We start from the raw sequence: 62,525 nt of genomic DNA, 5'->3' as shown, positions 1-62,525 counted from the left end.
TATATGATAGAATAAGTACAACGAAAAGAATAGCTGATGAAAAACCAGAATCATCAAGCTCATCAAAAAGAACAAATTATGAAACAAATTCAACAAATAATTTAAACCAATATTACATAATAGGAAAGGTAAATAAAAAAGAATATTTAATACTCTTAAATACAGGACAAAAAGAAAATTATATAGCAAAATATCTAGTAAAAAATGAAGAAATAAAAACTGATAATGATATATGCCCAGATCTACCAAGAAATTTAATAAATATTAAAAATATAGCAGAAAAAAAAATAATAATAGGAATTAGAAATAAATAAAGAGAATACGTCCAAATATATAGGTGCATAAAATTGAACGTTATGATGAAGAAATCAAACAGTCTACCAGCTAAGAACATGGTGACTGAATAATTTTCATTAATATCATAAGTTACAACTTAAAATTATGCATAATCAATTGCAGAGGATGAGTGCAGTAAATCTTTTACTTTGCATTCTCACATGCACAATCAATTCCAGAGAAATAAAGGGTAAATTTTGCTTTGCATTCTCATTCATTAATTAATTAAAAAAAAAACATACAACCCTGACCCTGAAGTCAATTGTTGACAGAAAAGGGTTAAAATATCATCAACTTATTAGAGATGACTCGAAAATGCGTTCCTTCCATTTATTCGATTAAAATGTTCTTAACCTACTAAATAGTTTTAAAATGTCATTCTTCCACTATTTAGAGCCGTCAATATGGATCAGGTCCGTTGGACCAGCCCAGCCCAGCCTATAATTTAATAGAGACGAGCTGTGATTTTTATAACTCGTTTAAGAACAAGGCTTTTTAGCCCAGCCCGTATAAGTTCATGAGGCTTGAGCAGTATGAGTTGGGCTGCTCCGTGGGCCAAATAAAAAATGATTAGAAAATATAATAGAGTACTAAAAATTAAAAAAGGGGAAAGGATATAAATGACTTGTCGGTCCATACATTTTTTCATTCAAATAGCCTAAGAATTGAAATTTCATATTTTAACTACATGACTAATGTCAACCGCTGACACGTGCTAATGCATGTCCTTTTTTTTGCATTGTTACCTTTTAATTGGTCAATGCTAATTTTTTCTTTTTGTCTTTTTTTTAATTGGCCAATGTTTCTTTTGTCTTTTTGTCTTTTTTTTTTGTCATTGATTTGCCTTTTTCGTTTAATTTCAAATAACAATTGATCTATTTTTTTGTAAAATTCTATCAAAACAAAAAACAATTAATAATTATAAAAATTGAATTATTATTGTATAAAAGACTCTTTTTTTTCGAATGAATATTTGATATCAAATATATAAATAAATATTTTATACAAATAATGGTAGAACTTGTATACACATTATAACGATAATTGTATAATTTTTATACACATCCTATACAATATTTAGCTACAATAATTATTTAGATACAAATTTTATACAATATTTATGCAGTTTATATACATCCTATACATATACATACTCTATACAACAATGATACAAATTCTATACAGATCATATATAAAAAAAATATATTATATACAAAAATACTTATATGACTTTTTTATGATTTTTTTACACATTATATACAACAATTATATAGTTGTTATACACATTCTATACGATCTTTGGCTACACTTATTATTCGGATACGTATTTTATACAAGAACTACATAATTTCTATACACATTCTATACATACATGCAACTATTAAGTTTCTATGCACATTCTATATATTTTTTATCTATATTTTTTACATATACATATTTTATATAACTATACAATTTTTATACATATATCATATATAGGTACATTTTGATATAACAATTATATCATTTTTATATAATTATATTTAATTGTTATTTTTTATCAGATTTTGTATATTTTCCATAAATATATCTTATATTGATACATATTCTATTTAATAATTATACATTTTTTATATAATTATATTTAATTATTAGTTCTTAAATAACAACACAAACTTTTATTAGTTAAAATTTAATACAATTTTTATACACATTCTATACAACCTTTAGCTGCAATTATTATTCGAATATGTATTTTATACATCAACTATAAATTTCTATACACATTTTATACAATTTTTTAAATATATATTTTGTACGTATATATATTTTATAGAACTATACAATTTCTATACATATATCTTAAATAGATACACATTATATATAATAATTTTATAATTTTTATACAATTATATTTAATTATTATTTTTTAACAACAAAAAAAATAGAATATTTTTTCAGTTACAAATTTTGTAGCAAAAAAACTGAGTAAAGGGCCGAATGGCCCAAAGGAAGGGCCGAAAATGGCCAAATGGCCCAAGGAATGGTTGAAAATGGCCCAATGACCATAAAGTGGCATTTTTTTCCTGACAGGTCACATATATCCATATGCTTAAACTTGGGCTATTTTTTAAAAAAAAAAATGCTACATAATGTCTTTTTTCCTTAAAAAAAAAAGAGTCCAAACTCAACGTCTATTTGGACCATTATAGATATTTGAATATTAAATATATTTATAAAATATATAATAATTAAAATGCTAATTTTTGTAAGGAGTCAAATATGTTTGTTGAAGAGAATGTGGCGATGTTGAACACGCTATAAACTCATAAGTGTCATGAGAATATTTTTGTTTTGAGTAACTTACATAAATCCCCGATAGTTTCAGCAATATTATAGAAAATCTCATTTATTTTGCTAATTACATGTTATCTTGGAATTTTAAATAGGTGATACATATGGTAAGCAGCGATACATATGTATTAGTGATACATATGTAACTAATCAGGTAGTTATTTTTGGAAGGAATCGATTTTTCTGAATCTAGTAACGTAAATTTTGCCTAAACATTAAAAACGTTATTCTGTTTGTGTAGAGTTCAACATTGAACAAACCATATTAGCAGGTCAAAGTTTTACACTTTTTAAAACAAACAAATTGATATTCAATTTTTTTTTCTGAATTACTTCAATGGATGTCGTCACTATGTTGTTGCGTCATTCTGGGAAATGGGTTTCTGAAATAAGGTACGATAATTATCGGGTAGAAGGTATTTTAATTCATGAAAAAATATCGTACCGCGATTTAATGGACTCCATATCAACTCAATTGAAAACTGACTTATCTAAGAAAAAAGTTCATGTCAAATACGTTATTCAAGGCAATTCATCAGCATTGGAGATTCATAATGAAATGGCTAGAAAACTTTTTATTGAGATTTTGAAAGTTGAATCTATATTTGGAAAGTATCCACTGTGTATTACAATGAGTGATTTTGTAATTGACAGTGATGTTGTTGACACGAATGATTTGATGATTGAGTGATATAATTTTGTTGAGCCGTCTGCACTTGCAGTTGCTGAAGTTGATAGCGTTGAATCATTGAAAATTAGTAATGTGGGTGGTGTAGAACTGATAAGTGATTGCTATAATAGTGTTGTAAAGGTGAACCAAAAGTATACAAACAAAGCTACACTTGTCTCGGTAATGCGTAACTATGCAATCAAGCACATGTCAATTTTAGAGCTGAGAGATCTGACAAGCAGAGGTTTGTTTTTGAGTTTTAAGAACAATAATTGATTTATTTCGCAATTTTATATATCTGGAAGATGAAGTTATACATTTGTAAGTTATTCTATGTCACTGGTGTTGCAAATAACAGGTGATTCATATTTGTATTTATCATCAATAAGTTTATATATATGGTGATTCATACTAGTGATAACTGTAACTGATTATTAATCATGTAAATGGATATTCATATAAATGGAGATTCATATTGATGATTCATATAAAACAATTGGAAATGCAGGTTATTCATTTGACTGGTGATTCATATACCTGTTGATCATATAACTAATTTGTATTATTGTTGATTACTGTAATGGGTGATTTGTATATCTAGTTTACAAATAAGAAGTGATTCGTATAGTTGCTGATTCATGTAAGTCTTGAGACATAAAATAAGTGATACATATGATTGGTGATTCATATAAGTGTTGATACATATATAGGGTGTTTCATATAGTTGTTGATTTATGTAAGTCTTGAGACATAAAATAAGTGATAAATATGACTGGTGATTCATATAAGTTTGGAACATATATAGGGTGTTTCATATAGTTGTTGATTCATATAAGTCTTGATACATAAATTAAGTGATACATATGTCTGGTGATTCATATAAGTGTAGATACATATGTATAGTGATTCATATAGTTGCTGATTCATATAAGTGTTGAGCCATATAATAAGCGATACATATGACTGTTGATTCATATAAGTGTTGATTCATAAAGATGGTGATTCATATATTTACTGATTCATATAAGTGTTGTCATATAATAATTGATATATATGACTGGTGATTCATAAAATATAAGTGTTGATTCATAAAGATGATGATTCATATATTTACTGATTCATATAATTGTTGAGTCCTATAATAAGTGATACATATGACTGCTGATTCATAAAAGTGTTGATTGGCTTATTTGTTTTTTGAAGTATTGTTTCATATGTTATATGGTGATTCATAGTAGCGATATATTTTTTTTGGACGTGTCTTTCAGTTATGTATTGTTGTGTAAATCACCGGAATGTAATTAGGTATTCAAGGTGTCCTGTAAGCATGGTACAGATATATTTATTATACGTACCTTCAACGATGAAAACACTTGCTCAATAATGGACAGAGTGTTTGAGCAGCAGCATGCAACCATTGTCTTTGTAGCTGGATTAACAGCTCCAAAGTTGGTGAACTACAAAAGAATAATCACCCCAAGCGACATAATTGAAGACATAAAAAGGGAGCTTGGTTTGGACATAGATTACATGAAGGCATGGAGGGCTAAAGAACATGCTTTAAAGATATTGAGAGGGCGACCAGCTGACGGATATAAGAAATTGCATGCCTACATATACATGTTGAATTTGATTTATCCCAATTCATATATAAGGATGCATAAGTCTCCAGATAATCAGTTCATGTATCTATTTGTAGCACTACAACCTTTTATTAGAGGATTTGGTTATTGTAGGCCTTTTGTGGTAGTACAGTAGTCACATGAGAAGACCATATCAGGGAACATTCATTTCAGCTAGCACACTTGATGAAGCAGGTATTGCATGTACTGATTTATTTTTTCTTACAAATGATGGTAATTGTTATACAACTTAGACATAATCATTCTTTGATATTATGTATCAGGACATATATTGCCACTCGCGTATGGGGTTGTAGATTCTAAGAATGATTCATCCTGGACTTGGTTTTTCCAGCAATTCAAGTGTGCTTTTGGTGAGAGGGATAATATGTGTGTTTGTCTCTGATAGACATGAAAGCATAATCAAGGAGGTTAGTGTGGTCTATCCATGTATACCACATTTTACTTGCATTTGGCATCTTTGGAATAATGTCTGCACAAACTATAGAAAGAGTAAGGACAAGCTGACAGGAGAGTTTTTTGCCATGGCTAAAGCGTACGAGTTGAATGATTTTGATGAACTTATGTGTAAAGTGGGAAAGATTGACAATAGAGTTAAGGTATATTTGGAAAATATTGGATTTGAAAAGTGGTCACGAGTTTATGCTCCAATAAATAGGGGGAGGATGATGACTTCCAACATTGCAGAATGTATCAACTCTCGTCTTGTTGAGGCTCGTGAACTGCCAATTTTAGAATTTCTTGAACAGGTCAGAATCTTATTTGGTGTGTAGAATCAAAAAAATATAGATCGATTTAGCTTTCTTTCTAAAAAATTATTGGGAGGTCGGTTTCAACAAATTCTTCAATTGAATGAGTCAAAGTCATCACGTATGACGGTACGTTAAAACAATAATCAGTATACTTTAACTAAGTTATATTGCAGGTTTTTTTTTTACATTATGATAACAGATGTATCAAAGTGATACATCTGGGAGTCATATGTATCATTTTGATACATATGTTGAAATATGCTGCCACTTGAAAGTTTGTTCTTTATATTCGATTAATCTGGGTCTTTTATGGTTTATATATTAATTAACTTACATAAAAATTTATGGAATAATATTTTCAGATTAGGGAATCAAGTAACTACATATACGGTGTGTATGAAGAAGGAAGAAATTACATTGTCCGGTTGGACAATAGAACTTGCAACTGTGGTAGATTTCAACTTGATGAGATACCATACGCGCACGCCATTGCTGTTTTGAAAAGCAAACATATAAAGGAAATGAATCCATACTTCTCAGATTACTACAAGAAGGAGGCATTGATGAAGACTTATGAAATGACGCTTTGTCCAATGCCCGATAAACAAGACTGGAAAGTAACACCGGAGGTGTTAGAAGATGTGGTTTTGCCTCCAAAATATAAACACCCACCAGGAAGACCCAAGAAAGGTAGAAAAAAGAAAAGTAGTGAAAATTTTTCATCAACATCAAATCATTGGGGCAAGTGTGGGTACGAAGGACACAATAGACGTACTTGCAACTACCTTCCAAAAGAGATGTGACATTTTTATCTTTAAGTTTAATCAGACATGTTTACTTAGTTCAAAGATTTGGATTCATTTATTTAAGTTAATTACTCAAAAAATCATAGCTTTATATTTTCTGTTAACAATTGGTAAAGATATGTGTTTTTAAGATTATCGTTTATGATTCATTAGTACTACTATCTTATGCAGATATATTAGTGTTAATGAGGAATGCTAGAGATACATTTCCTAAATGAAGTTATAAAGTGATATATACTACTATGTAATTGCAACAGGTTAATTGTTGTCACATTTTAATCTTATTGTTTTCAATTGATAAATATTAAAAACTTAATAGTGGTAGGTGACACAAATCTCATATTTAAGATCCCTTAATGTTTTGAAAAGTTACATAAAATCCTCTTTTTCATCCTAACTAGTGATACATATGTATATGTATCACTAGTATATTCATATGTATATACTAGTGATACATATGCATATGTATCACTTATTAGATGGCTCAACAATTATATGAATCATTAACTATATGAATCACTATACTATGTATCTACACTTTTATGATTCACGAGTCATTATAAAGTACTAATATCATATCCGATTCTAAGATAAAATGTCATGACATTTTATACAAAAAAACACGGTGTCTAATTACACTTATATGAACCACCAGTCATATATATCAATTATTATATGACTCAACACTTATATGAATCAGTAAATATATGAATCACCATCTTTATGAATCAACACTTATATGAATCACCAGTCATATGTATCACTTATTATATAGCTCAACAATTATATGAATCAACAACTATATGAATCACTATAGATATGTATGTACACTTATATGAATCACAAGTCATTAAGTACTAATATCATATCCGATTCTAAGATAAAATATCATCACATTTTATACAAAAACAAATGGTGTCTAATATATCCAGAAATTCTCAAACATAAAAAATATCAAAAAATCAGAATTCCACAAACATAAGAAACCACTATCCTTTTTTCACACAATAAATGCTAGAGAACTACAGTTCAACATCAATCATCTCAGTATCCTCAGATGGAATGAAGGTGCGTTTAGGCCTAGGCGGATCTTGGTTGTCATTAACATATTCAGTGCATGCTTTGTTCATACCATAGTCCCATAAGAAGGATGCGTATCTTGTATGATACTTTTTTGGATCAAACTTTGAAGATGGTATTTGATGTCGGGAACTTAAAAATTCTGTATACGCTGCAACAAACAAGCCACAATCCCTGAAAAAATAGAAAAGTAGGTATTTTATGTGTTGGCGTGAGCTCTTAGTTAAAATAATATATTCAAAAGACTTGATGATACTTACGAGCCACTTAATTGTTGCACAATTCCATCAACAATGTGAACAGTGAATGTATGTTGGTCCGTCTTTTCCTTGTATGCGTCTAGAAGCGACCAGTCTGTGCGATCTTTTTTCTCAAAAAAATAGATATTATCAAATAAGTTGACAACATTTCATCAAGCTCATTTATCTCCTCCGCGTGACCTCTATGACTCATCGAGTCGTAAACACGAATGCATCTTTCCTTGAGTACTACGACTGCTAACACCCAGTGAAACGACCCTTTACAATTTATTGGCATATACACCTCGTCAATGAAATGCCATAGAATAGCAGCTGGAATGCATAGTCCTTGAATAATCTCACAAATTGATCTCTCCACCGAAGCCACTTTCATTGAGCGAACGTATTCGTCATGTAAGCTAAGATCAATCTCAGAATGACTTCGGTGATAGTGAGTGTATGTATGATGAATGTAGTTCATGAACACACAATTAAAAGTGGTATATCTATATGCACTAGTTGTATGCAGTTTTGCTTTCTTTCTAAGATAATAGAATACCACATCGATATGCTGTAATAAAAAACAACGTGTAAGAACAGGTGATTCATATAAGGCGTGCACAAGACTTGGAATATTAATTACTATAAAGAAAGATATAGTAATTAAATCTTGGTCATAATAAACTGCAGCAGAATGTACTTCAAAATGTTTTAAGCATTGGAAATAAAGATCAAATCTTGCGCAAGAATAACCAAAACAATCGTCACACCTAAAAGGAATAAAGAATGACAATGTTAATTGATGAAATCTATACTTAAACCGGACTAGTCGGGGTTCTATAGTACAAATCATCAACATTCACATACTTGAATCATCAGCAAATAACTCAATAATCAATTCTTCAAATGATCACACTAACCTATGCTTCCTTATTAAATTTTTAAATTAAATTAAATGTAGACATCATATGTATCACATTGATACATATGAAAATCATATGTATCACTTTGATAGATCTACTACCAGAAAACCCTGTATTCTTTCTGTAAACATTAAATTTTTTGGGTCATATTGTAAAATCAGTTTGAGCTTTATTGATAAAAATTAATAAAAAATTTGATTGCTATATATATTTCTTTGAGACATACATCATAATTCCAATAATTACTTGAGTGCGCCATGTAATAAAACCAACTTTTTTTCACCGGCTGTGCTACTACAAAATCTAGACTTGGTTTCAGATCAGCGAATTTGGCAGTGTAGTACTCATCCTTTCCTTTCCTGAAATCAAATTTAAATTCCTATAAGTATTCAAAGCAGCACATATATATGGTATTGTGAAAGGTAATTCATCAAACTTACTTAGTAGCATGTGGATTTTATAGTCCAGATGACATGCAAACAATGAATTTAGAGAAGAGATCTTTAGTATATGGTCCATTAATGTTGTGACCTTCAAACGGATATTTTCAATTTTTTATTCGACTGGATGACTTCTTTTTCTTTTGACCCAGAATCAAACACGCTGACAAATGGTGACTGACATACTTTTGAAGGATGTCTATTTCTCCTGGAAGGATTCTTCCTGACATATGTCAGATTAGTCTTGCAGACAGGGACCTGAGAAATAGCTGCAATATCGTTGTCGCTAATATAACATTGATTATCAATGTTGCCCTGCCGATCGAATGGGTCAATATTTGCAGCAGCAGTGATTCCTGTTGGATAGGCAGCACGCGATGGTGGTATGTACAAAATAATAACTTTAGACAAATCTTCATATGTATTATGAAGGGTTTCTTCAGATTTCTGTGTGACGTATGTAAAAAGAGAGCTTAGTGTTATAATAAAATTTAGAATTGAAGTTCCTAAATTATGTGTATATATCATAATGATAAATATGGATCATTATGTATCACTTTGATTCATGTGAAAAAGTTATATAACAGATAACCAACTTTAGGTAATTGAAACACTAATCATCTATAAAAAAGGTTGTGCCACAGGAAATCTTAAAATAAGATTGTGACCATTATAATGAACTACTTCAAATTTCAAAATAAAAGTCGTTATACGTAAATCGATATTACGGTTACACGTTCTTTATTTATAGCTTCATCTACTTCAACATCTGTAGTATGCCTGCCATCTTCTTTCAGCTTGTTGTGTACAAACTCTCAGCTTCCTATTTGATTTAGTTCAAATTTAATTTTGTATTGTGATACAAAATCTGATATGAATTTAATTAAATAATTATGTTTATGAAAAATGTATCAAAGTGATACATTTTGAAAAATTCAGAAAAAAATATTCAAAAAAATAATAGTGATATGATTCATATTAACCGTTGGAGAAAATGATTTAATTCATATTAGTAATTACACTAAACATGTTGATATGAATAAACTGAACACATATGTTGAATCAATTATTGGAAGTTTCTTTAAATTGTTTATACGTATCAAACTAATACATATGATGCCTGATGTATCAAAGTGATACATATGATGCTAGATGTATCGAAGTGATACATATGATGCCAGATGTATCATAGTGATACATATGATGTCAGATGTATCATAGTGATACACATAAATAACTTAATAAATACATACATACCATTATATTAATAGTTACATCAATTCGGAAAAATAACATCTAAACTATTAGAGGGTAATATTTTGAGCAAGTTGACCAAACGATAATATAATTAAGTCAAGCTAATTACCTTCAGGGATTCCTTTGATGCTCCTTTATTGCCACCTAATCTCGATGATTGACCAACAGCATTTACAATATTATAACTTTTAGCATCCGTGGTGTGCTCATTAACATATTGAGGAAGATCCTCTTCTATATCCGGGTAGCCTTTTTCACTTTCATGCACTGGATATTGAGCAACCTGCAAGATAAGAAATTAGACTAATACAATAACATAGAGATATTAATTATAAACTATGATTACCTTGCCAAATGAAGCAAAACCTTCTTTCACAACTCCCAAAAGTCCTGCATACTGGTTGGCCATCAAATTTTGAAGATCATTGAATTTCATGTCAATCTACGTTGTGCATAACATTTTGGAGTTCAGGAAAACCTATAATATGTTTTAACATTAACAGAAGCAAAACAACAAAATTTTATACTTACATAAGTACTAAAATAAGACTTGATCTCGTCCAAATCAGACTTGGATAGTGATATCTTTTCCTCTGAAGCAGCAGATGCTTTATTGGCATCCCTCATCTTAACATTAGGAACATCTTTGTTTTTATCCAAAGAAACTCGATCAATTGAAGGACCTGCCAAATTTTTATCTTTGGACAACTTGTCTGACTGTTTTTTGGACTTTGCTACTCGTGAGCTAACCTTTTCTGACTCCTCAACTGTTTTTTGTTTCTTCGCAGAAGGATGTGAAGATTGACCAGCATCAAGCCTCATCTTTTTGAGAAGGTCTGCACTAGGAGGTGTACTAAAATCATCAAATTCATCTACTGCCTGTGCTATATTTGCATCATCATCTGTTGAACCAAACATCAACGGATTGGGCAAATCAAGATGGTTCAATTCCTATGGTGACGGGGTTATATTTCTGTATACAAGCTGTAAAAAAAAAGTAACACAAAAGACCAAAAATTAAAAGTATCTTAAAAATTAAAAATAGACATATAAAAGTATCGCGGTGAAATAAACACCACCTTACTAAACATATCATCCATAGGATCCTCATATCTAGGCTTGGGTTTTATCACTTTCCCGTTGACCATCCTTGGAATTAAATTATCAACACGAACAACAAGTGATTAATCAACTTTGGCACAACATTCATACCACCAAATCTAGAACGCGTATGGCAGGCCACTCAGACTGTAAAACTTTTGGACATCATTCATCGACCGGCTAATAGATGCCATCAATTTCTCAAAAGCTACTTTTCCCCATGGAAAATGACTATAACTACCATCATCCACCATGTGAAAATCTCGGGCAGGGATATTAGTTTTATCTAATTGGGAGAACACAAATGTATGTATAAAGTACAATATCTCAATTTTTACCGCATCTTTCATATTTTTTCCCTAGTTTTTAGTCAAAAAAAGATCGACCAAGTCACCCTTTTTCACATATGATGACGAATTTGGGAAATATTTTTTCTGTAGTCGACATGGTGGAAGGTCTGAATAATCAAAATCATCAACGCTGCCTACACATTTCAAGCCGATAACGATAGCAAACTCATACAGTAAAAACCAAAGAATTGTATTGTTGACCAACACCCTTAGTTGATCTTGACATGAATGTTGGACTTCTAAGGTCATCAAGCACCTTGCTACCGAACCTTGAAAGTTACAATTAGGCAGGTCTAGAAATGACCCAAAATAAGTGCTTCTGAACATTCTAATTCCTTCATCATCCAAAACTTCATTAAGCTTATCTACTACATTGATATTATGTGCACTACCAATCCGTACATTGTGGGAAGGTCGTTTTTTCACAAGCAAACTAACATTCGGTCAACAACATAAATCACTAGATGATTCATAAGTCAAATGAATCAGGTATTTATAAATTACAACAATAAAAAAATGAGTACATAAAGTGCTATCACATATGTATAAACAAAAAAAGTTATCCACAAAGAATAGAAATAACAAGCATATGAATCACTAAGTAACCATTCAATATGTTAATCTGCAATTAAATGAATCACCCATATGAATCACCTGTTAAAAGAACTATTTATATGAATCACCACTTATGAATCACCACCTATGTATCACCAAGTAAAATATCATTTTAGTGTGTCACACATATGAATCACCCGTATGAATCACCTAAAGAAATATGAATCATAAAATAACCAGTTACTCAGTTAGTATGCAGTTATATGAATCACCCATAGAATCGTCACTTAAAAGATTCAACAAAATATGTATGACCAATTTAAATATGATTTTATTATTTCACAGATATGAATCAGCCATATAGATCACCAAAAAAAAAATATGAATCGCCATGTAAAAGAACCAGTAATATGAATCACCATTTATGAATTAGTTACGAAAATAAAACCTGCTCTGATGGAAATTTGCGGATTTGTTCAATTTCATCCAGATCTTCCATTTGCATGTGGGGAACTTTATTTTTTTCCAGCAAAAGCTTCTCTTAAATTCTTCAATTTTTCAGGATCGTTACGCTGTTTTGATCGATTCTCACTAAAACCTAATTTGGTGTAATCAAACTTGCCGGAGTAAAACCCACTATCTGATTACCATCATGAACAACTTTTTGTGTTTCAATTTGTGAAATCCCCAAGCTGAATGAGGGTGAATCTTCATTAGCCATTGAAGATAAACAAATTTGTACAAACGATTTTTAAAGCATAAATCAAAAGCTAAACTCTTTGAAAAAGTTGTCAATTTTTGAAATTAAATTGAGAGTATTGAAGTTAAAGTGTGATTTAAAAGCATAAACCAACAACTAACCTTTTTGAACGGTTGAAATCAGTTGAGGTATTGAAGAATTAAGTTGACTCAAAATCTACCAGAGTGGGAGAAATTTAAGGGGAGTAATTTGTGGTAAAAAAAATATAAGCATTAAAAGAAAGAGAGAGATGGAGTGAAAAGAGGAGCTAAAATAGGATGTGCAGATTATAGCATATGTATCATGAGTAAATATGAAAATAGGAATTTTATGTAATTTTTAAAATATTAAGGGATATTATGTAATTTTGTTGTCTTAAAGATGGAATTTATGTAATTTTTCTTTTTTTTTTTAGGAGTTCATTTTCACTTTTAATGGACTAAATAGTCATTTCTTGGTGTTTTATTGTGATCAATTAAAACAAAAAATAGGTTAATATTATTATTAGCTAGTTATATTATTACTTATTTCGTTTGTTTTTCAATATCTCTATTTGATTTAAATTTTTTGTCAAAAGTTATTTAACTTCACAAATTATTAGAATTTTTTTTGTAAATTTGAAACTTGATTAACAAGTAGTAACTTCATTTAATATTATATTGTACATATTTATGTAATTAACAATTTAAAATTTAAATTAAAATTATAAAAATAATATATTTTGAAAAGTGGGCTGACTCGTGGGGGTCCGCAGTCCACAATGTAATGAGTTGAGCTTGCTATTTCTGCCCTGTCATATTGATGGACCAGCCCGGCCTGATCTGTCAAACTCCAAAGTCCGAATTCCGTATTGACAGCTCTACATCTATTAAATCAAATTTATCCCAACGTTATTTTTGAATTCAAAATTACCCCAAGTAACGAAATAATTATATGAGATTTAATAAAATACGTAACTTTTATTTATTGGCTAATTGCACTTATCAAATAACTTTCGATAGGTGTGATTTTTTGGGGATGTGATAGCAAAAATATATTTTAAAAAATATTTATTTATAGGGGACCAGGATTCGAGTTTTACATACTAGCCACTGCCAATCCCTCAGTCCTCACGAGGGACCATTTGAAAATCAATGCCATTTTTTGGAGACAAGGAGGGGTCGGTGGTTCGATGCATTTATATGTTAGGATTACTAAATTCCTCAGTTGAAATCTTAATTTCTTCATCGGGAGGTCTCATATTTAATTTTTAATAAAAATAAAATATTAAATAATTTTTTTTATTTGTTTTAGTCTTAATGGCGGAACTATCTGATTCCTGATGAAAATGACATTTATTTGTGAAATTAATTAAGTTGTGTGAGTTAGACACTATAATTAACATAAAAAAGAAAAATCTTGAGTTTTTCATCACAGCACCAAAGTCAATTCCATTGTTGAATTAATTATCCTTCGATTTTCAATAAATGCTGCACCTCTGCAGCAGTACAGTTGTAGTATGCCCGCAAGCCTGACTGAAAGTTTGTCTCTGTATGTACACAAAAGTGCAATACAGATATGCACTATGCATAAGTGGCAGAGTTAGCTTGTGGACTAGTAATAAAATTCCAAAGTTTTTTTTTTTTTAACAAAAAGATCACGTGAAAAAAAAGATAAAAAAAATCGGAAAGTATTAATCTATCTACAAATGGAGTAATTTTATTTGTGAAGAAATCTCGATTGACTCATTGAACAAGAATAGCTTTGCGCTTGCTAAGTACTCTCCACAATCCACACTATACTATATCTGGGCGGATTTAGCGTGGGGTTTGATTTAATCGAATTTAATATTTTTAATCAATATCTTATATTTATCTTTAAAATTTATTATATTAAAATCAATAATTTAAAACAGCTAAAATCTTAATACATAAACGTCGAATCTGAATCTTACTTTGTCGCTGACTATACACCACTTACTATCGTCACTATCAGCATTCAGCAAAGTGGCTCATGGTTTACACTCTATCTGTCTATTCCAGCTTCTTCCACTTGGCCCTTTCCACCAAAAGCTGTTAATAACATATACTGCAAGTCCTTTGTTTTGTTTCACAAACACATTCCACATACCTTATAAGTTTATATTGGATATTACATTTGCTACCTGTTACCTTACACCACCTGATTTACTCTGCAACCAAAGCTTTGGACAAATTGCAAAGAATTACCTAATGTGTTCATCTTTATTGGATTTTTAACTCTGATCTTCAAATTTACTCACTTCATTGATCATAGGCAACAACAACAAATAACAATATATTTAGTATATCCACAAGTAGGATCTAAACAGACTTTACCTCTATGTATATCCATAAGTAGGATCTAAACAGACTTCACCTCTGTCTTGGAAGGTAAAGACATTCCAAAAAGACCTCAGCTAAAAAAAAATAAAAATCAACAAGAGTGACGAAGTACTATCAAAATATTATAGAGATTATGTCAAAGCATACTGGAAAAAGAAACGCAACTACCACAATATTACATGACAATTGAAGAGCAAGAAACAAAATGTAACTACTACAATATTACATTATAATCGAAGTGCAAGAAACAACACGTTATAAAAGACGCCAAAGGACATGACTCCATTGAAACATCCTCATTTTCGTAACTTTCATCTTCTAAAGATGAGATTTCTTGACACCACCCCATAGAACTTGTTTTTTAAGCTTTGAGTTCATAAGCCAACCTTGAGTTTTATTTTAGTACTACTACTAGTTAAACAAAGACAAAAGCCGACTTGGCCCCTTTCCATTATATTATAAACTTCTAAGTATTTGCTGATATTTTATTGTTATTAGTGCTTTGCATCTATGTTAGCAATGTTTGGGCTCCATCTTGTGGGGTTCATGAAAAAGCCAGATTAACTGCATAATCATCAAAGAGCAATATAGACCGCTGAATCTCCAGCTGTCTAAATTAAAACAACTCGCCAATCTTGATCAACGAAAAAGGTTTGGAAGAATTCTATTCCTTTGCCTTTACCCATAAGAATGTTAGGTGTCTGAATAATTCAACATGTTGTAGTACTTTTTAACAATATATCTAGTGTAATTTCACAAGTAGGATTTGGAGAGAGTTGGAGAGTACCTTCGGAGGTAGAGAGACGATTTTCAATACACCCAAGGCTCAAGAAAAAGCAAGTCAAAGCAAATACTAAAGAAAGCAAAGCATGACAAAGAAAAAAACTACAATAAAATAGTGCAATAATCGACGTACAAGAGATAATAGAAAGAAAGTAAACATTGTACTTCATAGCCTGAAGGAAAAAAAGAAGACAGTTTAATGGACAGCTTGAAGCCAACAAAAAGCAAATGCCATTTACTGAATCACTACCATCTTGTTTCAGATGCTATAGATGCGTCTTTGGTGTCTGAAAGAATTCATAATAAGCAAAGAAAAATACCAACAAAATATTTTATTTCTTGTCAATGAATCTTACAAACTTTCATCACAATGAACTCCACCATATGCTAAAAGAATAAATGCACACCATAACTGATTATTATCACAAATATGAATTGCTAATGTGAAAGCTAAGAGATTATTATTTACACAATAACCATGTTACTATTCACACAGCTATCATAAGCCTACTAAAGAATTGAAAAAGCAACACCAAGAAAAGAGGGGTGTGGTTGGAAAAATATGTCACTGCAACAAAACAAACATGAATTATGGCCTGTACTCAGTTTCTAGTGTAGGTTGTGTTCGTGTTACAGCGGCAGCTGGTGCTTTTGTGCTCCCAACTTTAGTCATTTGTAATGTCTCTCCAACCTCTGCAGCCCTCTCCATTTGTTGCATTTTCTTCTTGCGTTTGTACTTGCTTGCACACACTATCAGAAGACCAAAAAGAAAAATCAAAACTAGTCCTCCTGCTACTGAACCAACAATGATCCACACTTTCGACTTGTTCTTCTTTCCCTTAAGATGAACTGCTTCTGGCGGAGGGGTAGCCATAGTTTGTGGTGGAGACACTGGAGCAGGAGAAGGAGCAATTGACTCAATAACAATAGAGAAATGCCCTTGTTGAAATGTTGTGCATTTGTTATCTGATAAAACATTGCTGAAATTCAGAACGCCTTGTAAATCAATTGAAATACACTTTGCAGATGATCCAACAGGCAATGGCTTGACATCTGAAAAACTTATCGAGATGGGCTGACCTGAAGCTTTGATATCCAACTCAGGCAAGCTAGTTGCAGACAGGTTTGATGCATCATAAGCAAGAAGACCCAATACAGGAGCCAAGTACATATAGCCAGGCAAGTTGTAATATCTCGCAGAAAAATTGCCCAAATTTTGGTAGATCAAAACAAGCCTCTCAACATAAGGCTGCTCAACGACACCAATGGGTATCTGGAACTCTTTATACATTTTAAATCCTCGATTCCTTAAGCTACCACTCCTAAGCCTCAATCCAGACACCTTAATCCCTGTCAAATTCAATGGAACTTTTGCATCATAGACAACACCTGTTCTGATCCTCGGGCGATCAAATGCAAGATAAGCATAATCCTGGAGCAATGCATCTAGCGCCCGTGCAGCCCCCATTGAAAAATCAGCTAACTGTGAGCTGCCTGGCCGTGGCAACCAAAACAGCCACATTAGAATGTGAAGCATCGAGAGACTTCCAAGAAGCCCCATCATGCTTCACAATTTCCTTAGCTCACAGTACAGATCCACAAGTCACAACAATGAAAACCCCCAAATACACCTTTTTCCTCGATAACACTGTTGTCTGTGTCAGGTATCAAGTAAAACTGTCCACTAAGGTTGGGGAAAATGTGAATGTTAGTACTTATCAAGTGATGAGTGCTCAGATCCAAACTGAACCATTTAAGGAAACTGTCACAACAAGACAACACTAGTACTTTAGTAGCATCTCAAACAGACTTCAGGTTCACACTTTCAAGTACCTTTCATAGATTTCGTTGGAGAATCTGATACTGCAAAAACAAATGTAACGGTAACAGTACAAAAGTATGCTAAAGCTAGAAGAGTTAGATACTTTCACCCGTTGAAAAGTAGATAGTTCCAAACACTTTTTAGGTAATTCTAGCTCAAAAGGATACTGAAGTAAAATCTTGATTCCCCTAAAACGCAGATTCATTCATCAATTTGCTAACTAGTTCCTAAAACCCCAAAAGAAAAATTTGCAATTTTGAATAATTTTACATGTAGATTATCTGTTATGTGGACACAAGAAAAGGGGGAAATGCAAATATTTTATTTTGTTTGAATTGAAGAAAAAAAGTTACCAGAATTGAGTTAGACACCAAGAAGCCAGCAAAAGAATAGATATAGCCTGTGAGCAAGTGCAGCAAAATGGGCCAAAAAATTCGTAGATATTACTTCAAACCCAAGTGGGCATTGTCCCAAAAATGGGAATAAATAATGTATGAATTTTGTGAAAGAAAAACAAGAAAAGGGGAAGAACAAGAGAAGAGGATATTATATGTACAGAGTGTAACAACATTGTAGAGAGAAGTAAAAAAGTGGACAAAAAGGAGATGAAGCAGTGGGCCGTGGGCCGTGGGCCGTGGGCCGTGGGCCGTGTAGAGTAATAGCTAAATTCCCTTTGTAACAAAATACTAGAAGTGCAAGGCCGTGTCAGCACGGGCCCAACAGTAGAACATGTGGATTGCAATTTTTAAATTTTAGGATTTATCTTGTCGTAGAAAACTTAAGCAGTAAAATATTTTTATTAGTATGATTGAGTTGAGGGAATCACAATTGAAACCTTTTTTAAATCTTCTTGTTGAATTTTGCGATCAGAAATATAAAGAAAGAATAGGCGTAAATCTGATGAAATAGTATAAATCAAGTATCCAGCAGATTATTGATTTTCAATATCGCAAAGATTAAGAATCATGTAAACTTACCCGATAAAGAGAATACACAACTTAGATTCGCTATTGTTTTGTTTAATTATTATTTTTAACACATGAAAAGAGTGTTGTTTTTTAATAGAGAAGGAAGAGTTGAGATTTTCTTTTCTTTATTTTATTTTAAAAACAGAGAAATGTTAATTAATATTAAGGAGTTGTAAAAAATTGAAAAAGATGGCTACACATATTTGATAGAAAATTTGCTAATGTTAAGAAAGTGCGAAGTGTTTGGTAGCAAATTTGTGATAGATACACGTTTTCTGTACCTAAATTTACTTTATTAATAGTTAAATTAGTTTGTAAAAATCTTTTGCAAATAATCTTTATACTTTTTTTCTTTAATTTCTTTAAAATATAGTAATAAAATTTACTATGTTTTATTCTTCTCACACTTTAGTACATACATTTTATCCTCTTTAAATCTCGTTATGCCATTTTACCCTCTTTAAACATCACTGTACATTAAAATTACGATTGAAGCAGCTGAAGCAGAAATCAGTCAATTTTTTTTTTTGTTAATTATTGTTATTTACAGTACTTTTTATTTCATTTTCAAATAATATATGTTGCTTTATATCTTCTTGTGTCCCGTCCCAATTTATGTGGCACTAATATAATTTTGATAGTCAATCAAATATTTTATGTTGACATATCATTTTGTTATTCTTATTTTTCAAATACGTAAATGACTCACAATAAGGAGTGATATAGTAAAATCATCGTTCGAAAGACGAAAATTTAATTTAAAACATTAAGAGTTAATTTCGCATTTTATATCTATTTTATTTTTTATTAAATATTATTTATTTTCTTAATACCTAGATGACTCATAATAATTAATTAAGAGCGATTGATTATGTTATTACTATAAAAATTAATATAATTTTATCATATCTAATAGTAATCATCGATAATTCACCGGAATAGTATATTAATTAAATACGGAATGCTATATTTGCATATGAAAAATATGATATTATTAAACATTATTGGATAGTGCATTATATTTATCTTTCACAATAATAAAATTTTACTATATATTTTTCTTTATTTCTTTTTAACTTGATACATATTGACCCAACACAAATTCTAAGAAAATATTCATTAGAAATTTATTTTATTAAATTAAATTTATTAATTTTGTATTTTAAAAATTTAAATTTAAGTTTAAATATTAGTATTTCTATATAAGAAAAAAATAATTTTAAAATTTCAATTTACTAAAATAAATAAATAAAAATATTAATTTTATATATAAAAGTCAATTAAAATAATAAAATTAATTTACTTTAAATATTTAGTTGTAATTAATTAAGATAGTTTTTTATTTTGTCATGATTTATGCTGCACCGATAAAATTTTGAGAGCTAAATAAAACTTTTATCTACTTTTCGAAAAGTATTTTAACTTGTTAATTATTCTGATTTATAATAATTTTTACATAATTATCAAATAATATATTTACTCCTTGTGTCCCAATTTCTATGGCTTCGATACAATTTTGAGAGTCAACTAAAATTTTTATATATCTTTTAAATATTTTAAGTTGTTAATTATTATGATTTGCAGTATTTTTTTTTATCTCAATTTATGTGGCATTGCTAAAATAATGAGAGTCAATAAAATTATTATATGTCTTTTAAATATTTTAAGTTATTAATTATTGTGATTTGTGGTAACAAATTAGTTTTGAACATGATAGTCAATTAAATAAATAATTTTTTTTTACTTCAAATATGTAGTTATAGTTAATTAATATAAATTAATAGGATATATTAAATATTTAAACCATTATTATGAAACAATAAAATTATTATATATTGGGGTATGATATATAATTAAGTGAGAGTATAGAGATTTTTCGGTAATTACATAAGAGGTGGTCGAAACCACCTCTTCTATATAATAGAAAATATAGGAAAAAAAATCTAAATATACCTCGTTAGATTATAATCTGCAAGTCATAGCAAGACTTCTTAGATTACAACTAATAATAAGATTATTTTTTTTTAAATAATAATAAAAAACTTAAAACAAATAAAGTTAAGAATAAACATCTTTTTATATGCTAATTAAATAAACTTTCATTTTAATAGGAGTAAGTTATTATGTGGGCTAAAATTATGGAACCTATTAATGTGCATGTTTTTTTCTATTTTTTAAATTATATTTATATTCACTTTTTAAAAAAGAAAAACAAATACTTCTTCTTTTTTCATAATTTATTCTTACTCAATCTCTATTTTAATTTCTAATTCATGAATTTGGAATTCACAATAGAATTGGTGATAGTAAATATTATATGTTAATAATTTATTTTTAATTTGTAAATTGTATACAACCTATTATTTATGTATTATTTCATACAATCAAGCTAAAATCAATTTATATGTAACAAAGTCATATTTTAAATAATTTTTTATTTTTGGGGTCTCAATTTATGAAATTGATATATACGATTCTATATAAATGATATATCTTATAACTGTTTCTAGTGTATGAAAATGGTACATAGTATGATATCCACGAATTATTTTAATAAATTTTATTAAATTCATTTTATACTCTTGTCATACTTAAGATTTTTTTTTTTAGGGGGAGGCTCAATGTATGGAGTTGACATTAAAATTGGTACTGATGAATTTTCGTATATGTCATATTTGTATGAAATGAGTTTATGAATGTGACAATTGATACGAAAAAATGGTGTTGTATATTACATAACTTTCTTAGTGCATGTAATGGATATTTAATGAAAATTTATCACTGTACATATTGAAAATAAACTAACCGATAATTGTTTGGTATCAAATAACTTTTTGTTGCAATAAAAAGATAATCTGTATTAGCCATGGTTGATCTTGGTGTTGATTCACTGTATTAATTTTGCTTTCTGCAATCAGTATAGTTCAATAGTTATACAAAAATATAGTTACAACTTGCAATAAACAATCTAAAAATAAATATAAATATAATTTTCACAAATAATAAAACTAAATCTATTAACTGGGTCGGGATTTTAATTGATAAAGTGTTACATTTCTTTACAATGTTGTACTTCCCCGTTTTTCATTTTTCTATGGAATACTTTATTTGACAAAGTTAATTCTCAAAGTATGTGTCATATTTAGAAAAAAAAAAGATCAGAAAAGATTTTTTTTTTTAAATAGCTTTATTTTATTATTATTTATTGAAAGTTACTGTTGTGATAAAAAGATGAAATCTATGCATAATGAAAGAAGAATTGAAGGAATAATGTGTATCAATGTAGAAATATTTTACCAAATTTTACTTCTTAATTTAAGAACAAATTTTGTTACTTTACTTATAAAGTTAAAAAAAGTATAAATAAAGATAACTATTGAAACCAAAGTTTATTCTTAACATAATTATCAATAGAGTTAATGATGAGAGATAGAATATTAAAGACTAAAAAATAGGAGATAATAACAAACACTTATTTTTTTAAAAAAATATTATTTCTAAAGAATTGTTATTACTTGTAATTAAATTTTTAATTCAATAATTATGTAAAAGTATTGCTATAACTTGCAATAAACAATCTAATAACTATATATAAGATAATTTTCACAATACAATAATAAATCATTTATACAGAGAGTGCAGACAATCAAAATGCAGTGTGAGCTGTCAAGTGTCAACTCTTAACAAAAATGATTTATAAGTACACTTTGTGTCACTAAACTAAGAATGATCTTGGTAACTAAATTTTCTGATGATTGAGAGGAGTATCTGGTTGTAGTAATATTTTATTTCCAATTAAATGCCTGTACTAATTATTATGGCGTATTTTTCATTATATATATAGAGAGAAAAAAACCTTCTCAACTTATCTGCTCAACTTACTTTTACCACTCTAACTTTAACTTATAATTATTTACTCCTCTTAGTAACTTTCAAGTGAACTAAATACACTCTTAAAATCATAATCTTAGTCTCACACCGGAGAATGCACTACACACGCACCATGTCATTGTCAAATCAGTGTCATGTCATTGCCACATAAGAAATTATACATTAAAAAAAAAAGAATCCCACACACATACTATTTTTATACTATATTTTTTCTAAAAAGTATAAAAAATATGGAAAGAAGTATCAATTACCCCTGAACTTATCACGTTTTATTCATGGTACACCTGAAATTTGACTAGTCCTAAGTAGCCTCAAATTTGTTCTTTTAATACGTCGTGTGACTCTTTTCAGCTGAAAGACCAGAACATGTAAAACACGTGCGTACACGTAAAAAAAATGCTTACGTGTCTGTCCACGTGAATAAATACCATTCATTTTCCTTAGATTGAACATATATTAAAAAATAACTCACTTCTATCCTTAATTATCCGATTTCTCTTTAAAAAATTATATTTTTCAATTTTCCTCTACTGCAAAATAGTGAAAGGTTGAATTTTCGTCGATCGAGTAAGTTATTATTTGAAAAAATTATATTTTTTTGTGTGTTAAAAATATGAAATTATTTTTTTCGATTAATGTTTCATAGTAGTTTTTTATTAGTGTTTCGATTAGAATTTTGAGATTTTGAGGAGAGTTACATGCATAAATACGTTTCTTGTTATAATTAATTGAGTAAGAAATTGCAATTTAAGTTGGGGGTGTACAAAAATTGAACCGATAAAAATGTTATTGATTTATCGTTATTGGGTTAACGATTTTTTAATGATTTTATAAAAAAAAATTATTGAATTATTGATTCGAGATTGATTTTTTTTTTACTGGGTTATTGGGTAAACCGATAATCCAATGACTTTATGCTAAATTATTATATATATATATATATATATATATATATAATAATTTAGTTGCAACCAAAATCCTACTTATATATTTATATATAACCGATAAAAAAATACTTATAAAATGGAAAAAGTAGTAACAAACATGAAATGGTTATCCGACTATGAAATTTTCACAATTGGAGGATACTCACATACACGAACAAGTCTCCTATTATAATTTATGGAGTTAGAAATACGTAGATAGAGTAGAAGCAATAGAATGAATTTTTTTTAAGATTGGAAGTTAAATAGGAAGAGGGATAATTGAATTTTTTGAAAAAATTAAAGGAAAATGATGTTTTTTTTATTTTTTAACCATTGAAAATGCTGATTTGGTTAAAAAATGACTCCATCACGCGCGTGATGGAGTATGAAACCAAATATTTTTTTATGTCAGCAAAAAAAGGTCACTCGATGTAGTAAAAGAACAAGTTCGGGGAGCACTTAGGACTAGTCAAAGTTCAGGTGTAGCATGAATATAACGTGACAAGTTCAAGGGGGTAATCGATACTTCTCTCAAAATATATATATATATATATATATATATATATATATATATATGTATGTATGTATGTATATATAAGAACATCCAGCCAAGAAGCTCAGACTTTCCGATGAATTTTCGCTGAAAAACGTCATTACCATCAATTTCTCCACCTCAAACTCGCCTAAAATCGAAGACCAAACCCAACCCCCATAAAAAAATACCATAAATTAGTGACCAAAAATTCAATCCACCTGATAAATTCAATCAAATCAATGCCAAATTCTCTAAAATCAACAACCAAATATTCAAATCATGTCGATTTTTTAATTTTCAAATTCAATGTCATTTTTTTTTATTGATCTAAGGGGTTGAAGAAGAAAAAATTAGAGGTGGGGTGGCAGGTTTGATAATTGGAGGAAAAATTGGGGTTAGAGTTGGGGGGGCTGGTGATGGTGGATTTGGTAGTTAAAGGAGGAGTGGGATGGGGGTTTGCAGGTTCGGTTAGGAGAATTATGGTGGGGGTGGGATGAGGTAGGGGTTAGAAGAAGTAGAAGGGAAGTTTTTTTTTTTTTTCTATTACGTCAATATTAAAGTTGAAATTAATTCACTTTAAAGATGTTATGGAGATAAATAAATGAAAGTTAAGTATAAATGTTAAAATAAATTGAGCGGACATGTTTAGGAGTAAAAAGATATCTTTCTCTCTCTATATTTTAGTACTAGTATGTGTGTGGACACACTAGTACTACTAGTTTAAGGCTTTAAATTATTGGCATAATTCATTTACACACTTTAACACAAGATCTATATCTTTTGAACATTTCAATCTTAACAAATCTGTATTTCATTTGACATAAGTTGATAATTTTAAAAAAAAAAAATTACATGTAATGCGAATATTTTAAAAAAATTGGATCAATGAAATAATGACATGTAGTAATCAAATTCAAATGATCCAAAAAGAAAATCATGGAAACAAAAACTTTTTTTTTTAAAGTAACCTAAACACGGCCTCCCCCTTCTCCATCGAACCCAACTGCCCCCTCCACGGACGACGGCGCCATATTTGTAGATTAAATGTGTACATTAATCTTTTTTCAATTTGGAAAGCAATCAGTGTACAAAATAGTAGAAAATCAAGAATTTTTATACCCGCCTACAAATCTCGTTTCCAGTCCACATTCGTTCTTCCTACTGGATATATTGAAGTCTTGTAGAGAAATTTAGTTGACAACATAATATCACCCATAAGTCAGTAGATGTCGTAACCATATAAAAAGTTTCTAAAATCATCTCCCTTTCCTAAGATAGTTTCTCATTTTAATCTGTTATGAGGTTAAGGACACACGAATAAATTTAACTGATTAATTTGTTTAGAAGGTAAATATTTTTATAAATGAACATTGTGAAAGCGATAATGCAATAAAATAAGCAAAGGAAGTAGTATAGTGCTTATGTTCTTGTCGTTTTAGCTTTAGATGGAGACAATAAAGTTTGCTTAATGTAAACCAAAAAGGCGATCCATTATAATCAAGTAAAATTACTATTTATAACACCAAGGTCAATACATCAGCCAATAGGAGAGAGCTTCACTCGAACCTTAAAATACTAAGCTAAATGGGAATGATTCACTTGGGAATACTCTTATGTGTGCCGGTTAATACTCCTTTTTTATAATAGGAAAAAATTATCGTTTCCACCCTAAATTATATTCGAAAAGTTCACACTTAAACTATCAAAGTGATATATTACACACTTAAACTATATAAAAGTGATATTTTTTACACCCTAAATCTGACGTGAAAAAAACATAATTATTTAAATAACAAAAAGCACGTCTAAATTAAAAATTAATGCAAAAATAAATAAATTAAAATACTCTCTTTCTATTTCCCAACAACCATCTCCCCTCCCCCACCCCCAAATCATCATCTTCTTTATCACCCCCAACCCCAAATCGTCATCTTCTTCATCTCTCCCACCCCAAACTCCAACCCACCCCAACCAATATATCTTCTTCATTACCCCCACCCCCAAACTCCAACCCCGACCCCAAATAACGCAATTTCTTCACCCCCCATCCTTCACCCCTACCGAATCAAAGTAGATTTCACCCATCCTCAACTCGGCCGTGGACCATCAGGTCTATGTAACACTTCCATCACAGACTTATAACCGCCACAACATCATCACCCTCATTCCATCTTCTTGACCTATAGCACCACCCTTGTTCCATCATAGATAACCACGCGAAACACCCAAATGGAACCACCACAGCTGCTACTCTAAGCTTCAATCACCAAACGTCTCCCTCTTTAATGTCGGAGTTCTAGCAGCGATGGTTGCATATGTCATTTGTATCTTTGACAATATAATTTTAAATTTTAATATTTTTGGTAGTTTTGTTCCACATATCTCTTTCTTCATTCTAAAAGGAAAAATTTCTTGCCTTTTTCTCACCAAAAATCAACAAAGAAGAAGAGAATTTTTTTTTTTTAAGAAAAGACGATATGTTACGGATGAAGTACATGGTTAGAAGAACTTGATTGTTATGGTAATTTTATTAGTGGGATAAAGTTTATGGTGGTGAATATGGTGTTCATGACCTCATAACAATGGAGGTTTTGGACGTTGACCTCGTAACAATGGAGGTTTTGGACATTAAAGAAAAAGAAAAAAAAATTAAATTAAAAAGAAAAAAGAAAAACTTATGAAAATAATAAATTTATTATTTTTTTCGTATTATGCTGACGTGGCAGGCGCGTGTGCAACACCACACCACATGCAAGTGGTATAGTGCTTGACAGGGTGTAAAAAAATATCACTTTTATATAGTTTAGGTGTGTAATAGGTCACTATGATAGTTTAGGTATTACCTAGACTTTTCGAGTATAGTTTAGGGTGGAAACGATGACTTTTTTCTTTTTAATATAAAGGATCTCATTTTGATATATCTAGGGTTGGTATCTGTTTTTTAATTTGTCCTCGTATTTGTGTCTTCGAGCAACGGGTTTTAATCATTCTTTTTTCTATCTTCAAGCCATGACCTCCTCCTTATTTCCTGATAATAACCATCCTATTGTTCCAATACTGAAGTGGGGTCAATCTAATGACAGAGCTATGTACAATCGTGGGGTACCATGGCACCCGATCATCTCGGTCAAAACTTGGCGTATATGTGTGTTATGTGTACTTAACAAGGTATAGATATTAACCATTACACTCGTAAGCTCAAGTGAGAGTGTGGTGCCATTGACACTGCAGTAATTAGGAATCAAACCTTACACTTTCTTGAAGACAAGACTGGATAAAGCCAATGAGCTCATTGTGTGCAAAATTGATGTGTAGCTTACTTATACTCACCTTTGTAATATTGATTTCACTTGAATAAATCGCTATGTACTTATTGTTTAAAGCGGTGTGACACCCAAAAGTTCTGAATCCTAGATCGCTCTCTGGTACTGATCTAATCATTGGACCAATGTAGTCTTCATAGATACTTCTCCTCGACTCTCTATGCCAAATCATCTTCTAGCTTCAACCTGAAGCCAATTGTTCAATTTGCATACAACTATGTGCATAAGTCTATGAAGCCACTTTTCCACTTTGCAACAACCATGTGCATAATAAATCATTTCACCCTAATGTAGATAGTTTCCCCACTATTCAAATATGGAAAAGGGCCTAAAATTCCCTTCAATAATGTAAAATGGAGCAAAAATGCCCTCTGTCTACCTATTCTGTCTATCTATTGGGACTAAAGTGCCCTTCCCATCTACCTATTAGAGTTGTTTTGTCCTTTTATTTAACAGATCCCAATTTATTAATGACGTATCTTTTTTTATTGACCAACTAATAATTAATTAAAATAGCTAATCTCCTCTAAAATCCTAACCAGTCTAAATCGAATAACCCGATTCTCTAGTAACTTACTCTACCCAAATCGAATAACCTTATAAAAAATGTATGTCAATTGTCACGATACGAGACTACCCCTAGTCGTAATACAGTGCTTAAGGCCACAAGTAAGCCCAAGCTAACCCATGATCTGATATCTATTGTGAGCATTGAATAAAATTATAATAACACATCATATGCGAAAGCTAAACTGATGAGAAATTCTGTTAAGATGTAATACCGAAATAATAGTCAACATGTTTGAACTGCTGATAAAATTAAAAACCAATTTGACTATTTGAAAGCCTCTAAAACATAAGGAGTTGATGGGACAAACCCCCAACTAACTTCGACTGACTAAAATAAATGAAGTACTGGAAATAACTGTAAATAACTTGTCCTTGATGGATGAGGATTTACCATAACTGTTGCTGAGTAGTACTGAACTGACTAAGGGCGATCGGGAAACTGAGCGTCCAAATCTATGTTATTGTTGACACCTAATTTTTGCCCTCCACAGCCAAGTTTAATTTCAAGCTTCTTCGGTTTTTAATAAAATCAAAACATCTATTTCGTCTGTATAGAAACTTTTCAAAAAAAAAAAATTTCATCTGGGCAAGTTTGTCATTTTTAGTGACGATTATACATTATCATATTCAATTATATGAAATTATGTGATTTTGTTACTTAAATAACTATTTTACAGAATATCGGATTTTAATCAAGGATTATTTTGAAAATAAATTCAAATGGTTGAAATCTTGATTTAAATATGATTTGTTATGAAAAATAATCTATTTGGAGAAATATTTATTCAACTTTATCGAATCAAGAAGCTCAAGATTAAACAAGGTGTTAATTCATATCGAATTTCGATTCGATTTAGTCAATTTATTAAATTTGACTCTAATTGAAATCAAATTGGCCCTAACTGTGATGTAATTAACCGATGAGATATTCAATTTGGTAGAGTTTAAATAAGTTGCCTAAATTATAATCTTAATTCTCGATTACCTTTTCTTAAGTGGGATTATTTTAATCCAATTAGATTTAATTGGGTTATTAAATAACCTCAACATAACCTAATCAAAACCAAAATCAGCCCATTCCTTTCATTAATTAATCCAATAACCCAATGGTCCAAACCCGTACCCACTACGCCCAACAAATCCTTCATAACCCATCCCAATCCCCTTATCTCCTCTCTCAACCTTGATCTAATCTCTTCCCACAACAAAACGATGATGCCAACTCTAAAAATCCGAACGGGACCCAATTGCATCAACTTCAATAACTCGACCTATCTTTGACCCCCACTCCAGCTCAACCCGTACCACGATAGCCTGATTCCAAATCGTGACAACAACTAACCCGTCTTTTTTACTTTGCGGATCCATACGAGAATGCTCGAGAATCTTCTAAAAAGAGGGTGAGGTGTCACCCCCAATGGATCAATTCCATAAATTTCGGGATACTAGTACGATCTTGTACAATACTTGGCCAATTTCCACTGTTTTTGGGGAAAATTCCATTTTTCCTAAATCTTATTGGTCCACCGATTCCAAAAGGGGTACGAATTGAGGACAAAAACAGGGCTGTGGGGGGAAATTTTTAAAGGCCAATTTCAAAATTTCTTTTTGAATTCCTAATTTACCCTGATATGTCTTTCTATATATAGCTTCTTGTAGAGCTAAGAGAGGGATTTTTTTTCGTGGTCACTGTTTTAGGCTCTTAGGTTGAAAAATTTTGAGGGTAAAAAGTTAGGGTTCGAGAATTAGGGCGGAAAATTCTAGGGGTTCTTCTCTCTTCTTTTTGGGTTAGGTTCGAGATTGGGGTGAAAAAATTCTAGAGTTGGAATTATTGGGTGGTGAAAAACTTCTGAGAAAGTTAGGTTGGAAGAAATTTTTTGGTTCAAGAGAAAAGGGGTTTCGAGAAAGAACAAACTTTTGTTCGACAAAGACTTTAGGAAACAACATTTGATTTAGTCGAAATTTACATAGCGGTGTTAGTTCTTCGACGGTGATGGTGGAATCTGACGTCAGTTCGTTGCTCCGTTTTGCTGCCTCGAAGGAGGTAAACCTACTCTTGTCCCTTTAATCATTTTCTTCTTCATCCTTGTTTCTCTGTAATAATGTTGGTTCATTGGAGTGATGGATATGAGGTATTATGGAGGATGTGTGGTTGTTTTAATGATGAGCGTAATGTCTGTTATGAAGGTTGTATAGTCTGTTTGAATGGTGGGAAACTCTGTTGTATGGTTATTTTTCTTAAGTGCTGAATTCTCTGTTGATGGTTTCATCTTTGTTGCTTCTACTCACTTATCTGATTTTATTCACAAACATGAAGTTCTAAAACTTATAGGGGCATATCAGGAAAGTGGCACCCCGTTCTTTGTTCCTATGTTCAATAATACTGAAAGTTTTTTTTTAGGAATTATGTTATATTTATGTTTTAACCTATTATTGGTATCTTTTTGGTCTGCTTATGATTTTCTCTCGTTAAGTTTGAGCTTTCCTATGATTTTTGTTCGTTATAGCAAATAAGAACCACCTTATGGATCCCCGCTTATCTTCCAGCTTGTGGTTTAAAGATAAGTAGGAAAAGGGAAGAAGATGTACCATATAATATTTGTCTGGGATCCTTTATGAATTTGTTGTTGATAACTCGATTTTGATCAGAAACCATATTTTTATATAGTTTATGTCCAGTCCAGATTGGTCAGTTTGTTTTCTGCGTCGTCTCTTTCTATTTTTCTAATTTCTGTTCTTTGCTTTCCTGGATATCTGGATCCTTTGCCTAAAGGTACTAAAATCTCTTTTGAGATGGTATAACTCACTAAAATTCTTTCATTTTCTCTTAAAACTGCGTACGTAATTATAGTGGCTGGTTTCTCTTGTTGGGGTTTTGGTTTATTCTTATTGTTGAATACTAGATTAGGATGTGGAAAGAATTATTTCACCTCACCTATATTATTGTCCTTCTATGTAATTACGATGTGTTGATGTCAACTGGCTTGATCACCTTTGGGTTGTCTGGAGTAACTCGTCAAAGAGCACAATTTTGTTGCTTTGTTTCCTTGGTCTACTGGTGAATTGAGTTAAGAAATTTGTTCTCCTCCTTATCCAAATTTTTTCTCCTCCCTATCCGATTTGAGCTATCATTGGCCTCGTTTACAAATTTGTTTTGTCTTTTTGATCCGTCGTACGTTCAATCTATGAAAATGTTGTTGGATTCCTAGTATCCAAAGAAAACTGAACTAAACAAGGCATAGATTTGATTCAATTTAGGATTCCTCAATGATATCTTGACTTTTAGTTCAATATAATCTGTCAAGGAGAGGAAGAAGCTAGTTTAAAGCTATGATCGTTTGTTTTAAGTGCTAAATTTGAAAGTTTCTACCTTTACTGTGTGCCAATGCTTTATTAAAGGGATTCTCTAAAGTGTGCATTTAGCTTTAGTTTCTTTTAGAGTAGACTATGTTCTTAGGATGTGATTTGAGTTAGTTTCCTTTCGCTTAATCAGCAATGCTTGAGTGTCCATATAATGGTGACTTTGCCTGGATCTTTTATTAGGCTTGGCAGAATATATTTCGAACACTAAGGATACATTTCTGAAAGAAAATGTGTAATATATCCCCTACGAGATCCTTTCTATGTGTTTCATTTCTTCTTGAATAATATTACTAGATCCAGTCACGTGTTGCTTTTACTTGAGTTTAAGGGGCTTTATTAATCCTTCTTTTTTTTCTTTTGCATGAACCCCTCATAGTTGAGTCCAATGGACTCAATTTCTATGTGCATTTCCCTCATGGGCCATTGAGGCCCACCACCACTATTGAGTCCACTTCGAAAGAAGGCCTAAATATCGACCTTATGGTCTATTGGATGCAAGGAGTTGAAGGAAGAAGCAGGGGTTAAAGACCCACATTTGGAGCGGCAAAGAGACACACGAGTCTTACTTTCTTATTCATTCATTGTCGTCTTTTGTTATTATTTATTCATTATTTTTCATTATTCATGTATTTTGGGCCTCGAAGCCAGAGTTGTACTCAATACAGGTGGAGCAAAGACTCGAGCCAAAGGCTCGCAAATATAGAATTAGGACAGGTAAAAATGGGTTGAAAACCCAACTAGACTAGGACATGGTTGATGGTTTGGGCTTAAAAGCCTAAATCACTACTTTTCCCCTCTTCCCTTCTCCTTTTTTCTTTTTTGTTTTGCGTGTTTTCTCGCGAACCTAATTAAATCCCTAACTAAGTCGCTAAAAGCTGATTTTGCAAAAAACTTTTACCAAAATCAATTACTTTTCAAACAAAAATCAATTTTCTTAGTTAGTCAAAAGATTGATTTTCAAACAGATCGGATAACTGCAAGTTAGCGGATGTTTTAGATGCCTCACACCTTCCTAAAACATTAATAGGAACCACTTACCCAGAATTCTCTAAACTTGAACGATTTTCCTGTTTTGAATTGTTAAAGTGTTTTATAAAGGTTTTCTTAATTCCTTTTTAAAATTAAGTGGCGACTCTCTTTCAAAAGTCAAAATTTCTTCGTAAAATAGAAATGGCGACTCTGCTGGGGAACTTTAACTAGGTTCTAACCAAATGTTTGATTTCGTCTCTTGATTAACTGTTTATGTGTTTATATGTTTCGATTTTATAAAGTTTAACTATCGCATCTCATGACATATTCCTGCATTATTTAAATTGTTTTGGGGTTTCGTGGATGTCCCGACCCCTATTGTTTAATTCCAATAATGTGTTAGAAATATGAATAGTTTATTAGCACGTGAGTCGTCTGATGCTGTTCGTATTTTCAAACTCAAGTTGTTTGCTTGAGAACCAGTGTTCAAACCCACTCTAGACACCAAGGATAGAACGAAACCAAAACCCTATTTTAGGCATGAGCCTAGGACGACCCAATATCCTAGCGGGGTATTGGGCCCATTAGAAAACTTACCCTGCGTCTATTGACGCCGAGTCAATTATAGACGAATCATATTTATGTGTTGAAAAAATACATGCTTGTCTAATTCAATCCATTATCCTTTGGGGTCGGTGGAAGGTTTATCTTTGTCTGCTTTTATGTAGGATATGGCTCAACTACATTCCCACAAAAAATTTAAGATGGTTACTAAATTTGATTATTTCTTTAAACTATGGTGGGACCATATGAGTGCAGAAGAGTGAAAGATTGTTAGAACACATATTGGGCATCTCCTTTCTTTGATCGAGATGGACGCTTGGCCTGAAATGTTCCATGTACTAGCAACTTTTTAGGATAATCAAAATATGGTATTTCACTTTGGGGATGTTGAATTCTCTCCTACCATTGAAAAGGTATTGATTTGTTATGAGAGTACGGAAATATGTTTTAAGAGAAGGGAGACATCTGATAAGAAAATTTTAGTCCCGGTTGTGTGGGATCGTCAAAATATCAAAGAGGTATTTTTAACTGACGACGACACCTGGCTAGGAGAACGTGATGGAGCAAATATCACTTTTCGTGAGTTGTATTGTCCGTTTGGAAGATTCAATGCTTTTCACAAATTTTGGCGTAAATTTGAGTCAGAAGCAAAATGGAAGAAGACGAGAGCCTTTGCATTTGCGGTAGGCCTACTTGGAACCATGGTGTTCCCATATAGGGAAAATGGCACAATTCATCCGAGGGTTGTCTCAGTGACCCATGCACTCTTCTTTGGAATGGAGTACAATTCTAAAAAGGTATTCTACAACTAAGCTCCCATGATTATCGCCGACATATATCGAGATTTAGGAAGATATCAAGTCGAGAATCGTTTCTTTCAAGGATACAACCTTATATTACAATGGTGGATGATGATGCATTTGGTGAAAAATTCTAGAACGGCACAACCTGACCACAAAACAAGGAGGAATTTGCTAGAATCGCACGACATGTGGTTGTTCTTACACAATTCAAAAAGGAAGCATCTCATGAATTTTGGTTTAAGACTCTTAGAGAATTAAGAGATGACGATGTCCAATGGTCCATTAACTATCTTCGTTCATGGAAATACATTATTCGAGGGGGCGAGTGGCCTTTTCTAGTGCTTTCGGGTCTCAGGGGAACCCATCCTTACAATCCTAGCAAGTTCTTAGGCAATTCGAGATCAAGTAGGAGACGCCTCAAATTGATTCTATACTCAGATTCTTTATTGAATATGATGAAAGCGAGCCCCCTCTCAGAGACTATATGATAAATAAATAGAGAAGATGAACCTGAAGTTAGCGACACTTACAAGGAGTGGTTAAAAAAGAGCCTTACCGAAGCATTGATTCTGGGGCCGAACGTGCCCACTCGGGTCGTGGATGTAGAATCCGAGCATCAGATCCGAATCCACAGGCTTCAAGATGAGCTTTAAAAAAGTGAAATCGCGCACCGACGGATACATGTAGAAGATGTTTTAACAATACGTATGTTGAGGGAAGAGTTGAAAAGATCTAGGCAAGAGGCTGATGATACTAGGCAGTGTTTAATCGATTTGGATGATAGCATGGCCTCTCAACTCGATAGTATAGGAAAAATGACTTACGACAGCAAGGCACAGTTATGTAGGAGTTATCTGATCATCAATAGGTATCAAATAGCACAGGAGGTGAACAAGGCAAAGAAGGCAAAGGCAGACGAAGGAGCCTCCGGTAGCTAGTCTTTCTCTTTCCCCTGCGCGGGAAATTATTTTCTTTCATGTTATTTCTCTTTTTCCCTAAAGATTGTATCCCACTTTTGTTATCTTTTGTAGGCATTTATGCCCTTTTTCGTGTCTATATAAGTTGTGGGATAATGGATTGTCTTTAAGGAAACATATATTTTCTTCAAAATCGTTAGGCCTGAACCCTTGGCTCAAAAAGGGTCACCCCAGTTAGGATACACATTATTATAATGTTTTGTGTAATATAATTGTCTTATGTGCTTGTGTGTGTTTGCTTGGATCAAAGGCAAGTTTATCCGCTATGCTCCTATGGATGAATTTGGCTATGACTCAAACAACTCTACGTGGTTATTTCTTGTCAAATATTTTGCATTACTTATCACATACGAAAACTAACACATCTGCCTTTAAGTTGTTTTACTTTACAGGTAACAGAAACTACTTCGCGTTGATATAAGCTGGCAGAACATCCCTACTTTACTCGGTCAAAAGCGCACAAAATCCCATCCTCTGACCATCATTCAATAATGACTGGAAATGATAAAGAAAACGTATTGACTATCAGGGATAATGTAATAGTGGAACGGAGTGAGATGATTGCGGAACTCACAAGAAAGCTTGAAATACTTCAGGAGGAAATAAATCGTACTCGAGATTTGGCTCACTTGGCCATCACTGTTAATGCTCCTCTCCAGGAGGATGCGGGACTTCATTCCAAATCCCTTCCCTCAGTACGTCTATTCTTGGGGATCAGCCAAATAACATATCGTCCATCTCTGCCCCTCCACTTGTCCAAAATACCAATCGTGAAAATAACCCAGATACTCACCATCCACAAAATCCATCTCTAACCCCACAAAACCCATCTCCGAATCTATTCCCAAATCCCCAGAATCCATTTGCAAATCAACAAAATTCGTGTCCAAATCCATAATATTCACTCCCAAATCCACAAAATCCATCCTCGAATTTTCCATCGAATCTATCCCTGAATCTATCAAATTCATTTCTAAATTTGCAAAATCCTTCTCAGATGACACCAAACTACTCGTAAATTCCACAAAACCTTTCTAAATTTCAAAAACGTCCTCCCCAACTACCAACCAACTTCCTTTCATCCATAATAAAATCAAGCCTCCCTTCCAAATCCCCCTAATGCCATCATATCCTCTGACATCTATAATGCCCTTCTTAGTTCCGAGATGGACCATTATGAAGAGAAGGAGAAAAAATTGAGGACCGAGCATGAAATGAAGTTGCTAGCTATGAATGAAGAGATCATGAGGATCAAAGAATCTCATGGAGCGAGGGACCATGGCGGCTTAGGGTACGATGACTTATGTGTTCACCCTGGAGTAGACCTACCAGAAGGGTATAAGGTTCCCAAGTTTGAAGTGTTTAATGGTGCCAAAAATCCAATGGCCCATCGAAGGAGGTACTATGAGCAACTGGTAGGGATCGGGAAAAATGACGCGTTATTGATGCGCCTATTCAGCCAAAGTTTAAGCGGTGAAGCCTTAGAGTGGTTTATTTCTCAGGAGCCAAAAAGATGGACTGGTTGGAAAGCATTGGCCAAGGGTTTCCTCGATAGGTTCGCATTCTACATTGAAATAGTCTTGGACCGGTATTCACTAGATCGGATCAAACAGAAGAGTGATGAGAGTTTTTGAGACTATGCTTTTCGTTGGAGGAAAGAAGCTGCCAAAGTGCAACCCCCCATGTCCGAGAAAGAAATGGTATCCGTGTTCTCTCACGCCTAAGAAGGAGAATATTATACCAGGATGATATCCACTATCAGGGCGACTTTTGCAGATTTGGTAAAAATAGGAGAATCATTGGAAGAAGGTATTCGGATAGGAAAAATTGCCAAGACACCGACATTGTCCGGGACTGCTATGTTCTCGAAAAAGAAAAAGAAGGATGTAGTCACGATTTCTACTGATTCTATTGCAAAAACAAAAAAATGGTTCATCTCTAGGAATAGTTTCTCTTCTCTGCCGTCACCAAGCCTTCAGCATGTGTTCTACGCCCACCCCCAATACCAAGCTCCACTTTCAAATGTCCAACCTCAGTACCAAACTCCACTCCCAAACATCCAATCCCAATACCAAGCTCTACAGCTAAATATCTTTCCCCAATACCAAACTCCACCTCTAAATTATCAGTCTCATGTATAATCCACTCTTTCAAATAACCAAACAAATATCCAAGCACCTCCAAATTATCATCAAGTGCCTTCTCCTGCAAACCAAAGCCATTATAACCCCCCACGTCCAAATTAAGAAAAGAAACCTCCCCAAAACTTCACACCACTAGCTGAAAGTCGCACTTAATTATTCAAAAGATTAAAGAATACCGGTCATTTACAATCGATACAGCCAAAGCCTATCAATACCAACTCCCGATTTAATCATCCTGATCAAAATTATGCCTATTATTCAGAAGCAGCAGGGCACAATACCGAGGACTGTATTACCTTGAAACATAAGATCCAAGATCTAATTGATCAAAAGGTCATCACGCTTCAGCCACCGACGCTAAATATTAACAGTAACCCATTACCTAATCATGGGGGACCTACAATTAACATGATTGAAATAGAAGGAGAATGGGCATATTGAAATAGAAGGAGAATGGGCATCTGGCAAGACTATTACTAAGGTGAATTCAGAAAAATGCGTAAGGATGGAAAAGGTAAAAAAGATAGAGAGAGTTATGGCTGGCTTAAATGTCAATGAGAAAGCCCAATTTATAGTGATGACAGCCCTGATCCAAGTGTATGCTCCTCCGCCAAGAAAGAAATTTATTGTACAGACTGCTGCTGCCCAAGAAATGACGTGATCGGGATAATGCTACATCTTTGAAGAATTGATCAACAAAAAAGATTCACAGAAAAGGCCAATCACTAAAGGAGAGGCTGAGGAATTTTGGAGGCGTATGCAACCAAAATACTATTCAATTGTCAAACATTTAGAGAAGGCTCCAGCCTAAATTTCTATTTTGGCATTATTAATGAGTTCGCAATACCACCGACAAGCTTTATCGAAGGTCTTGGATAAAATATATGTTCCCGCAAGAATGAGTGTTGAGAACCTGGCTTCGATGATAGGAAATATTGTGGGGAATCATTGCATATCATTTAGTGATGAAGAGCTATCATTTGAGGGAGCGATGCACAACAAAGCCTTGCACATCACTGTCATTTGCCGAGACTATGCGATTAATCAAGTATTGATAGATGACTGATCTAGTGTGAACATTTGTATTCTCTCCGCATTAGTTTAAATGGGCTATGATTTGGGAAAAATTCATCAAAGCCACGTAAATATAAGAGCATTTAATGGAGGGCAGAGAGATACCATAGGAGAAATTGATTTGTACATCCAAATGAGACCTGCTGAGTTCAAAACTAAGTTTCATGTTATGGATATTCATCCTAGCTACAACCTGCTCTTGGGAAGACCATGGATACATGGTGTAAAGGCCGTTTCATCACCCCTTCATCAACTATTAAAGTTCATTTGGGAGGATCATGAAGTAGTCATCCAAGGGGAAGGAAGCTGAGCGGATCATCCCAATGGTTATGTGTGGTGATTGAAGATGTTCCAAAGGGTAGTAGTTCCTATATGGTGGAAATTGTAAATGCTGTGGAGAAGGATCTGACGCTCAAAGTGCCAATGCCTTCTGTCTATAAAATGATTGCGACGATGATGTTAAAAAGTAAATTTAAGCCTGGTTGGGGTTTGGGTAAGAGTCTGTAAGGAATTATTGAGCCTATTATGATCCCAGAGAAGTCCTCTAAGTATGGGTTAGGATATTGGCCTACAAAGGAGGATGATATTGAGAATAATTCGGAGGTGAGTCTGTTTAGGCCCTTACCACTCCTGTACCAGCCATTTCCCATGCGTGAGATGTCAAATAATGATGGTCTAGAGGATGGGATAGAAAATCTATTCGAGGGATGCAATGCTGTACCAGAAGATTTTCCAAAGTCCAGTGGGGTGAAGAAGATTACACCAGGGGAAGCCTTGCAAAACTGGACCTCCACTCCATTCATAACCCGCCACCCATCGTGAAGATGAAAGGGCAACTACTAATAGTTTTTTAAAATCGGTGATGATCCAGATGAGGCCCCGCGATCCACCCTTTACATCTCAAAATTCCTTTTCGTATTTTACTACTTTCAAAAGGCATGGGCTTGTGTTTGTGCGAGTCATGAGCCATAGTTTGTAATTATTTCTCAAATTTTAATGAAAAAGCCTTTTCTTATTTTGAAAAATAAAATAATAATAATAATAAAAAAATTATTTTTCAAAACACCACTATCCGTATATTTTATTATTATCTTGTTATCATCTAACTTAGGTTGGTTGTTTATTACAGTAACCGTAGCTCAAAACCTGTCAATGTCATGTCATGTCAAAGCTTAGACGAACAAAATAAGGGGAATGATGATGATTGGAAGGGAGGTGATGAGAAATGATTAGTTGAAGATGTAGAAGAGTTTGAGAACCGGGAGAAGCCCAACATAGAGAAAACTAAAAAAGTCAACCTCGGAGATTATGATGAAATCAAAGAAACGAGTGTCAGTGTCCACCTGGCAGAAGCATAAAAGAGATAGCTCATTTACCTATTGCGGGAATATATTGACGTATTTACTTGGTCCTATGATGATATGCTGGGATTGAGCACCAGCATTGTGTCACATAAGTTGCCGATAAATCCAGAGTTTGATCCAATCAAGAAAAAAATATGGAAATTCAAGTCAGATTTAAGTCTAAAGATCAAGGAAGAAGTGACAAAAAAGATCCAGTCTAAGGTTGTGGAGGTCACAAAATATCCAACGTGGCTAGACAACATCGTCCTAGTGCCAAAGAAAGACGACAAGATTTGAATTTGTGTTGACTATATAGAGACTTAAATAGAGCCAGTCCTAAAGATAATTTTTCGTTGCCCAATATTCACATCCTCATCGATAACTGTGCAAAGCATGAAATGCAGTCATTCGTTGATTGTTTCACTAGGTACCATCATATATTGATGGATGAGGAAGAAGTAGAAAAGACGGCTTTTATTACGCCCTGGGGTGTTTATTATTACAGGGCAATACCGTTTCATCTCAAAAATGCTGGTGCAATATATATGAGGGCTACGACGACGATTTTCCATGATATAATCCATAAAGAGATTGAGGTGTACGTGGATGATGTAATTATCAAATCCCGCAAGAGTTTGGATCATTTAACCCATCTGGAGAAATTCTTCAACAAATTAAGAAAGTACAGTTTGAAGTTAAATCCTGCTAAGTGTCCTTTTGGTGTGCCATCAGGAAAATTGTTGGGGTTCATAGTCAGCAGAAGAGGCATCGAGCTAGACCCATGCAAAATCAAGATAATTCAGGACTTGCCACAGCCGAGGACCAAGAAGGAAGTTATGAGTTTCATGGGTCGTTTGAATTACATTAGCATATTCATCGCTCAGTCGACAGTCATATGCGAGCAAATTCTCAAGATATTGAAGAAAAATACATTGAATGAGTGGACAGATGAATGTCAGAGAGCTTTTGACCGCATCAAGGAATTTTGTCTGCACTTTCAGTTTTGGTTCCGCCAAGAGAAGAAATGCCATTATTGCTTTACCTATCAGTCTCAGAAAATGCTTTTGGATGTGTCCTTGGGCAACATGATGAGACCGGTAGGAAAGAGAAAGCCATTTACTACTTGAGTAAAAATTTTACTCCATATAAAGCCCGTTACACTCTTGTAGAAAGGACATGTTGCGCTTTGACTTAGGCCGCACAAAAGTTGAGGCATTATCTATCGTCGTACACAACATACCTCATCTTGAGAATGGATCCATTGAAGTATATATTCCAGAAGGCCATGCCCACAGTAAAGCTAGCCAAGTGGCAAATGTTGATGAGCGAGTTTGACATCATGTATGTAACTCAAAAGACAATCAAGGGGAAAGCTTTGGCAGATCATTTGGCAAAAAATCCAGTTGATGATGAATATGAGCCACTTCGAACGTACTTCCCAGATGAGGAAATTATATTCATGGGAGAAGACATTGCAAAAATTTACCCTGGATGGAGGTTATTCTTTGATGGAGTGGTCAACTTTAAAGGTTTAGGAATCGGAGCAATATTTGTGTCAGAAACCAGCCAACACTATCTGGTAACTGCTAAGTTACGTTTCCCCGTACACCAATAACATGGCTGAATATAAGGCTTGTATCCTACGTCTCAAACTTTCACTTGATATGGGTGTTCGTGAATTGCTAGTCATTAGGGATTCAGATTTGCTGATTCACCAGGTACAAGGAGAACGGGCGATAAAAAATTTCAAAATTACTCCTTATGTGGAGCTGGTGCATGAATTATGTGGAAAATTCAAAGAAGTTGATTTCAGACATATTCCAAGGATACAAAATGAGTTTGCTGATGCTTTGACCACTATATCTTCCATGATTCAGCATCCAGATCAGTGTTACATTGATCCTTTGGAGATAAGCTTGAAGGAGAAACCCGCTTATTGTGCACACGTTGAAGAGGAGCCTGATGGAAAGCCATGGTACTATGATATTAAAAGGTATTTAGAATCTGGAATATATCCTGAAGAGGACAGTAAAAACCAAAAGAAGACAATCCGGCGTTTGGCAAAGAACTATTTTCCATGTGGGGAAATCCTTTTTAGGAGGACTCTAGATTTGGGATTCTTTAGATGCGTCGACGTTGCGGAAGCCAATAAATTGGTAAAAAAAACTACACGCTGGAGTTTGTGGCCCCCACATGAATGGGTTTTTCCTTGCTAGAAAGATCCTAAGAACCGGTTACTTCTGGATGACTATGAAAAATGATTGTAGCAGGTATGTACAAAAGTGCCCAAAATGTCAAATACATGGAAATTTGATTCGAATGCCTCCACATGAGCTTCATGCAATGAATTTACCTTGGCCTTTCGTAGCTTGGGGCATGGATATTATTGGACCAATAGAGCCACCGACATCGAATGGGCATAGATTTATTTTGGTTGCCATTGGCTACTTTACTAAGTGGGTCGAAGCTGCTTCATATAGAGCCGTCACCAAGAACGTGGTTTCAGATTTTATCAGGAATAGCTTGATTTGCCGATTTGGAGTGCCAGAATCGATCATTACTAATAATGGGGCAAACTTGAACAGTCACTTGATGAATGATATTTGCTACCAATTTAAAATAGTGCATTGCAACTCGATCGCATATCGTCCACAGATGAATGGAGCCGTGGAAACTGCCAATAAAAATATCAAGAAGATCTTGAGAAAGATGATCGAAAATGATAGATCATGGCATGAGATGTTGCCTTGCGCTTTGCTTGGGTATCGCACGACAGTTCGAACCTCCACCGGGGGGACTCCTTATTTATTGGTTTATGGGAATGAAGCTGTGATACCTGCTGAAGTTGAAATACCTTCCCTAAGGATTATTCAAAAAGCCATACTAAGCAACGAATAATGGGTTCGCGCTCGCTATGAACAACTAACACTGATTGATGAAAAAAGAATGGTTGTTGTATGTCATGGTCAGTTGTATCAGTACAAGATGGTTCGTGCCTTTAACAAGAAATTAAGAATCTTTCCTCACCAAGAGGAGTATAAGGGCAAGTTCGCTCCAAATTGGCAAGGGCCATACATAGTTCGCAAGGTACTATCTGGAGGGGCTCTGATTTTGTCTGAGATGGATGGTCAAGAGTGAAACAAACCAATCAATTCTGATGTAGTAAAAAGATATTATGTTTGAAAGACGTGCTAATTTTTGCATTCCTTAGTTTACTCGTAATCGCCTTTGTAGTAATGTTGTTTTATAATGCGTAATTGCCTAGAACCCTTTTCCCTTTATGTACGAACTACGTTTGACCTGAATTTCCAAAGAGGGATACGTAGGCGGCCTATATCAGCTTCGGTCAACCCCTTAGAAAAATTTATCCTTTCCTTTTATGTATGAACTACGTGATGACCTGAATTCCAAAGAAAGGGATACGTAGGTAGCCTATGTCGGCTTCGGTCAACCCACTAAAATTTATATATATCCCTAGCGTAGTCTTAAACTACATTTGACCTGATTACTGCTTCAACGAGATACGCAGGCGCCCCAACGGCTCGATCATATAACCCAGGAAATGGAAACTAGGGCAGAATTTTTTAGAAGGAATCTCAAAAATTCAAAAGAGAAGATCAACACCCAACAAAGAAAACGAAGATCAACAAAGACTTCAGATCCGCTCGAGATGATATCATCTCAGGCTACTTTAAACTGGGGCAGAAATTTTGAGGAAGGCCTCAAAATTTCCACTAAATATTGAAATATATTTCAAACTCCCCAGCACTAGAGGTCGAAGTTGAGATTTGAGAATCACCACTTGTGATAATGTCTGGGAATATTGAATCTTCGTCTTTGATAAAAATTCTGGTAGAGGGCCTCGACAATACTGAATCCCTAAGCAATCCTCCGTCAAACATCAGACATTGTCAGAATTAAGAGAAAGTTAGTCGTTGAGCTATTACATGACATGACTGGCATAGATTTTCTAAAAGTTTTTATACAAGTTTTTGAAACTATTTTCTAAAAATTAAGACTACTTTCAAAAATCTATATAAATCTCTTACTTAGTGATTACCTAGACATCAATTAGGAAGGGGAGTCAAGGGTGGAAGTCCCAACACGATAGAGTACCCAAAAGATGGCATGGAGCAAATGGAGAATCAAAGAAGGTCAACACGGAGTAGTTTCATTCAAACTAATCATTTTTCTGTGGATGCAGGGATTGATACACAAAAATGAGAGTTTCTTTTAAAAAATCCCCAAGCAAGTCGGGAGCCATGCCTGAGCGTATAATGCTTAAGAATGGTACATGTAGAAAGCAAGACGCTGACAAATAAACTCAGGTGAAACTATTTTTAAATTTCCAAGAGGGCCATTTCATATCATTGCCAAGAGGGCCATTGTATATCATTTCCAAGAGGGCCATTGCATGTCAGTGCCAAGAGGGCCATTGCATATTATTGCCAAGAGGGTCATTGCATATTATTGCCAAGAGGGCCATTGCATATCATTGCTGAAAGGGTCATTACATATCATTGCTGAGAGGGCCATCTCATACCATCACCCAAGAAGGCTATTTAATATCTGTTGACGTGCTAGATAGAAATGCTGGCGTCGAAGATATCATCAACATTTAATATCTGTGACGCGCTAGATAGAAACGCCAGCATCGAGGATATCATCATTATTCAATATCTGTAGACGCGCTAGATAGAAACGCTGGTGTTAAGGATATCATCATCATTTAATATCTATTGACATACTAGACACAAATGCTGGCATCGAGGATATCTCATTATTTTATGAATCATCATCTGAATGCATCGAGAGCACACGATTTGAAGGGACGCCTTTAAGTCGCTATCTAAGGATGAATGATATATAAGATTTTCTAGAAATTGACAATTTGAGGGTCATCTATAAGTCATATTATTTGAAATAGGATAGTGTTCAAGATCACCTATGAGTTGATAGCTTGTAGGTCATTCTAAGCCACAACAACATCCTAACCGGATAGTGTGCAAGATAGCCCAAAAATTGATAGTTCAAAGGTTATCCATAAGTCGCAACTAAATCCTTATCAGAGAATATGCAAGATTATCAAGTTGATACGTCCAAGGATTATTTATAAGCCGCATCATATCCAAGATCAATTATGTACAGGATTACCCAAAGACTAACAATTTGAGAGATTATCTATAAGTCATATTGTATCCAAGATCGGATGATGTGCAGGAACACCTGAAAGCAGGAACACCTGAAAGCTAGCGATTGGAGGGATATCTGTAAGCTATCTCTTATCCAAAGTTAGATAATGTGCAGGATTACCTAAAAGCTAGAAATTCAAAGGATATCTGTAAGTCGCCTCGTATCCAATATCAAATAATACGCAAGATTTTCCAAGGATTAATAATTTAAGAAAAATTTATAAATCGATCATCGGCTATAACTGGAGAAGTTATCATTCCACATACAACAAGTGATATAGGTAACCAAAAGGGTTGCCATACCAGCACAAGATTATACAGTTTTAGGGACCGTTCTACATAAGGTATCTTCGGTGTCCAAAAGGGCCACTCCACTTTGAAGATATATTCAACCGACAAATGTTATAATTATAAAGAAACTACGAGGGTTGTTGTGTTTGTTGTTGAAAGTTATTTCATTTCAAACAGGTACATGAAGAGATGACTCCACTTTTCAGGCCATAACTCACGTGGAAATATGGTAAAAGGCTATATACCTATTTTGTGAATTATATTTAGCACTAATAATTTTGTTTGAGATATTGCCGAGAGCATCCGAGAGGATGAAAATCTCAAATCAAAGCCACATGTGTGGACGACTCCAAAAAGGACGCAGCGCAACATGGAACTCTTTCTTAGCAGCAAAATGGGACATAGTCTAGAGAGAGAGAGACGTCAAACTCTTTGGATGCGAGCTAAAGAATGATCGCCACCACCATCCAACCACACCCCTGTTAGAAGGCATATGGGTATTTTGGGATATTCTAAGTCTCAGCTTCAATTCTGGGATATTTTATAACTCATGCCGAGAGTAACCTTCTCTTTCTTTCAAAGTCGGGTGACAACATACTCAGAGTTTGGAAACTATGTCGGGGTAAGTTATAGTCTATGGGTGTGAAGGATCCCACATTCATGGTTAAGAGGTTTCAAGCCTCTTTTCTAAAACTCGATCAACTTGTCACTCATTCCGAGCTAAAGATAGTCTGAAATAAAAGAATATCTTTTCTATCGATCGAGTCAAACTACAAGCAGTCTGATTCCCTAAAATCTTGGAGATACGTAGGCTGGGATCTATATAGAAAACTCGACTGCATTCCAACCTCCCTCCAAATCCCTTCATTCCCCAAATTCTCTGTTTCATCAAAAACTTCAAAACTGAGATAGCTGGTGAATTCTCTTGAAAATAGTGCTTAAAATCAAGCTTTATGAACTACAAGTGGCCTGAATTCTCATGTAACCTGAGATGTGTACGAAACCTGATACCGAGGTTCAGCCATACTCCATGAAACTCGTACGAAAGACCAACCTCTTTTAGATACGAATTTGTAGTCAGACCAAAATTAGGAATGTCAACCTCCCTTTTTCCAGGATTACTTGCATCCATCCTACCCAAAGGGAGGGGGCAGTTGTTGATGCCTAATTTTTTCCCTCCACAGTCAAGTTTAATTTTGAGCTTCTTTGGTTTTTAATAAAATCAAAACATCTATTTCGTTTGAATAGAAACTTTTCAAAAAAAAAAATATTCATCTGGGCAAGTTTGTCATTTAAAGTGATGATTATACATTATCGTATTCAATTATACGAAATTATGTAATTTTGTTACTTAAATAACTATTGTATGGAATATTGGATTTTAATCAAGGATTATTTTGAAAATAAATTCAAATGGTTGAAATCTTGATTTAAATATGATTTATTCTAAAAAATAATATATTTGGAGAAATATTTATTCAACTTTATCGAATCAAGAAGCTCAGGATTAAACAAGGTGTTAATTCATATCGAATTTTGATTCGATTTAGTCAATTTATTAAATTTGAATCTAATTGAAATCAAATTGGCCCCAATTGTGATGTAATTGACCGATGAGATATTCAATTTGGTAGAGTTTAAATAAGTTGCCTAAATTATAATCTTAATCCTCGATTGTCTTTTCTTAAATGGGATTATTTTAATCCAATTAGATTTAATTGGGTTATTAAATAACCCCAACATAACCTAATCAAAACCAAAATCAGCCCATTCCCTTCATTAATTAATCCAACAACCCAATGGTCCAAACCCGCACCCACTAGGCCCAACAAATCCTTTATAACCCAGCCCAATCCCCTTATATCCTCTCTCAACCTTTACCTAATCTCATCCCATAACAAAATAATGATGCCAACTCCAAAAATCTGAACGGGGCCCGACTCCATCAGCTTCAATAACTCGACCCGTCTTCGACCCCCACTCTAGATCAACCCGTATCACGATAACCCGATTCCAAATTGCGACAAAAATCAACCCGACTTTTAACTTTGCGGATTCATACGAGAATGCTCGAGAATCTTCTAGAAAGATGGTGAGGTGTCACCCCCAATGGATTAATTCTGTAAATTTCGAGATACTCGTACTATCTCGTAAAATACTTGGCCGGTTTCCACTAGTTTTGGGGAAAAATCCATTTTCCCTAAATCTTATTGGTCTACCGATTCCAAAAGGGGTACGAATTGAGAACAAAACGTGGCTGGGGGGGGGGGGAATTTTCGAAGGCCAATTTCAAAATTTCTTTTCGAATCCCTAATTTACCCTGATATGTCTTTCTATATATAGCTCCCTGTAGAGCTAAGAGAGGGATTTTTTTTTGTGGTAACTGTTTTAGGCTCTTAGGTTGAAAAATTCTGAGGGTAAAAAGTTAGGGTTCGAGAATTAGGGCAGAAAATTCTAGGGGTTATTCTCTCTTCTTTCTGGGTTAGGTTCAAGATTGGGGTGAAAAAATTCAGGATTTGGAATTATTGGGTGGCAAAAAACTTCTGAGAAAGTTAGGTTGGAATTTTTTTTTTCGTTTAAGAGAAAAGGGGTTTTAGGAAAGAACAAAACTTTTGTTCGACAAAGACTTTAGGAAGCAGAATTCGATTTAGTCAAAAGTTACATAGCGGTGTCGAGTTCTCCGGTGGTGGTGATGGAATCCGACGTCAGTTCGTTGCTCCATTTTGCTACCCCAAAGGAGGTAAACCTACTCTCATCCCTTTAAATTTATCATTTTCTTCTTTATCGTTGTTTCTCTGTAATAATGTTGGTTCGTTGGAGTGATGGATATGAGGTCTATTTTGGAGGCTATGTGGTTGTTTTAATGATGAACGTAGTGTCTATTGTGAAGGTTTTATAGTCTGTTTGAATGGTGGGAAAGTCTGTTGTATGGTTATTTTTCTTAAGTGCTGAATTCTCTATTCATGGTTTAATCTTTGTTGATTCTAACTCACTTGTCTAATTTTATTCACAAACATGAAGTTTTAAAACTTATAGGGGCATATTCAGGAAAATGGCACCCCGTTCTTTGTTCCCGTGTTCAATAATGCAGAAAGCTTTTTTTTTTTAGGAATTATGTTATATCTATATTTTTACCTATTCTTGGTATCTCTTTGGTCTGCTTATGATTTTCTCTCATTACATTTGAGCTTTCCCCTGATTTTTGTTCGTTATAGCAAATAAGAACCCCCCTATGGATCCCCGGTTATCTTTCAGCTTGTGGTTTAAAGATGAGTAGGAAAAGGGAAGAAGATGCACCATATAATATTTGTCTGAGATCCTTTATGAATTTGTTGTTGATAACTCGATTTTGATCAGAAACCATGTTTTTATATAGTTTATGTCCAGTCCAGATTGGTCAGTTTGTTTTCTGGGTCGTCTCTTTTTGGTTTTCTAATTTCTGTTCTTTGCTTTCCTGGATATCTGGATCCTTTGCCTAAAGGTACTAAAATCTACTTTTGAGATGGTATAACTCATTGAAATTCTTTCATTTTCTCTTAAAATTACGTACATAATTATAGTGGCTGGTTTCTCTTGTTGGGGTTTTGGTTTATTCTTATTGTTGAATACTAGATTAGGATGCAAAAAGAATTATTTCACCTTACCTATATTATTGTCCTTCTATGTAATTAAGATGTGTTGATGTCAACTGACTTTATCACCTTTGGGTTGTCTGGAGTAACTCATCAAAGAGCGCAATGTTTGTTGCTTTGTTTCCTTGGTCTACTTGTGAATTGAGCTAAGAAATTTGTTCTCCTCCCTATCCGATTTGAGCTATCATTGTCCTCGTTTATAAATTTGTTTCGTCTTTTTTATCCGGCATACGTTCAATCCATGAAAATATTGTTAGATTCCTAGCATCCAAAGAATAGTAAACTAGATAAGGCATAGATTTGATTCAATTTAGGATTCCTCAATGATCTCTTGACTTTTGGTTCAATATAATCTGTCAAGGAGAGGAAAAAGCTAGTCTAAAGCTATGATAATTTGTTTTAAGTCCTAAATTTGAAAGTTTCTACCTTTACTATATGTCAATGCTTTATTAAAGGGATTCTCTAAAGTGTGCATTTAACTTTTGTTTCTTTTAGAGCAGACTGTGTTCTTAGTATGTGATTTGAGTTAGTTTCCTTTCGCTAAATCAACAATGCCTGAGTGTCCATATAATGGTGACTTTGCCTGGATCTTTCATTAGGCTTGGCAGAATATATTTCGAACACTAAGGATACATTTCTGAAAGAAAATGTGTAATATATCCCTTACGAGATCCTTGCTATGTGTTTCGTTTCTTCTTGAATAATATTACTAGATCCAGTCACTTGTTGCTTTTACTTGAGTTTAAGGGGCTTTATTAATCCTTTTTTGTTTTCTTTTGCATGAACCCCTCATGGTTGAGTCCAATGAACTCACTTTCTATGTGCATTTCCCTCATGGACCATTTCACTCACTAAGTCGCTAAAAGCTGATTTTGCAAAAAACTTTTATCAAAATCAATTACTTTTCAAACAAAAATCGATTTTCTTAGTTAGTCAAAAGATTGATTTTCAAACAGATCGGATAACCGCAAGTTAGCGGATGTTTTAGGTGCGTAACACCTTCCTAAAATATTAATAGGAACCACTTACCTGGAATTCTCTAAACTTGAATGATTTTCCTATTTTGAATCGTTAAAGTGTTTTATAAAGGTTTTCTTAATTCCTTTTCAAAATTAAGTGGCGACTCTCTTTCAAAAGTCAAAATTTCTTCGCAAAACAGTTATAATACAACATAGCACAAAAGAGAGTATGTGTCCACTATTTTGAATGTATTGGTATGTGAGATAAAGACTAGCTGAAGTGCATGTAGATACTGAGTATGAAGGTATAAACATGTAAAATGAATGTAAGATCAAGCATAAACATGTACTAAAATGATCTGAACAACTGAATAACTAATATCTGAATAGTTGAATAACTGATATCTGTACACTTGGTCATGCAAACCTGAGTTAACATACTCTGAATACTGAACTGATATTGATACTGTAGGAGCTATTATGTAACCGACATACCCCAATCTGAGCTAATCGGAGTCCAACCTCTAACCCCAATTGGAAGGGTATCAGTACCTTTCTACGGGTGCTAACACATGTCTGACGCTATGGATCCATAATCCTGATGTACTGAAGGAATATGGTGTCAGTTCTTTACTGGTGGGTTACCCCTAAGAGAGTGTCAGTCCTTTTCTGGCGGGTGACATCTCACAACCTATGCTGGCTACGTAGTTCTAGAACTTAGGGACTGCTACTATAGATATCAGTCCTCTACTGGTAGGTGAGCATTCATCTCTAAGTTTGCTCGGTGCTAAATCCTACTCCCAATTGAACTGACACTGGTACTGATTAAAGTTAACTGAACTCACAACTGATAATTGCTCAAAATGATTATGATTATTTTGAATATGAAGATAAAATCATGATCTAACTGACTTAAAACTTGAGAATCTGAAACATGTATAAACACATAGGTATCAAGTGTTTATAATCCTCCAGTACTAAATAATACTTTAAATACAATAACATCATTTAAAACACTGCAATACAATTCATGATTCGTAAACCACAAATTATAATATATTTTACTAAATAGATGAAATTCATGATTATAAGTACGATAATATATTAAACTTACGAGGACAACATGATCACATGATTTATTTTATAACTTGAGAAATTGACATGGTATCAACTGAACATGATGTGGGTGACTGAGATTATAAAGCGTGTAAAAGTACAATTCACATGAAAAAACACAAAGTCATGATCTTTATTCAAAACTATTAAGAGCAATTTGAGTAAAATCATACTTAATATTGAAATTTCATGAAAAGGGGAAAAAGGTTTATACTTGAAAACAAGGGGTTTCTTGGGACTCAATGGGTGGAAGAAACCCATTGATGAATATCCACATACTTGCGTTGCTTGAATTCTTGAAGAAAAACTTGGAGTTGGGACTTAGAATGGCTTAATTCTTGGAAAAGCTTGTAATTTTGTGTTCTTGAGAATGGGAGGAAATTGAGTATCATCAACCCATCTTGGATTTTAACTCGTCAATTGAGCGTTTAGGGTAAGGGAGAAAAAAGCAAAATGCCTTTTGAACTTTTAATAATAATGTAGGAAATACACAGCCTTCGTGGCATGGAGGCTATCCTCCGTGACACGACATGTATCGCGGAAACTAACCTCCTGTATCGCAGAGGGCCAGTCTCCGTGACACGCCCAAATCGCGGAGGCATTCTACCTTCGCGATCTAAAAATACCTCGAACCCCTTTCAAAAATTTGAAACTCTTTCGGGAGACCCTTTTAACATTCCTAAATATATTTCAACTCATAAATCAATGTTTCAAACTCGAAAATACCAAAAATAAAATGTTCAAAATCTCGGAGTGTAAAAATAACCATGTCGCTTGTACTTGGTGTGAAATAATGACTTTGAGACTTCTAAACATGTGAAAGATAGCTGAAAACTTGTCTAAAATTTTGCGGGGTATTACATCAATAATCTCTATTTTCCATTTTTCTCTCTTCTTCTGTGCCTTTCTCAATGAAAGCATAGACCAACCCTAAGTCAAAATGCAGGTTGGTTAATTGTATTTAAATTTTTGAGTCAAGTATTTATTTTCCTTCTTGGTCTAAATCATACCAGAAACGTGGGAGATCACATCGCTCTTCTAACGGTTTACAATTCCAGGAAGGAGACGAGCTTTAACATCCATGTCTGAAGCATGAAAAGAGCAAGAACATAGCTAATTCTAACAAGAAAGTCTTTTCCAACAAAGAGCAAGACTATAGCTAATTTATTCCAAATGACACATTACCTAGTACAACATTGTTTGAACTTCAACAATCAAGGTTATCACTAAAAGTATAGGATTTAAGAATACTAACCAATTAAAGAACGGAAAAAAACAGCCACAGACGTATGAGATGATATGGAATATTAGCATGGATATTAAATATCTTTCTTTCAAGTTTCTAATACTAAAATTTAGCAATTTTTATTTTTTTCACTCTATATTTTATTAATCACTGCCTCCCCTATTCCTTTGAAATGATATTTATATGTTCTAAGTCGAGTCTGGCATTTTAAAAGATAAAGTGTGATTTGAAGAAACGAGAATAATTAGGTACAATTTCAACAAAAAGTCACTCCATTACAAGTTTGTACTTTGTAATTTGAATGGGTATTATATTTAAGAAACTGCAGCTCAACACACGATAAATTAATTATTTTAATTAATTAGTAGTTGACCAATAAAAAAAGATACATCATTATGAATTGAGATCTGTTAAATAAAAGGGTGAAACAACCTAATAGGTGGACGGAAGAAATATAGGTCTAATAGGTAGACGAGAAGGACATTTTAGGCCCAATATCTAGACGAAAGATATTTTTGCACCATTTCACATAGTTGAAGGGCATTTTAGGCCCTTTTCCCTTTCAAATATTATACTACCTACTATGACCAGGAGGCAAAATATTGTCAAATCTTGGAGGAGAGTGAGTGAAACATCTTTCTATCCTTCGAAAAGATGTTGGGTGAACAACCTTAAATGCGATTTCCACGCCCGACTTACATATTGCACCGGAGATGCGAGTTGATCGAGACAATTATGATTCTTTTCTCTCCTATAAATAGCGGTCTTCCAATTATTTGCTAATTTTCTAATTTTCCGTTATTGTAACTAAAGAAATTCAAAATAAAAATTAATTGCCCCACCAATCTGGTTTGACGACTTAGAGCCCGTTTGGATAGGATTAAAAAGCATTTTAGTTTAAGTGATTAAAAGCTTAAAATAAGTACTTATAAATTAAGCAAATAAGTGTTTGGATAGGAGTGCTAAAACTGAAAAAAAAATTATTGATGTGTTTGATAAAAAAGTGATGTTAAACACTTTTTTGCTGTTAAAATGACTTAAATGTCCTTAAAGTTGTTAACACCATAAATAAGGTGAATTATTTATAATTTTTAATTTCAAAATAAAATTTTTGAACAAACCTCCGATGTAATGATGGATTCGATGAAAACGAAGAAGAAAGATGAAGTGGAAATTGAAAGGAAGAGATGAAGCGGAATGACAAAGATAAAAAGAAAAAATACTATATATTTAAGGGCTACAAGTTTAGAATATTGTTAGAATTACAGTTGGGGGTACCCAGCTTCTCACTTTTCGATTTTTTTAATTAGTTTTTAGCTTTTTTTTAAAGACTTTTTAATTTTATTAAACACCTTAAAAAACTAAAAAAAGAGATTAAAAGCTGATTTGACCAGATTTTAATTCTATCCAAACGAGCTCTTAGTCTTTCCCAACTTTTCTGATTTTCACTTTTCTTCTTCAAATTTATTCTATTTTTTGTCAAACTAAATCGAGAAAGAAGGGCAACAACATAAGAAACTTTTCCGTTCAGTTCATGAACACATGCTCCTCCATGTAAATATGCCCCTACATTTTACTGATCGTCGATCGACTTAAAAGTAGATGCAGAAATGGCTAAATTCACAATATAATTACTTTTTAGTTCATATAATTGAAAACTAGCCATAACAGGAAATTCCATAATGAAATTTCAAGGTATTGCCTTGAAGTTGTCGTTGTGTAATTTGAAATACTTTTTTCCTTTTGTAATTTGAAATTTTATGTTAGTGACTATTTTTAAAGATAGAGCCAAAAATGGCCGTAGTGTTATTTCTACATTATTGTGCGCAACAGGATGGAAAGAGAGCAACAATACTTTCTCATTGTTCATTGTCGGCATAAGCAAGGATTTTAAAGGCAAAATTTTCGAGCAATATCTATTTGGACATTATTATTTAATTTGTACAATGTTTAATAATTTTTATACGTTTGCCCATAAATAGTATCAGACATGTGGTGTTTGAATATTTTTATGGCTCAAGTTCAGGGGGAAAATGGTTAAACTTCAACAATATGTTTGAAGTTCAGGCAAAAATGACTAAACGTTAACAACATGTATTTGAACTTCAGTCATATGAAACTTCAAACATCATATATCCAAGATTACAATAAATAAACTTGCAAAATTTTACACATTAAAGATACTGCTGAAATGATAATCCCAGGGTTCATACGATAATCCCAGGGTTCATACGATGTCGGCATCAATGAGGAATGCTCTTTGATAGACTGAAACTACGAATGACTCATTAAATCAATTATAGTTTTTTTGATATTATCTATTACTAGGATACTATAGTAATTGTAGAGCTAATACATGTAATAAACCCCAATAAATAGAAACCCTCCCCAACAAGGTAAGAGTTTTCAAGTAGCCGACCAACAATGGTATCCCGCCAGTTTCGCTATATTTCTCTTTTGTCTCTTTATTTTCCTTTGTGTAACCGATAGATATGTATATAACCACAATCGGCACAAATAAGCATCAGTGGGGCGCTCAAAATATTTGGCTAGAAATAGATCTTTCCCATTTGAACACTTCACCACTACGCAAAACAACTAGACAAACCAAGTCAAAAGAACACATCCTGTTTCTGTATATAGAAAAAACCAGATTTCCTGAAAGAACGTTGACTCTTCCAGCCAGATCTTATCTTAAACGCCACACGCCTAGTACAATTATTCATATAAATGTTTTACACATTGTGTGAAATATGCCATGTAATACTTGTATGAGAGCCCTTGTACTATGAACAGTTATCTTGGTCCAGCAAACAAATAAACTTCAAGCAACCCAAGACTGCTTTTCCCAAAAGATACTAGCTTGTTAAACATATGAACACCATTGGAACCAATAAACATTTTTTTTGGATAGGTTCGTTTAGGGGATGAAAAATAACTGGCCATGGGGATAAAAACATATATCTAAGTACTACACTAATTTAATACATTGTACACTTGGCAATTCTATTGATTAACGGACTGATACAGACATTTTCTCCTCACAAACATATGAACAATAGCTCGCTCCTTGTAAGGAACTGTGTATAAACAATGGCCTCAGAGACTGTTGAGCCAATAGTACTTTCAGGAGGGAACAGATCAGGATTCTGAACTAGGCGTCGATATGCTTTCCGTGGATGGGTGTTCCGCTATTGCTGTTCTTAATGAAGTTGGCAGCTTTAAAGAGACTCCCTCTCATCGACAACTATTCCTTCAGAATAACTGGAAAAAGAGACTAGTTGAACCGTCACCAAATGATTTTAGATCGGCAGGTTTTACTAAAGACCTGCACAGAGGGCATGTCCTTTCCCTCTCGAACCTGGCAGCACAAGTAAGAGCCATCAAACAACCAAAGAACCGCTTCACGGTAAGCCTATTGAGATAAAGAAAAATCAACAGAAAATGCATTCTTCCTAATTCTCACTCAACAGAACTATTACATGCTTGTTTTCTAGGCGTTAAATAGGACAAAGAGGAAACAAGTAATTCTTCAGAATCAGGAGAAAACATGGTTGCAGAATATTAAATTACAAAATGGAAAGTCAACAGAAAGTGGGTCAACCAGGAAAAGGGCAAGGAAGAGGCCATCCTATTTCATTCAACAATAGATAACATTGTGTCAATCTAACTTAGACAAGGAAGAATGACAATAACCTCTAGTAAAGACCTCCTTTCACTTCTGACAGTAAGTTTGAGGGTTCGAGCCACTGAAGGAGCTAACTGTGATAGGGCAACTGTTGGCTCTTGGGTAGGGGGATGAAGTTTATCATATCAAAGAAGCAACACGTCATACATCTACTTTAGCTCGAGTGTTTCTATCTAGAAAAAGTTGATAAACTAAATTGAAATCCTTTTTCATGGGTTGGACGAAAGATTCTAGCCTAGGGCGTAAGGAAGCACATGACCAATTCAAGGTGAATAAAAGCTCAAAGGAACAGAAGGAAGGGTTTATATGCTATTTGCACTATATCATGTGTGTTGCGCTCAATACTTTTGAGACTATATGTGACTATTGATATAAGGGAGATAATTTCATTTTTTTAAAAGGTTACACCATCATGCACGACTCATGCTTAAAGTGGGTCAAAGCACAATCGCGGAAGAAAAGTGTAGATAACTTACCATTCAGATACACAGTCTTCACAGAATATATGTTTACAACGTAGTAAGATTGGTGTATGCATCTTCTCCTGGCAAATAGCACAGAGATCCCCAGCAGCATTGACCTGGAATTAATCATATTGACCTAGAGCTTCAGTAAACAATTAAAGCAAACAGTTCAGTTATTTACATGCAAAAACTCGCTAACTACAAAGTTTACTGGAAAACTTTTACAAGGATTATTCTTTTATCTTCAAAAGACAGTTGCAACTCTGGCAAGCTTTTCCCCAACTCAATTCAAGTGCCCACTTGAATTTTTTCAATACCTCCTCGTGCACTAAACCATATACTGTTTCTAAAGAAAATAGCTTCCAGGATAACAAAGTTACTAAGTTAACACATCTGAGGTATTTTCTTTTTCTTTTGTTCTTTACTTCTCTTTTTGATAAGCTAACACGTAAAGTCCTCCGCGGAGCTTCCCAAGCCTGTCGAAGAATGAAAAAGGACTTGCTCTTCCCAGCCAAGCGCGAGAATAATTTTAAGGCAAATCTTGTGTAACACAATTAGCTCACATGAATTTACCATGTATTACAATTAACAACAACAACAACAGGCAGCGCAACACAAAGCCACAGAGAGAACAAGAATTGGCATGGAAGGCCACACATCTCCATATAATAGAATACCATGATGTGATAATATTTTACTAATGCGGAAGAGCTTTAAGGATTTGAACAAATGATCCAACCAGATCAAGAACCAGAATGACATTTCGTCTGACCAAATATCCGATCAAAATTAATTATAATATTTTTTTCTAGAAAAAGCAGCTCGCTGGCTTATTTCAAGTTATTCAATCTTTTCAGGGTCTCAAAAGATCCTTTAAAAAGTTGAAATCCCAAAAGACAAGTCTGAAAGTTCAAAATTTGCATCAAGAAGTAGTTTTTTCTAACTATGAAAATTCACATAAAAAATAATTCAAATCACTAAAATTTCGTCCATAGATATGTATAGCCTAATTCTATTTCTATATGTAATATTAAATTATTAATAAGGTGTATCCTCTTCAAATGATTATGAAACTAAAATGCAAGGATTATTTATTTTATAATAGGAAATTAATGATATAGAGTTTCTCAACCTTGACAGGGATGGTAAAAGAAGTTACCATCCGAGGTAAAAGAAGATTGGTTATAGGCTATAGCTGGTCATGGGAAGGGAAGAGAAACTCAAATCCAATTCTCAACACTACATTACCAACAAATAAAATGTAAAGATGACACTCTTTTAAATCTTATATACTCGGAGATTATAAAATTTGATAGTTATTTAAGTGACAAAACAAATATTTATTTTTAATGTAGGGTGGTTGAAATGGAGGCACGCTTCGGGAGTATTGTGAGATAAGAAGGTGTCTCCGAAGCTTAAAGGTAAGTTCTACAGCGTGGCAGTCCAATCGGCTATGTGGTATGATGTGGAGTGTTGGCCAGTTACGAACTCCCACATCCAAAAGTTGAAGGTGGCGAAAATGAGGATGTTGCGATGGATGTGTGACCTTACCAGGAGAGATACGGTTAGGAATGAGATTATTTGGGAGTAGGTGAGGGTGGCTTCGGTGGAGGACAAGATGTGAGAAGTGAGGTTACGTTAGTTCGGGCACGTGATGATGAGGGGTTCGGATTCTCCAATACGGAGATGTAAGAGACTGACTATGGATGATTTTAGGCAGGGTAGAGGTAGACCGAAGAAATATTGGAGGGAGGTGAATAGGCTAGATATGGAGCAGTTACAGCTTACGGAGGACATGATCCTTGATAGGAAGGTGTGGAGGACGCGGATTAGGGCTGAGGGTTAACGGGTAGGAGTGCAACTGTTACCATAAGGAATGACTTTCTAGTCAGATTGTTCCTGCGTTTCGGATATGAAGTCTCCTTCGAAGCTTTAGACAAAGGTGCTATTGAGATATTGGGCCCTTATGGTATCTCGTACACATTTCGACGATTGGCCGAGCGAATAAGTCAACTTCAAAGTGGATTTGTTGTGCGAAGAGTGCGTTATGACCCGTGGCCGCCTGCCTGGTGGGGGCGGCTCCTCCGTTGTGGGTAAACGGGAAACCCGACTCTACGAACCCGAGGAAAAGCTGCACATTGAACTTGGTAAAATGAAATGGTTGAATAATTGAAAATGAGATTATTCAGGAATCCTTTAGTATACTCCTAACAACGAAAACAAGGTACTTTGTTTGCATCTGGAGTATCCTGTTCGTGGTGTTTGAGTGATGTCTATGATTTCGAATAGATAGTTTATAGTATTATATTGGGGTTGTATTGTTCCCTGTATTAGCTCGCAGTGTTAGTTTAATTTGTCTACTATATTAGTTTATATGCTTTTATGGTTTTGTGTTTGTTATACTGTTATCTGTCTGGGACGAGGGTCTATCGAAAACAGCCTCTGTACTTCACCTGAGGTAGTAGTATGGTCTGCGTATAATTTACCCTACCCAAACCCCACTATGCGCGAATACACTGGGTATGTTGTTGTAATACTTTTGAAAAATATTTAGTATTATTGTTATTATCTAAGATGAGCTTAATGGAGCGGTACAGTCATTGAGGATTCAAATAGCAGACCACAACTTGCTTGGGATTGAAACGTAATTGCTGAAGCTTATGATTGTTGGTGTCAGAGTTGGCTTATGTGCAAAAGGTGTTGGGTAAACCTATTCACCATAGCTCTATCCCATACTGAGTGTCATAGCTCAGATTTAACGATGAGATCTCAAGTTATTATTACTTCTATACCTCAACCATGCAGTCATCCACTTATGGACACAATAATAGCCTACTGATAATCTTTCTTTTCATAATAAACATGGAGCACACTCCTAATCTCACAATGGCAACCACAAGACATTATTGAAGTGTGCGACCATTTCATCAAAAGTTAAACTGTTAGGGGCCGTTTGGTGTAAGGTATTAAAGCACATAATCCCAGGATAAAATAAGTCCCGGATAAATTTTTTGGTACCTTGTTTGGTTGGCATGTTCGGGATAACTTATCCCGGGATTAACAAATAGTACCGGGATAAGTTATCCCACCCTTTTGGTGGTATAAGTAATCCCAACATATATTACCTTAGGATAAAGCCATAAAATGGCAAAATTATCCTCCAAATCCTTTGATTATCACTTTTCAAATATATATATATATATATATATATATATATATATATATAATTCGGGATAAAATTAACGAAAAAATTGACAGAAAAAATTATATATATATATATATAAAAATATATATATATACATACAAGAGAATTATATATAAGAGAGAATGAGAGATTTTGTTAGTCCTCACATCAAATTTTTTTTGTCAATTTTATCCCTAATTTAAATTGTAATTACTCTACAAATTTTCATCCATTTTGGTAAATTTGAACAATGATATGGGCTTATTAAATGCTACAAAAGTGATGAGTCATGAAAAACTATAAAAACTATTTGTACAATCAAGTTCAAAATTGATCCAAAGATTTATTGTTTTTCTATTTTGTAGAAATTTTTACTAATCTACTTTAATTTTTCATTATTTATTTATCATGGACAAGTAATTAACGTATCTTGACATTCCCTTTCTAACTCAATGTATGCTTAATTATTAAATAAAAAGTTTTATTTTATATATAGCTAAAAATGTTTGAAAATTTAATTTTAAAAAAACATAATTTAACTCTCCAAATATTAATGATAGTATATAATGAAGAATGAGAGTAATTCTTTTTCACAGTTTTTAATGATGAAATTTTTTTTAATAAAAAATGAGATCATCAATATTTTATAGAATTTAGGACAAAATAAGTAGTTTAACATGAAATATTAAAGCTACACATTTAAGAAATATCAACATAAATTTCTTAACATGTATTTTTAGGAAAAAGAAACCACTAAAGTTAAAAAAAAAAAAAGAAAAAGTAACTTTTCAATTTCTTTTGTATGGTTTGATATGAAGGAAAATCTACAAAAGTATTTTGTTGAGCCAAGTTTTTTTAATTATTTAAATTAAATTCTATTGTTATTTATAAATTAACTTTATTGATGTTATCATACAACAATTTGCAGTGTTAAATATTTTTTATATCACTTTGAATGTCAAAATTTATTTAATTTTTATAATAAATGGGTTAATTAATACAAGTTTAAAATTAAAAAAACTTAATGAAAAAGAATTGAGGAAAAAAATGATGAAGTTAATTCAACATAAGATAAAACTTGATTAAACTAAATAAGGTGAAGGATATTTTTATAAACAAAGTATCTATTCTTAGAAAAAATGCAATAGATATCATTTTTAGTACCACAAACCAAACAACCACTAAAAAATAATACCAGATAACTAATTACAGGACAAGTAATCCCAGTATAACTAATTCTAGCATAACTTGTTTCTCAACCAAACAAACTCCTTAGGGATTGTTTGGTACAAGGGATAACTAATCCTGGGATTAATTTTAGGATGAGCTTATCCGATGTTTGGTTGGGATACGCAAGGGATAACTCATTCCGGGACTAGCTATCCCAAGATTGTTAGTGTTATTTTCATCTCACCTTGAGGGTGAGATAACTAACCACGGGATAACTTGTTTCCAACCAAACGACCCTTAGGAGAGCACACTTTTATTAAGTTAGTTATGTCTTCAACGCGCCTCCTTACTTCAGGCCAGAGGGAGACGAGGAGGGTGTTAATTTTTCTTTTTCTTTTTTAATAATGGGTGTCCGTGACACTCGAACTCAACACTTCTACTTTCTCTAACATGTTGAAATGTGTGACCATCTCATCTAAACATTTAAACTATTAGAGAGAGCACATGTTTATTTATTTAAATATATATTGTCATGATAACAAATTCACATATAACATAGGGGCATGTGCACCAGCAAAATAAAATAAAAAATATGGATGTGTACACCAACAAAATAACAACATACCCAACATAATTCACAAGTAGGATCAGGGGAGGATAGTATGTACAACACCTTACCTCTACCTTGTCTAGGTAGAGAAGTTTCCGAAGGTTCCTCAGCCTAAGTAGCGCATAAAAATAGTATGACAAAGGATAGAAAAAAAAGGAAATGGTCATTCTTTTTTAAAAAGATTAAAAAAGAAAGTAGGTCAAGCAAATTGAAATGGAGGGAGTAATAATAAACTAGACAATATTCAACTATCTACTACCCTCATCCTTGACCTCTATATCCTCCTATCTAGCGTCAAGACATCAATAAATTGCATATGTGACATGTCCTTTCTAATCACCTCCCCCAAATGCTTCTACAACCTACCTCTACCTCTCCACAAGCCCACCATACAAAACCTTTCACACCTGCTCTGAGCATCAGAGCACCCTCTCTTCACATGCCCGAACCATCTCAATTTCACTGACCAACAAATATAGAGCCAGAATAGATGGTTTTGCGTCTGTTTCTAGTTCTTCCTCGTGAGTTGAGACCGATAATTCAGATGGATGAGGTAAACTAATGAGCTCAGATATTAATCAACTCTACAGAAGAGACCTGTCGGAGCAATACTCTTACTGATCTATTAACAACAAATAGATCTACACCAAGAGAACATAGTAATGTGTCAGGAGAAATTAGTTCAAGAAGTCATGGATACAATTCTTGATAATGGAATCCGGGAATGGCCAACTCCCCATGAGGTAATTTTATGATTTTCCAAGGTAAAAGAGCTCCTGACCAAAACAAAAATAAATAAAACATAGTGCCAATAAAAAGAACCCAGGGCCCATATTCTTCTCCAATTTAAGTCCTCGCTCATCTCGTCCAGCATGGGGATCACTCCTACCTTATCCAGAATACCCTCATTTCAAATCCTATCTCGCCTAGCATACTCACACATCCCATATACTTCTTCTTGGTCATTGAACACCATAAGTATGTCGTTTTTCCTCTCCCTATACTACTCCATCGATCTCCTTACGAGATGAATGTCTTCTATAGTTGAACACCTTGATATGAATCAAATGGGTTATCGGTAAAAAAAAACCAAAACTTGTGCACCTGCAATAAGGTATGGCCTTTGCAATTACCGGAAAGTGTAAGGCATTTATGAGCAATAGTGAGTATATATTCTTCACCACTCTTCCTTCAAAGGGGAAATATCAACATACTTCCCAAGGGAACTCTCAAATAACATGGATAAAGCAAGATGGCTACCCATAAAAATGACAGGGAGCAACAGATGAACTGCATTTTTTTTTCATTCAAGAGCAGAACCTTCTTCAACACCCAATATGCTAATTAGAAGC

At 33.6% G+C, this 62,525-nt stretch overlaps 3 protein-coding genes across 6 annotated transcripts in view; 1 reads left to right on the top strand and 2 right to left on the bottom strand.

Moving 5' to 3' along the window:
* Positions 1-5,101: 5,101 nt before the first annotated feature.
* LOC124887804 lies at positions 5,102-6,537 on the top strand. Its single transcript, XM_047397717.1, has 5 exons — positions 5,102-5,156; positions 5,246-5,351; positions 5,470-5,731; positions 5,934-6,008; positions 6,097-6,537. The coding sequence occupies exons 1-5, from the start codon at positions 5,102-5,104 to the stop codon at positions 6,535-6,537; spliced, it is 939 nt and encodes a 312-aa protein (XP_047253673.1).
* Positions 6,538-16,666: 10,129 nt separating this feature from the next.
* Positions 16,667-18,747, bottom strand: LOC107845845. 2 transcript variants are annotated; one of them, XM_016690342.2, is made up of 2 exons: positions 18,525-18,747; positions 16,667-18,212 (listed from the first exon to the last, which is right to left on the bottom strand). In XM_016690342.2, exon 2 carries the CDS (start codon positions 17,911-17,913, stop codon positions 16,939-16,941), a length of 975 nt encoding a protein of 324 aa, XP_016545828.2. In that variant the 5' UTR covers positions 17,914-18,212; positions 18,525-18,747; the 3' UTR covers positions 16,667-16,938. The 2 variants fall into 2 exon arrangements, with proteins under 2 accessions (XP_016545828.2, XP_047254132.1); XM_047398176.1 differs by having other exon boundaries at positions 16,667-18,398; positions 18,525-18,745.
* A 36,194-nt stretch (positions 18,748-54,941) lies between these two features.
* LOC107845603 (RING finger and transmembrane domain-containing protein 2) overlaps positions 54,942-62,525 on the bottom strand; it is a 10,481-nt gene continuing 2,897 nt past the window's right edge. For all 3 annotated transcript variants that reach the window (XM_016690028.2, XM_016690029.2, XM_016690027.2), the window contains 2 exons: positions 56,222-56,325; positions 54,942-55,418 (listed from right to left, as the gene is read on the bottom strand). In XM_016690028.2, coding sequence (XP_016545514.2) covers positions 55,313-55,418; positions 56,222-56,325 — 210 coding nt within the window. In that variant the 3' untranslated portion in view covers positions 54,942-55,312. The remainder of the gene's footprint in view (positions 55,419-56,221; positions 56,326-62,525) is intronic.

The sequence above is a fragment of the Capsicum annuum genome, chromosome 10 (genome assembly GCF_002878395.1).
Source record: "Capsicum annuum cultivar UCD-10X-F1 chromosome 10, UCD10Xv1.1, whole genome shotgun sequence".
Classification (NCBI taxonomy): domain Eukaryota; kingdom Viridiplantae; phylum Streptophyta; class Magnoliopsida; order Solanales; family Solanaceae; genus Capsicum; species Capsicum annuum.
The sequence above is the reverse complement of the archived record's forward strand: the minus strand, read 5'-3'. Positions and strand labels throughout refer to the sequence as shown.

Bases quoted from the DNA above. Each gene is read 5' to 3' on its own strand.
- LOC124887804 (XM_047397717.1), top strand. From the start codon at position 5,102: ATGAGAAGACCATATCAGGGAACATTCATTTCAGCTAGCACACTTGAT. The intron at 5,352-5,469 runs GTGTGTTTGTCT...CACAAACTATAG, and splicing joins TTTGGTGAGAGGGATAATAT to AAAGAGTAAGGACAAGCTGA. The intron at 5,732-5,933 runs GTCAGAATCTTA...TTATGATAACAG, and splicing joins TTTTAGAATTTCTTGAACAG to ATGTATCAAAGTGATACATC.
- LOC107845845 (XM_016690342.2), bottom strand. From the start codon at position 17,913: ATGATGGGGCTTCTTGGAAGTCTCTCGATGCTTCACATTCTAATGTGG.